Source organism: Camelus bactrianus, chromosome 7, assembly GCF_048773025.1.
Source record: "Camelus bactrianus isolate YW-2024 breed Bactrian camel chromosome 7, ASM4877302v1, whole genome shotgun sequence".
In the NCBI taxonomy this organism is placed as follows: Eukaryota; Metazoa; Chordata; class Mammalia; order Artiodactyla; family Camelidae; genus Camelus; species Camelus bactrianus.
The window spans coordinates 10,181,177-10,236,012 of NC_133545.1; the positions used below are offsets into that span (position 1 = coordinate 10,181,177).

Sequence of the window (54,836 nt, forward strand, 5' to 3'; positions counted from 1 at the left end):
GTTCCTCATCTCACACAGAGTAAAAGACAATTTCTCACAATCTCCTGCAAGGCACATGCTACTGGCCGCCCACTTTTCTAACCTCGTCTGCCACTGTCCTCACTCACTGCACCCTGGCCACCCTGGCCTCCTCACTGTGACTCAAACACACCAGACCTGCTCCTCATTCAGGACCTCTGACTGGCTAATTCTTCTTCCTGGAATGTTCTTACCCCAGATATCCACACAATTCTCTTCTTTACCTCCTTTGACTTTTGCATCAAATATCTCCTACTCACTAAAGCCTTCTTCAAATACCCTGTTTAAAATTGCATGTCATCGCCTCACATTTCCTCTCCTCCTTTATTTTTCCCCATTGGACTTACTTTCAAATATGCCCTATAGTTTACCCGAATTGGCTATTGTCCATCTCTTCTCCCTAGGACGTAAGCTCCATGAAGGCAGAAATTTTTATCCATTTTGCTCCTTGATCTATACCCTAGTATTTAGATCAAAGCCTGGCACGTAGTAAATACTAAATATACATGCGTTGAAATTGGTAAATCAAAGTATAAATGAATGAGTACATGAATTGGAGCAGATGGCCTCTACTGGCCTATGATATTGTGCACATACACACATGGACTCACAGGATAATAACCAAAAAATCAAGGGCAAGTCTTCAGCTCCCAAATTTAGAGGCACCAGCCAGAGTTGTCAAGTTCATACTCCAGGGTCAAGAGTATCCTTGGTGGAAGCTTCCTAGTGCAGCTTCTTGGGGTCCTTGCACACATGCCTTTCTTAAAATGCGATTCATTCATGCATCTCAGCAGCCAGCTCCCTGCTCTAGACATTGGACAAACTAATGCATCTTAGACCTGTCAGGTACCTGACACTTCACCACAGGCTCCAGAACTACCTCCTGGTCCAGCACGCACATATGGGAATTGCTGTGATGACAGAGGAGCGTGGAATACTCTAGGGGAAGAGCGGGACAGACAGCATTCTGGGCAGGCAGTTGGTATGAAATGGAAAGAGTGGTTTCTCTTTGAACAGCTGCAGAGTCGTTGTATAGGTGCCAAGCCCTCCTAGCTCTCCAACCTCAAGGAGGGATTCTGTGGCGAGAGAATTAATCACAGGATGCTTTTGCTCTTGCCCTCCCTCTGGTAACCCTCTCCTCCCTACCTCCCCAACTCTCCAGGGACAGAAAGCAAGCCAAGGTTATAGAGGCGACCAGACGCAGCTAATCAGAAACTCCTTGAAAACCCCCTCCAGGTGCCCTCTGCTCTGCAGCGTCTCCATCTCTCATTCTTCTCCCCTCAAGCCCTCCTTCTCTACATCTGCCCACTGCAGCTCTGAAGTCTGCCGTTTTTCATTTTGCCCGTCATCTCTCTAACCTCCGATCACCATGATCTGAATCTCTCCATCCGTCTCCAAGTCCAGCTCCCTCTTTCTGAGCCCAGGTAAGGAGAAGCCTGGCATTTGTAGGGTAGAGGGGCAAAAGAAGAGAAGGAAACACCAAGAGCAAAGCATGGAAATGAGGAAATAATGAAATCAAAATGCTCCCCAAGTAGGTTTGCCCAAAAGCAACACCTGCTTGTGAGAGACGCATTTATTCCCACACCACCGCCCTCCTTAGCTCTGATCCGCTGCCCCACAGCACTCACGGATACACAGTATTCACGGTGCTGTAACCTGTGGAACCCTCTGATCTTGGGTGCACTGAGGTAGGGTGGGGAGTGAGAAATGTGAGGCAGCTCCAGGGGCCGGGACTGTTTGGTTCTGCTTCTATTTTTATTGAATGAATTTGTCCCAATGCGTCTCTTCTGCCTCAGCTTTCCCATCCAAAAATGGGAGAGTTCTGTCTCAAGTGAACAGAGGTCTTCATGGTGAGAAGCATCCAATGATATCTTGTTTCTGTAGAATAATATATAAGCATAGAATTGAAGGAAATATGATCTTGTCAACTCTCAGAGGCAGAAGAGAAAGTCCATTCAAGAGGATGTTACCTGTGATAATGACTCTGCTTCACAGGACTTAAAAACTTGCCCAGCAACAAGGGGACATGACAGGAGAGGCTCCATTTATGCCTCCCATCCTGGCCATCTAAACCCCCAGGCCCCAGATACACCAACTGCAAGGCCTCCCCTCGAAGAAGACCCAGGCCCCCGTCAGAGCCCAGCCTTGGGCTGGCTGAACCCTGTGCATTCTCTCTTACTTCATCTAGTGATGTGTTGTTCTCTTCTCAGCAAACAGGAGTCCCTTCTGGAGACTCAGGGATAAGCAGTAGGATGGTGCGTTGGGGGAGGGTCCCACTGGAAGAAGGTCCTGAAGCCAAAATTATGCACACAACTCTTACAGGTGACGGGTTTTCTGAGGTGCCTCTGGCTTTCTGAGACAATGTTCCAAAGATATCGGCAGCTCTCTCTCCTGGAAGGTAGCTGGCCCAAGAAACCAACGTTTTTTCCTTACCAGTGTTTTTTTCTTTTTTCATTTTAATGAACCATGAAAATACCCTGACAAAACTGCGGTAGCCTTGATTGCTCATCCATGCAGCTGCCTTGCCCCATTGCTGAGTTCCTGCTCTGTCTGTGGCCCACAAGAAGCAGAGTCTTCTGGGCCTTTGAGGGAACCCTCTTACTATGTTGTAGCACAAGTGTTTTCAAACCTACTAAAACCGACTTCATGGGAAATGTTGATTTTAAAAATAAATTTTGAAAACAATTATATTTTTTATAGAGTAAAAATGCTAATATTTACCCAAGCAGATAAAGTAACCCACCCTCAGGCCTAGAACACTTTTCAAAATTTAACAGCACAATGATCATGCATTCATTTCTGTGTGGTAAAACGGACCTCCACGGTCCCAGAAGTGGGACAGTTTCTTCGCCAGACAACCTTGATGCTGAAGATTAAAGTGCGCGTGTTTGAAGTATATCCCTCTTCCTCTGGCGGAAGGAAGCCTGGGTCAGAGGTATTAGTTTAAATGGGTGCTGCTTCACTCAAGCAGAGAGCTTCTTTAAAAGCATTAAAGGCAGAGAGCCAGCTCTAAAATCAGCAGGACTCCCAGATTTGTATGGTTCAAAGCTCCTCTCCAGATGAAAATGAAAGAGAGCAGGAAGCCTGAAATGCTGCTTTACTCAAAGTTACAATCCCACAATTGATTTTTGGAGAAAAGAGAACTAACGGTGGCCACTACTCAGGGAGCTCTTAACACAAATGCACCCATTGTCGTAATTCTGAATCATCAGGAAACTTGAGGAGAAAATGGTGGTCAAAATGCAGGACCCAGGGTGACCTGTCAACCCAGAGCTAGAGAACAAAAAGCTTGCCCGTGTGACCACCATGTTAAGGAGGGCTTCACACCAGACACAGGAAGTATCACAGGCGTCTCATTTTATAGCATACAAGATCACCAAATTCCTCAGAAAACGCCAAAAAAGGGAAAAGCAAGAATGTCTGTGTAAGGAAAACATTCCCTATTCAATCTACTGAAATACCTTTTTAGGGGATAAAGATGCCAACAAGAAACTAGAAAGGACTTCTTCTATTTAGACTTTCAAAAGCCTCTGACAAGCTATCTTACCAAATTTAGTCATGGGGACCCAGTAGACTGCTTTATCATGTAAAAGAAACCGGTTCACAAGACAGAAGCATCATGCCAGAAAAGAGGCTCCTATCCCAGGGGCTGAGGCTGAGATCATAAATGGCTGGAAGAGGGGGCGCGGTGAAATCTCCAGAACCAAAGATGACATTAAGCTCCTCTGAGGAAAGAAATTACCAAACTGATGAGAAAGAAAAAAAATCACTAAACATTGTAAGTTTGCATGACAGAGCAAGAAAAAGGTAAATGAGTTTTAATTCAGGGGATTTTATTTCAGAACACAAACTTAAATTTGAAATATATAATAATTCAAATATATGTTAATTAATGAGCTTCAGGTTATCCTCCATCATAAGCCAAGGAAAGGGCTGATGATGCAGGAAAAGGAGTCATTAGAGTAATTACAGTTGCCGGCTGCTATGCGGGGGAGCCCAAAGGCTGACCCCATATTGCAGAAGATGGGCTATAACGTGATGTGATTAACAGCCATCTCTTCATGTCTGCTCTGTGCCCAGCTCTGTGCTGTGAACTTCCTTGGTGGTGTGCCTGTGAATTAGACACCATTATCTCCACTTAGACGTAAAGAGACTAAGGATCCGGAAACTGAGTACAACACCCACAGGTAATGTGGCTGGTAAGGGGTGGAGCCAGGATTTAAATCCACAAATGTCTTCTTTTATAGAAAGAAAGACAATGGGAAAACAAAGAGAAAAAAAGGGAAAAGACAGAACGAGAGACGGAGGCAGAAGAATAATGATGGCAGATAGACAGATAGATACATACATACATACATACATAGACAGACAGACAGATAGATAGACAGACTTTATGTCTATCTCTACTTTTCTCCCATTGAGTCTCCTAAATCCAGAATACTATGTACACCTTTGTTTTTTCGACCCCAGAAAGACAGAAAAGGCACCTGAAAGGACAGAGTCAAGGGGTAAGGAGATTTTCGTAGCAGTAAGGTAAATACTCAGAGGAAATATGACCTAAGCCTGTCAAGGCATGAAGGACAGAGTAAGATGAGAATGCTTTTCAGTCTTTTGGGGCACCTACTATGCGTGGGGTTTTGTGCTAGTTTGTACATGTTATCTCACGGAATCTTCACACATCCCTCCTTTGTTACCCCCGTTCAACAGTGAGGAAGTAAGGTTTTGAAAGTGATAATTTGTCCCCATCCCAAATCAGGTATCCAGCAAATAACAAAGCAAAAATTTAGACTGTGGGGACTCTTTCTACTTCACGGAGGATTAAGGAAAAAAAAAAGTATCTTTTGAATGCATAGTGTGTTTTTCCTAAAAAGAAGCACTGAATGGAAATAGACTGCAGAACAATTTGTGTAAATTTATATAGACCAAATGCTTATGACAGGCTATTAAGTCAAATTAGGGAAATTCGGGCATGTTTATGATTTAAATTTAACTTCCTAGGGCACAATGGTTTGATTTTCCTGTGACCTCCCCTTTGGTGTTTTTGTAAACAATGATTCTAGATCAGGAGGCTCAGGTCTACCCTGGAAGACAGCTCTGGAAATAGAACCTTCAACCAACCAGCAGTTATGAGTCTAGCTCGGCTGCCAACAGACAGGGTGAGGTCCCAGGCTGGGTGTATGACCTCCCTGGGCCTCACTTGCTGTAACATGAGGATGTGGACCTTTTGACCTTCAAGCTCCATTCTACTTTAGCATTCTGTGGAATCCTCAAGATCCAGGGGGCCCTGACCTGTCTGTCTTCCAAATTTCCCATTCCACAGCCTCTCCTTAGAAGGGCCTCAACTGGCTATTAAAATGACCGATTAAAAAACATCATTATTATAGATGATTTTAATTATTCTGCACAACAGAAATCAAATCCCAGCTCTACAGCCTCAGCCCAGCAAGGCTTCCAGCCACGTCCAGATGTCCTGGGCCACCAGCCAGCCACGAATCTGTGGGTGCTCCTTGGAGCCTTACACAATTAGGAAAGCAGACCTGCCAGGACCATAACAATAGGAATGACGAATATCAAGGCTAAAGAGAAATTACTTTTAGATTTGCCATCTTAGATGATCTGTATTACTGCTCACATCCACATGTCCTCCAGAGAAAAATCTCAGCAAAGGGAAATCTGAGGACAGAAATGCCTAGGAGAATGCAGGTAATTTCTGGACGGGGGAAGGTGGGAGACGTGGAAAGCGGGATGGGGTGGGTCTTACGTGAGAAGGAGTTTTTAGGAGAGTGATAAGGAAAGAAGATTGTATAGTGGATAAGGCCATGGACTGGAGGGATGAGACTGCTTGTGTGTGAAGCCTGGTTTCACCACTAACTAGCTTCATGACATTTAATTCCTTTTGGCTTCAATGTCTGCAACTGTAAGATGGGTACAGTAGAAGTCCACCTACCTCATCAGATTGTTGCTAGGATTAAGCAAGTTAAACGTGTAAAGTTCTTGTGAGCATCTGCCTGACACTCTTTAAAGTGTAGCTATGTTGTTGATGATATGAAGCACCTGGAAGAGCGACAAGACAGCTCTTCTGGGCCTGAAAAAGGAAGGGGGCTCAGGCAGGCCTCGGAGTGTTTCCTTTTCCCTCCGCAGCCTCTCCTACTAGAAGTGCACCGAATCACTGAAGTTGTGGAAGCGTCTGCCCCCTTCTCCCTCCCAGGGAGAAGACATTTCTAACTACATTGCTAAGAGTTTGTGACAAGTACGTCTAAAAACTCTGAACAAAGTGGAAACACTCTTCAGTCTCCCTTTGATTGAAATCCTCAGAACTCTCCTCAAAAAGGAGCATTAATAGCAAAAAACAGCCTCCTTGCCTCTCGTCCTGTTCTTGCATCCAGTTTACCTGTTGCCAGTGGCCCAGCTTTATTGCTGTTGTTCTCTGTAGTACAACAACATGCACAAACTCCACTTCCAATACTGATTATAAACAGTGACCCAGAGTCACTGGGAGGAAATAATCGTTGAGCTTACAATTAAACTTAATTTAAAAAGAGATAAGGAAATAAAAATAGATATAAGGAATCAACTATTGGAAAAATCAAACGTCCTCCTCCAGTTGGCCTTGAATTTCTTACCACCTCATGCTCCCCGACTCTGGAGGTTTATAACAATTACCGTTAACCTAGCGCTATTGATGTTTTCCAAATGCTGCCTGCGATGACTCACCAGATAACGCTTAGGAAGAGACTGTTCTGACAGCAGATCTGGAATGTACTGTTACGTCTGAAGGGCGAGTTAGAACAGATACACATCACCTTTTCTCATGCTGACAGAGTATCATTAAGAATGTTAGGATGTATTGTTCCTGATGCACTCGGTGAGGCCATCCCACTAACCATCCCCCGCTGCCCAAGTGTCTGCCTCAGCATCAGGCACAGACTTGGGTCTCTATTTAAGGCTAAATCAATACAGACTGACTGACCGATCACAGTGACCTTTTTTTTTTTTCACAACCTCATATGGTGTCGTGGGAAGTTCTGGATTCAGCCTCAGGAATGCAGATTCTGTTCCTAACTTTCTGGGGGCAGTTAAGCCCTTCATCCTGCCACTCCTCAGCTTTTTTTTTTCCTTCTTGAAATTGCAAGGTTGTATGAGATGATGGCTAAGATCCTCATTTGCATTATGTTTTTCTGATTCTCTGACACCAGGGAAGACAACTCAGAAGTGGCAGAGTAGGGCAGGGAGGAAGAAGCAGAAGCAGAGCCTAAAGACACAATTCCTGCCTTGGGAGCTGAGGCTAAGGTGGACTAACACTGGTGACTGTTTAAGACCCACAAAGTAAGTGGAGTCTGAAGGCCAGGAATTCTTTGTAAGTGGAGGTCAGGATGGTGTATTGTAAATAAAGGGCCTAAAATCAAGGCCTCTTTGGAAAGAGCATGTTGAAAAAGCAGCTGTAGGAATTCCAGTCCAGGAGGCAGGGGAAAATGCACCATTTTTTAGAACAAGATAAAAAAGATGGCCTTCATACAGAGAGCAGCTGGGAATGGACCTGAGAAACCTCCCCCCTCTTCTGCAGCCCTGCTCCCTCCTCCCATCTAAATTCCACCCAGCCTTTTCTTCACCAGCAGGGCCAGAGGAGCCGTAGCCCACAAACTCTCCCTCCCCCGTGTCTTTCCCACAGGTGCCCCTGGGCGGCTGTGCATGGACAGCCCCAGCAATGCCACTGCGCCCTGTGGGTTTCTCCTGCAGGGTTTTGCCGAGTTCCCACACATGAGACCTGTGCTCTTCCTGCTGCTGCTGGCCGTGCACCTGGCCACCCTGAGCGGGAACCTGCTCATCCTGGTGGCCGTGGCCTCGGTGCCCAGCCGGCCACCCATGCTACTCTTCCTGTGCCAGCTGTCAGCCATCGAGCTCTGCTACACGTTGGTGGTGGTGCCCCGCTCCCTGGCCGACCTGGCCTCGCCCGGCCTCGGCCAAGGCAGCCCCATCTCCTTCCTGGGCTGCGCTGTTCAGATGCAGATGTTCGTGGCTCTGGGCGGGGCCGAGTGCTTCCTGCTGGCTGCCATGGCCTATGACCGCTACGTGGCCATCTGCCACCCTCTGCGCTACGCAGCCGTGGTGACCCCCGGGCTGTGCGCGTGGCTGGCCCTGGCCTGCTGCCTTGGGGGACTGGTGGTGTCCGTGGGGCTCACGGTGGCCGTCTTCCACCTGCCTTTCTGTGGCTCCTGCCTGCTAGTGCATTTCTTCTGCGACATCACGGCGCTGCTGCACCTGGCCTGCACACAGAGCTATGCCGAAGAGCTGCCCCTGCTGGGCGCCTGCCTGGTGCTGCTGCTGCTGCCCTCGGTGCTCATCCTGGCCTCCTATGGCGCCATCGCAGCTGCCCTAAGCCGCCTGCACTCCCCAGGAGGCCGGCGCAAGGCCGCCTCCACCTGCGCCTCGCACCTGGCCGTCACTTTCCTCCACTATGGCTGCGCCACCTTCATGTACGTGCGGCCCAAGGCCAGCTACTCCCCGCGGCAGGGCCGCACGCTGGCGCTGGTCTACACCAACGTCACGCCGCTGCTCTACCCATTCATCTACAGCCTGCGCAACCGTGAGATCACCACCGCCATCCGCAGGGTGCTGGGACAGTGGCAGCCTTGCCAAGCCCCAGGTCAGGGTCTGTGTCCTGACAGCAGGTAGGGAACCAGGGCACCTCCGCTCTGTAAAGTTTCCACTATCAGCAGGTGTCTGCATCAGGAACGCCACACGGGGAACTCAAGGACCGGATTCAGGAAATAGAATCTGGAAATGTGTCCACATAAGGAGAGCCTCCCAGCAGTTGCCCCATCCTCTTCCCCTCCCTTGAGGAATAGCCAAAGACAGTGTGGTATAGAACCTAGACCTGCATTTAGTGGCTCCACCAGTACCTGTTCAGTTCTTCCCATGTGCTGGGCAAGGTGGTGGGCTTGTAGTGACAAAGAAGGCACAACACATGCCTCACAGACAGAGAGAAGGACAGACGCAAGGAGAAAACAGCAGAGGGATGGAGTGGCTCATGCTAGACTTTGAGGAGAAGGGAGTCAGGGAAAGCTTCCTGGGGGACAAAGATGGCTCAGTGGAGAACTGTAAGATGAGTAGATGTCAACTAGGTGAAGAGGAGAGTCAAGAATTCTCCAAATGAGGGGGTAAGGCATAGCTCAGTGGTAGAGTGCATGCCTAGCATGCAGGAGGTCCTGGGTTCAATCCCCAGTACTGCCATAAATAAATAAATCTAATTAACCTCTCCTAAAAAATAGAATGCTTCAAATGGTTAAACATGGATAGGGGCATTTCGGGAAGGACCTTTTAAACAGCTGAAGGATTTGAGTTCATAGAATGACACATGGCTTGCCCCTCCTTGTGTGGTCACTCTGGCCACAATGTGGAGAATGGTCCGGAGACATGAAGGCTCATTTAGGGAGCCACTGCCATACTCCAGGAGAGAGGTGATGGAGCCTGAACCAGAGCATTGACACAGGTGATTCAGGGACATGAAAGAGTGAAGAGATACGCAGGAGGTAGAAACTACAGAATCCTGATTAGGTATAGAGCAGCTAAGGATCACTGCTAACCTAGGTCACCAGGTGGGTGGTGGTACTACTTACTGAAAAAAACACAGCCGCAGGTGCAAGTGGGGAGAAGGGGATGAGAGCTCCTGCTCAGCCATGTGGAGTCGAAATGCTAGCAGGACGAGCCCGTGGAGACAGTGACTGAGGAGTCACATACACTAATCCAGAGCTCATGGAAGAGATTCAAGAGGAGGGATAGATTTGTTACTATCCCTATTTGTCACTATATTTGTTAGGATAGATAGTTACTAAGACCATGAAGTGACATCACCCACCAGAAAGTTACTAATTACTCTCTCTGTGGTGAGATTATGGGGAATTTATATTTCCTTGATTGTATATTTCCCAAATTTCTCATAATCATTTTCAATAGGTGCTACTCTTATATACATAATTATCTAAGACAAACAATATTGGAGCCCCCTCAGTGAATCAGAGAGAATTCTTCTTGCCCTCCATCCCCATGACAAATGTCTGAAAGCTGTCTCCTTACCCATAGCTCTGGGGTGAAGTGGAGGGAACTCTATCCCTGCACTGAGGTGCCTTTACCCACCGGTAGCATGGAGGAAATATTACTGTTGAAGATAAAGTGGGGAGATATTAAGAGAAAGAATTACTAATCCACATTGCACTGTAAACTGACTAGAGAAAATAAATTCCTTTGATGTGACTATTTCTATACAATGTTACATCACTATATCCTAGCACAGTAAAGGGAACAAACTGTCACAAAATGTAAGGACAAATGTTAGTCTACACTAGGAAAATCCCAGAATTTATTCATTCATCCCTACGTGCAACAAACAAATGTTTATTGAGTGATGGTTCCATGCCAAGGATTAGAGAGTTGAGGATTCAACTCTGATCAAGATGCCACTGTCTACCTAGCACCTCAATCCAAATTTCGGAGGAATGAAGTAGAGATAGCTATAGCCAGACAAACATAGCTGAGAAGGGAGAGTCCAAGCAGAGGGAACAGCATGTGCAAATGCCCCAAGGCAAAAGAGACCATGATACATTCCAGGGACTTGTCCAGTGGACTGCTTCTTACTAGTGGTGATGTCGGGGGTGGGGGTGCTGTGTGCTGCTTGTATTAAGAAATTATGCTAGAGGTACAAACAGGGGCTAGATCATGGAAGCCTTGTAAGCCATGTTAAAGACTTTGAACTTTACCCTAAAGAAGAAGAGGAGGAAAAGGAGAAAAAAGTAGAAGGGAGAGAAAGGGGGAGAAGAAGGAGAAAAAAAGAGAGAAGCATTGAAGACATTTAAGCAGGGGAGTGGATATGGTCCAGTTTTAACACTCTGACTACCATTTAGAGAATGAATTGAAGAAGGACATGACAAAAAGTGTATTTATTAGGAAGCTAGTGTAGAAATACAGGTTAGAGATGATGCTGGCCCACATTCAGTAAGTGGTGATGGAAATGGACAGAAATGGACAGGCTGGAGAAATATTCAGAAGGCAGCTATACTAGAACTCAGTGCAGACTGAATGCTTAGGGCTAAAAGAGAAAGAGGATTCAGTGGTGATACAGATGATCTGATCTGGAAAAGATGACAAATGGGGCTCACTGAGATGGAAACAACAGGAAAACCAGTCTGAAGGCAGGGCAGATTTAAGGTGATGAGTTCAGGACTGATTATGTGGAGATGTACCACTGGCAGTTGAGTATGTGTTAGGAGAAACACATTTAGAAATCGCACACCAATGGCAATTGACGTGGCTGAGATCATTTCATCCCGGGAGAGCGAGCAGAGGAAGAACAGCGCAGTTCCCAGACAGAACTCTGAGGAAGACCAGCATAGAAGGATGCGTGGCTGTCTAAGCATGACACAAAATGCAGAATGTATTAACTATATTAATAAAGCAAAGTCTTTATTCCTGGGATACTACCTTAAACAAAATGGAAAGAGAAAAGACAAGCTGGGATGATCATGTCTAATGTATATACATAAAGAACTTCCGCCCATCAGTGAGAAAAAGACTAATAGTCAGAGAAAAAGTGGGCCAAGGAGTGAATGGACTATTCACAGAAAAGGAAATGCAGATGGCTTTTACACATAGGAAAAGAGTTTCAACCTGACTCATAAGAGAAATACAGAATAATATCAGAAAATGCCATTTAAGAGCATTTATTGCTCAGAAACATGAACAAAGGGTTTAAAGGAAAAAACAGGCTCCCTCATCCACTGTTGATGGTAGAATATATTCATTCAGTTCTGTGGAGGGCAATTGGACACATCAATTAACATCACTTAGAATTACAGGACATACCATTTGCTCCAATATCTCCTTCAAGAGTTTGACCTTGCCAATATACTTGCCTTGTGGGCAAATAACATATATTCAAAAATATTCACCTCAGCATTACTTGGATCAGCAAGAGATTAAAGATTGTTTAAATAACAGTATGTGACTGATTAAATAAATTATGGTTTATTCCTATAATGGAACCCCATGCAACTGTCAAAGAGAACGAAGCAGTTTTATCTGTAACAGACCTGCAACCATCTCTCATATATGCTGTTAAGTGAAAAAGCAAGGTGCATGACTGTACGTACTAAGGAGTCGTCTGTGGTTCTGGCACATCTCTGATCTGGCCGTTTCCTTGTTATTTCCACTCCTGTTCTTCCCACAGGTCTTCACTGTCTAGCCCTCCATCATTCAGAAGCTGTCTTGGCTCAATACTAGCTCCTCACAGAGGCCCTCACTGGTCACCCTATGTAATGTGATCTCTCTGCCCTCTTTCACTTTACCATGCTTTAAATTTTAATCATCTCTTATTACTGGAAATTACCTTTCTTTTAAATATTTTAATTGCCTGTTCCTCCCAACAGAATTCAAACTCTGAAAATTATCTACTCTACTCACCATGATCTTCCCTCTGCCTAAACAGTGTCTGGCATGTAGCAGCTGCTCATTAGCAAACAGCAGTAAATTGTTAAAGAAAGAGTGACTAAATCAATGTCATGGTATGATAGCATTTATATATAAAAACACACAGAATATCATGTGTGTATGCTTGTGTATGTCCTATAGCTTTTTACACACACACACACACACACACACACACACACACACACACACACACATAACTAAATTAAGAGTCTGGGGAACTGGAGGACAGAGGTAGGTCAGACCTTTACTTTTCATTGAACACTTTCCTTAAACACATATATGCACTATTTATTCAATAAATGCTTTCAAAATAAAAATAATGGCTAGGCAGAGGAAACGAAATGTCCAGAGGAGTTTTAAAAGGGCAATCAAAAAAGTAGAAAAGAATCCACGGGAGCAAGGTGTCATAGAAACCAAGTAAAGAGAACTTCAAGGATGGAGTGATCATTGGTGCCAAGTGATACTCCTGTTTCCAGAACAGTGTGGTACTAGAGCCAGAGATGACTAGAGATGTCTGATCCAGCCCAGAGAGCACCACGCTCACCTGTACAAACCCCAGCAAAGCGCATGCAAAGGACCGCAGGCCAAACAACACAGCCCACTTCCAGACAGGCTGCCTCGCCAGAGATCACCCAAGGACTGCCTGGCCCCAGCCAGGACTAAAGAAACTTGGAGAGCCAATTCAGATCATGTTTAATCACCTGCTGGAGTGGGGAATAACACTGACTTTCATTTTAAATGCTGAGATCAAAAAATAAATACATAAAGTGCTGAAATCTTTAACACCGTCTCAAGATCAGTACCTGGGATTGGTTTTAATCTGGTGTGGTACGGTGGCAGACACAGAGACTAACTGCCTCTGAAAGAAGAGTTTATTAGCTGTAGCAAGAGGAGGGGGCAGGCCACACCATGCAGGGCCCATGGGGAAGCACCGGGTCAGTCAGGAGGCAGAAGGAGAGAGGGGAGAGCACGGCCCTCAGCCACTATCGTGGTTGCTGAGGAAGGAATGGGCCAGGCAGTGCAGGAAAGCTGGAGGGAGCTTAGGCTTGGATAGTTTGAATGATTTTGCCCAGCTCTGGGCCATAGGAGGTCTCTAGCTATCCAATCTAGCTGACCTAGTCCTGGGCTGATAGGGCAGGGAAGATGATGACTCGTGCCTGAGAGTTAGATAAAGGGGGTGGTTGGAATAAGGGCTTTGGATTAGTTGGTTTGCATATGAAAAATGTACTCAAAAGAAAGTTGGTTCACAATGTCTAAGAGTTAACCAGCCTGGGAGGGGCAGCCTATTCCCCACCAGCAAGGCCCCCAAGATGTCAAACATCATGTATAGAAAATTTTAAAAAAGCATGACTAGCACAAACAAACACTTTGCAAATGATACACAAGACAATGTGTGTGGAATAAAATACTTCTTTGGCCCTTCAGCAGGACCACCACAGATTCCAGCTGTCTTTGTACAACAAATCTCATGTTGGCAAGGACCCCAGCTTCTATGGCTGAACGAAAGTTCTATGTGGGGATGCAGTCAGTCCCTTACCAAATCCTCTTCTCCCCCCACTGCCTCTTACCTCTCTAGTGCTCATTTCTTTGTTCTGAGGCTCTCAGTCCCTCTGCCCACTGTGTCCTCCCATCTATCAGCCGCTCCCAAGCTCCCCTAATTCCCTTCACAACCAAGAGCTCTTGGACTGTCTTTAATTACTTGAACCAATGCTCTCAACTCCATTGTCTCTGCATTCTACACACCACCTTGACAAATCTTAATACTACCCTCTAACTTCTCAAATACAAATTTGTGAGAGCTTAGTCCTGCTAAGAACATCTCTCTGTATCAGTGCCACTGGAATTTCACTGGGTACAAACTTAGACAGAAACTACCCTCTGCCCAGTAATACACCTGTATCAGTGGCTCCCTCACTTGCCTGAACACTATAACCAAGTAAAGACTAAAAACACTGATGTCTGGCCCATCCCCTAGAGATTCAGACCAAATTGGTCTTGGTAAATTTCAGGCAATGGAATTTTTTAAAGCTCCCATTAGGTGATTCTGAGGTACAGCCAAAGGTGAAGTAAATGTGGAAGACACTTATTAACTCTTTCATGAAATTTCCCTATGTATGAGACAATTTCCCACATCTAAACGAAGATCCACTTAACAGGCACATGAAAAGCTGCTCAACATCACTAATCATCAGGGAAATGCAAATCACAACCACAGTGAGATATCACTTTCACACCAGTCAGAATGGCTACTATCAAAAAGACAACAAAGAACAAATGTTGGCAAAGATGTGAAGAAAAAGGAACCTTTGTGCACTGTTGATGGGAAATTGGTGTAGCCACTATGGAAAACAATATGGAGAATCCTCAAAAAATTAAAAATTGAACTATCATATTATCTAGCAATTTCACTCCTGGGTGTTTATCTGAAGAAAGTGAAAACATTAATTAGAAAAGGTATGTGCACACCTATGTTTACTGCAGCATTATTTACAATAGCCAAGATATGGAAGTAACCTAAGTGCCCAATAGATAAATGGATAAAGACGACAGGCATGTGCTGGAGTATTACTCAGCCATAAAAAAGAATGAAATCTTACCATTTGCAACACAGCATAGATGGACCTAGCTGAGTAAAATTAGTCAGACAAAGAAAGACAAATACTTTATGATTTCACTTATATGCAGAATCTAAAAAATGAAACAAATTAACAAACATAATAAAAAAGAGTCATACATTCAGAGAATAAACAGTTGGTTGCCAGAAGAGGGGAGGATGGGGAGAGAAGAGAAATAGATGAGGGAGATTATGAGGTACCAACTTCCAGTTGCAAAACAAATGAGTCACAAGTACAAGTATGAAAGGTGCAGAGTGGGGACTACAGCTGATAATTATATAATATCTTTGTATGGTGACAGATGGTAACTAGACTTACCACAGCAATCACTTTGAAACACACAGAAATATCGAATCACTGTGTTGTGTACCAGGAGCTAACACAGTGTTGTAGGCCAATTACACTTCAAAAACAAACTCATAGAAAAAGGTATCAGATTTGTCATTACCGAAGGCTGGGGTGGGGAAGGTGGGGGGAAGGGGGAATTGGATGAAGGCAGTCAAAAGTACAAACTTCAGTTATAAATAAGTACTAGGGACGTCATGTTCAACATGATAAATATAACTAACACTGCTGTATGTTACATATGAAAGTTGCTATGAGACTAAATCCTAAGAGTTGTCATCACAAGGAAAAACTATCTTTGTCTATTTTTTTGCATGTGTATGAGACGGAAATTCACTAAACTGATTGGGATAATCACTTCATGATGTATGTAAGTCAAATCATTATGCTGTACACCTTTAACTTACAGTGATGTATGTCAATTTTATGTCGATAAAACTGGGGGGGAGGGAGAAAATAGTCCCCCAAAATAAATAAACAAGCAAAGGCCTACTTACAAGAGTAATATCTGTATAGCACTTCAGGGGATCATATTTCTTCAAGAAATTTGAGATGCAGTTAACAGTTCAGCTTTTATATTAGTGACTTAAATCTTTTCCCAGAGTTTATGAAATTCTAATCCCACATGGTGGAGAACTAGGATTTCTGTGATCCTCCTGACAATGAGCAAAGGTACCTTCTTCCTATTGCAATGGGAGGGAGGCCTCCTAACCATATAAACTTCCCTAATCACCCACCAGGTGGCGCACTTAACTGCTGCTGGTGTCCACTCCTCCTCCGGCTCCAGGTGGGGATCTTAGGGCTTCATCACCAATATGATCAAATAAATACTCTAATGCCTTATTAAATGTGCATCATTCATATTTTTAATGCAAAGGTCCCAAGCATAAAAGGCACATATAGATCATTAAAAATTTAATTTGATATTATAAACCTGATTTTTTTTTAAATATGCCAGCTTTAGTAATATATACTAAACATTTTTGTTATTTTTCTTAGAACCTTAGAGTAAGTATTTGGACAACCTAGGTATCTTAAAATTGTTTTTCAAGACATTTGAAATAGATATCTTCTTTTTTTTCTAAATAAACACCTCTTTCATAAGCAGAAAAATTCAAAATCATCCCACTGGTTTGAATGCTATTCAAACTAGCAGAGTAAGATATTAAATATATGTTTGATGGTAGTGATATTAACCATGATTACAGAACTTCTCCTGCTAGAATTCTTAGAAGCAATAGAGCCAACCTAATATAAACCCTGGAGTCAGACTTAGGAAATACTTGGCAATGGGCAAAACTTGAACCTAACTCAGCCTCAATTTTCTCCTTCCTCAGGTGAGGTAGTAGTGTCTATGAAATTACTTGAAAGTAATTAAGCATGATACAAATGTAAATTTTTTTTTTTTTTTTCCTTTTTCAGGATAGGAGAAGAGGAGCCCTCATGTAGCAAGATCAGAGCTGGAGAGTGGTCGTTCTTCTGGGAGCCATAGGCACTTCTCTGGACTTTCGGGAAAAAAACTGGACTTGGAGATAGGAGAGAGGGAAGGAGTACGTAAGGCAGTTCTCTCAGGGCAGCCCTCCTCACTCTCTCATCATTTCCTCAGGACACTGGCAGTACGTTCACTGCTAACCTGAACAGAGGCAAGATGGAAAGGGCACTTGTTGCCTCCGTGAGTAGTTTCTGGACCCCGTCTGCTCTTGGGTCATCATTCCCAGCCCCTACACCCACTGTCCTCTTTGACCTCCCTCCAGGTTTCAGTGCCCTTGAGCCCACCCCACATGGTCAGAAGAAGGCTTCTTGGGCTGGAGCCTGTCCTCTCCTTTGGATTGGCCCCAGCTGCCCTCTCCAGCTCCGCAAGCCAGGAGCTTGGAAGTTTTCTACATTTACAGCAAAGCTTAGGCATCAATTCCAACCAGGGAAGCTTCTAAAAAGGTACTTCCAAAACATCTTGCACACAATCCCAGGGGCGGCATAAAACACTTTGGGTTTGCTGCAGAGAACTGTTGGAACAGCTTGTGTTTTGCAAAAGAGAAAAATTAGAAAACTTTGAGTTTATGAGGTTCAACAGCATAGAAGTAAATGTGTGAGGAGAAAAAAAATACTTTCTGTTTGTAGCATTGGTTTGACTAGCACCTTTCTCCTAAAGTGTTAAGAGTATTTTAAACATAAAAATACCTATCACTGGTTGAGAGTTCACCATGGACTAGACACTGTGCTAAGGGCTTTACATGGATTATCTCATTAAATCCTCACGAAGAGCCCCATGAGACACATATTATCATTCTCTCCATTTTACATTTGAAGAAACTGAGGCAAAAAGGACTCTAACTTGCCCAGTGTCATAAATGCACAGGGAGGGGAGCCAAGACTCTGATGCATTCAGGGGCAGGCACCTCCACCCTTAGCCACCAGGCTTTGCTGCCTCCAGACAGGTTATGATCTGCTAAATAGATAAAACCACCCCTGCTACAGACAGCACATCTGAGACTTTAAAGAGGTTTGAAAGTCTTGGGAAAAGGTCACAGCCAGGATGGGCTTCCCAGGCTGCAGGCCACCAGATCTCTTGTGTTCTGGGAACTAAGAGGAACTGGCTTATTGAACATGCTGAATTCTCAGGGTATTAAGCAGAAAATAAGTTTATTCTTTCTCACCTCCATACCCTCAAACCTGCGCTGTGGGGTATCCTTGGACTAAATCCATAGCATGCAGCACAACGTCCTGGTCCCCACGGAGCATATAAAGCTCTACAGTCACTTTCAGTTCCCCAAACATTCTCACTTCAGTAAGAAAATAAGTAATGTAAAATAAAAATAAAATAGCCAATGTAAAACAAAAATTGGAACCTATTCTGAGTTGAAGCTTCTCACCGCAAGCCCAGAAACTTGAATTAGGAGAGTCTTTCCCTTCGTCTTCCTCACCTCCTTGCCCTGCCTGCTCCACTAGATTGCCTCTGACGTTCCCTGGGTGGGAGCAGGGGAAAGAGACAGGTAAGGAACAGAAACGTCTTTACCGACTGGAAATGGTGCCATCAGGGAGCAGACTCCCAAGGCTGGCTGACTACCCAGAAACGCCTTCACAGTTTCCTCGGAGGTTCACCCACTCGCCCCACTGCAGCTCCCTTGCTGTGGGCGAAGCTTCTGACCCCGCCACTCCCCACCATCTCCTTCCATCCCCTCGTCTCTGCTGACCACGTACAATTCCTCCCTCCACTCCTAGGAATCCGACGGTCTACTCCATCTGTTAGGATCACATTTTCCCTCTAAGTAGTCTCTTGGGAGAGAGTCAAAGTGACACCTGGCCAATTCACTTCCATGAAGCTCACCTCTGGTCCACAAGAAACCCTTGAGCATCTCTTGTACTATGAGGAGAAATGCCACTTACTGTCTACACAGCCCTCTTCCTTCTCTCTGCTCTGCTGTCTCGGGCCCCCTCCAGCTCACTCCAGCTCTTCTTACCAGTCCTCAGCTCCTCAAACTTACAGGGGTGCCTACTGACTGGCATAAGATGATGATGAACGGCTTGAGGTGAGGGGGAAATCCTCCCAACCCTCGTGCCTGGAGGTGAAGGAGGACAAACACTAAAGATCACCGACTCGTTTCAAAAAATTCCTCTTTCCAATCTCTTCCTCCTCTTCTTCAATTTTATGCTTTGCTGGGGGAATGGGACAAGAGCCGCCCACCGATTTTGGAAACCCCCTTTGAAAACTCTGCGGAAGCGAGCAAGCACTTCCCTCCGAAGGTGTGGGTGCAAGGCACTGATCTGATTCTTCTCACCCAAAGGCAAAACTAAAAGACAGAATCTTTCCATTCAAGTTGCAGGGCCTTTAGAGAAACAGGAGGAAGCAGTTAGGTGCGAAGGTCTTCTGGCATTCCGTGAAAGACATTCAAGCAGGTATCACAGCACAGAATGCCCCGGGACCTGGGCAGTCACAAAGTCACTGGAGTTGTGAACTGTGTCCTGAGACAGCCCTGTTAGGGGCCACAGGGGTCAGGAGGCTCAGGCACAGATAGTTCGTGCTCGCTGCACAGGAGGCCCCTCTAAACTGAGCTGGCAGGAGGCGCCCCTCATCGTGGAACTCAAAGCTGACAGAGGAATCACCTATTTTGAGGAAATGCACGGTTTCTCATTTGCGTTATCTACTGGGATTGCCGATGATTCTAAAAACGGAGCCCACAGGCTGAGGGGCAGATATGGAAAGGGAGGCAGGAGTCAGATGCAAGACAAGGTAAGGTGTGGAGAACAAAGCAGGAGCATCAGTTAATGGTGAATTAATGCCAGAGGAGCCTAGGGATGGAGAGGAAGGGAAGGGATTAGAATCTGTGTTCGTTTTCTATTGTCGCTGTGACAAATCACTGCAGACTTAGTGGTTTAAAACAACACAAATGCATTATCTTACTTCTGGAAGTCAGAAGTGCAAGATCAGTTTTACTGGGCTCAGTTCAAGGCATTGGCAGGGCTTGTTCCCTCTGGAGCCTTCAGAGGAGAACCCTTTTCCTTGCCTTGTTCAGCTTTTAGTGGCCACCTGCATTCCTTGGTCTGTGACCCCTGCATCACATCACTGAAACTCTCCCTCATATAAGGACCCTTCTGACTACACTGGACCTGCTTGGATTATTCAAGCTAATCTGTCCCCAAATCCTTAACTTAATCACACCTGCAAAGTCTCTTCTGCCATATAAGGTAAAAGTCACAGGTTCCAAGGATTAGTACGTAGACATACGTGGGGGGCCATTATTTACACCACCTTGGGATCCAAAATGTTAGGTCAAAATTGAGCCAAATGTTGAGACCTGGAGATGAGTTGGAAGACTCCAGAAAAAAAAGCAAATCAGCTTTTTTACCTAAAGGCCAGGAAGCCAACTGGATTTAAGAGTAGAGGAAACACCTGGCTAGAACTTTTCTCTGCTCCTTTTGGGCTAAGAGGCATGGCTGTGCTTAATTTGGGCATGGAAAAGATCCTGACGTGGAAGATACTGCTTCCCCTTCTGCTGACCTCTATATAGTGAAGGTCTGAACATCAGGGCATGAACAGACCTCTGCAGGCTTCCATCTGCAGCCACTTCATTTCAGAAAGAAAAGAACGGAGGTGGGGGCAGCATGGTCTAGTGAAAAGAGCCTAAGACTTGACATCAAACATACACTGATTTCCATCTCAGCTGGCTCTTCACCCGTCATCTGGCTCTGACCAAGTCTGTGCCTACCTCACAAAGTCATTCTGAATTTGACAGAATACTGTTTTCCTCTCCCCTCTCCCCAGGACAGGGCACATACCCAAGTTCCCCTTTAGGGCCAAACCCAGACCAAGCTAGGGGAACACAGAAGGGACCCTCAAAAAGAATCAAACAGGCTTGTTCAGCAAAATGTTTCACATACTTTAATGCCTAGTGATCACAATCTGAGTGTTGCGTAACTGCTTGGTCCTCTGGTCAGAACTGTCCTGGCTGTTTTCCTTTAGCCCTTCCTCTGCCTACATGAATCCACAGCCCCAGTTAATGGCATTCATGGAAGAATGGAATGAAACAGAATGACTAGCAACCCAGGCAAAGGCCAAGAAGAAGAAGCTGAATGACAGATCAGGGTTGAGATGATGCACACAGAGCACAGGATTGAAGGAGCCAATGGGGAGAGGAGCTAGGAGAATTTCTTCAATGGAAATCCATGGAGTTGAAAATGAAGACCCAACCTGTCCCCTGGGGGCAGGTGTGATGAGCTGCACAGAGGAGAGAAGAGATGCCCAATTCCACATGCAGGACGAACAATGTATGGAGAATGGTGGGCATATCAGATAACTCTTTGAGAATAATAGAGCAATATAACTTTGTCTTTGTTAATTCCAAATTTAATAAAGAAGAACCCACAGCCTTTGGATTTGAACACTGAGATTTTGATAAACTGGAAGCACAGGGAACTTAGGATATGATACAGGGAGAGCCCCTGTACTCCTCAGAGAAGCACAACCTACTCCTTCTGGCACAGGTTGAGGGAGGAACAAAGAAAAGTAAGAGGAACAGACAGTCAAATATTATGTGTCCTGACCACCCCTTTGAGGGACTAAGTGACTGAGGATGGAGAAGTGATGGGGGAGGAGAGAATCAAAGGTAGAGATGCTTTCCTGATCCCCGTTTGGAGATCTTAAAGGAGATTGTTGTTTAGGGGGTCCCAGAAACTTTAAGGGGGCTGTGGGACAACAGAGCAACAGTAGAGGAGGGTGCCAGATTGGTCACTATGAGACTTGCTCCTGGCTGCTAGAACAGGGGGATGCATGCTTCAAGCTCCTGCATGTTTCAAATGAAAGGTACAGAAGGCAGCTGAAAGTTCTACCCAAGAACCTGCCAGCAGAGGATCAGCTTGGTGGAGAAAAAGGACTACAAAGTGGACTTCCTAAGCCAGGGCCCCAAAAGGAATCATGGTCAGTCCTCGAAGGTGGTGTGTGTGTGTGTGTCTGTGTGGCAGGCGGGGAATCACTTCAGGAAACCCCAAAGTGGAACCATTTCAGTGAAAGGATTGCCACTGAACCCTGACAAAGCCAAGACAACAAACTGCCCATGTTCCCTTAACCACAGACTTCAGCAGTGGATGCCATGAGCTACATCCAGATTGATCACATGTGAAAAGAAACCAGCCCTTTGTGTATACACAGACGAGTGTGTGCCTAGCTGCAGAGACCAGCACCAGGACCAGCACGAAGCAAGTGATTCTGCACCCTCACCCCAAGCGCTACATTATCCCATAGATTCAGTTTTTCTCTTGTACCCAGAAGCACCTGGAGAAACCAGAGAAAGAAATAAACCATTCTGATCAAAGGTTGAACTTTGAATTAGCTAAATATTTACCTGGAAAGATTATTTTAAGTCAAAAGAAACTGCTTATACTGTAGGAAACTAAGATATTTTCCCCGATGTGTTAGAGGCAGGAAGCAGAGGAGTACTCAAACCCTCTCATGATAGAGCTAATTAGTGCTGAGTTGTATCCAAGGCTGTTGAAGCTGCTGTCAAGTGTAGTAGTTGTCAGCCCACATAACCTGCTTCCTAGAAGATGCCTCTTGGCATTTCATTGAGGAAACGGGGACAAAATAATTCTGGTTAAGAAAAAAAAAAAAAAGAGTAGAGAGAACTGAAAGGGGAAGGTGCATAACTGAGAACCAGATAAGGTAGTTCACTCCAAGTGAACTGAACTATTCATAGTAACAGGAAAGCCTTGTGGCAAAGAGCTAACAGAGGGGAGAAGGAAGCTGCGAGGCAGCAGTGGTGGGGCAATTCCAAAGGAACGAAGGGTAAGCAGGTCTGGGGCTGCACAGACACTGCAGGAGGAGGATTATCTCCAAGGGCTGGGGGTCCAAAGCGTGCATAATATATTGGTTCTGTCAGTAAAACTCCTAGTGTGGATCAGGCTCCAAGGAAAGAATTGTTCTTTCGCCCACAAGACCATAGTTGGATCCCATGATGGTCTGAGTCCAGTCTCAGATACCAGTATCTAGGACGAAGGGAGATGACTGCCATGTCCACTCGGGAAAACAGACTCCCTGCCTGCAGGACACTTAGAGGTCTAACTGAATCTCCGTTTCACAAGCGTGAAAGCTGAGACCCGGGAGGATTAAACGACACACCCAAAGTCAGAGCTATTTATACCCAAACCAGAGCAAACATCAATTATCCTGTCCCCAGACCACAGTGTTTGTCACCATACAATATTTACAGATTTACCTTTCACAACATGAATGATTCAAAACCTGTAGTCACATATACTTCGCTGAGGCTGAATTTTAATTACACCTCCTCTCCACTCCTTAACACTCACCCATGTTATCTGAAGACTATTCAGTAGTGCTGGACATTTAGCCAGCAAGCTGATTTCCCAGCATTCATATCTCAATATGATATATCTGTATCAATAATAATTTTTAAATTTTAATTTGGATTAATTTTAGAAAAATAATATATTTATGGTAGACATCTTTCAAATGTAGATAAGCAAAAAGAAAATTAAAATACCCATAAACCTGTCACCAGAGATAACGCATTGACATTTTATGATCATCCTTCCAGTTCTTCTTCCATGTTCCTGTCTTTATACACATCTAACTGTATGCATGTTGTTTTTTGCAATTTAGAATTCTACTGAATCTACTACTTTCTAGTTTATATTTTACACCCATTTACACATCATCTTAGTGCAACCTTAGTGTTTGGAAGAGTAGGAAAGATGCATTTTTGTTTTACCAGCAAGGAGATATTTTTATTAGATGACCACGCACTATGTCATCTGGAAGATGGCACCAAGCAGCTGTCTTCCTTTACCTCTGAGTCACCTATATCAGCCTACACTAAGTCTACCTTTGATGTGCATCAGGTGTCCCATCTCTCAGGTGTCAATCTCTCTATCTCTTCTCCCTCATGGTACCCTCAGACTTCTTTTTACCTCTGCCCTCCCCTCAACTTTTGGCTCCAACTCTCAGTCAAAAGGCCCTATCAGTTTCCAATGCTTGAGGCTGGGAAAGTTTCAGGTTCTTTGGCTTAGCTGGGTAGTAGAAGGAGCAGAGGTGAACCTGAGATTCTATGGGTCCTTCACAAAGGGAAGCGCGTGAAATGAAACGACCGTTCCTCAGTCCATTATCATTAGAGTGGCAAATAATCAAGATAATTAAACTATCTTGCTCATATTGGCCAATTATTACAGAAACATTCTAGTGAATTCCATGCTAAACAACATCTCTTTTTTTAATTCCCTTCTTACCAAAAACCATGTTCTTATAAAAACAGATAGGTAAATAGAAACAAAATCCCACCCCGATCCATTGTTTTATCTCTTCTTCTAGTAATCCCAATGAAGAGATCAAAACTTTTGGAAAATGATCAGGAACTGGGAGATCAAGCTTAGTGAAAGCTGGAAAAGCTTCTGTTCACATGCAAATACACAATTCAGCATAGAGTGAGATGGGAGACCACTAAGGAGCCTGTGGCAATAGTTTAATTACTATGAATTTGGGACTTCACGATGGCTTCGAGGACACGGACATGATAGTTCTACTTGGCAATTTCTACTTTACTCAACACTTCCTGGACAATAAAACTAGATATGCAAAAGGAGGGGAGAAGATGCATTCTTCATCTTCTCCTAAAAGAAAGTCAAACTCAGATTTTACTTCCACTTCCTCTTTCTAATTAATCTCAATCTCTTCCCATCAGGCCAGAGGTACAAATATTATTGTCTCCTAACTCCTGTCAAAAGTCTTTAGTAATGTCATACATAGCCTTGAAAAACAGTGAAAGATACCAAAAAAAAAAAAAAAAAAAGTCAAGGAAGGGCTTATTAGTCTGGGAACTAGAAGGACAATTAAAAGTTGGGATAAAACATTTTCAGAAGTTTATCCCATTGGGAACTTAGAAGAGTGGGGAGCTGTGGCTGCAGAGAAGGAGCTGGGGGGAAGAATGAGTAAAGAAATACAGCAAGAGCAAGTAATTGCCCTCTAGGGATCCTTGGGTTCTGAAAAGTTATCAGCTACGACTGACAAAGTAAAACCTCCATCCCCACGAAGAGATGGACAACTGCTTCAAGAACTTCCTGAAAATGTGCTGCTTCCCCATCCAAAGTGAGTTCTGTGCGTATGGTCAGCACTTGGCCTCAATGAGCTCTCCACAGGGAAGGATGGGAGGTCGAGAACGTAGAGCAACCAGGACTGTCCTGGGGCCCTTCACTGTGCTTCTCTCACGGGTTGCAGTTGGCGGCACTTCGATTCTTCCAGTGATCTGTACACGGCACCTGGTTGTTTGTGGACCACTCAACAGAATCCTCAGTCTTGGTCAGTCATCCAAGCAACGGTATAAACTGAAGTGCTCAGTATACACAGACCTACATTCAAAGAGCTGAAGAGAGGAGATCAAAAGAGATAAGGCTTTTTCTCTTAGCCTCAAGGCATTTGCATTATGTGGGAGATAAGAAGAGGAGTGGAGAAGGTGGGATTTGAAAAGACAGATATGGACCCCTTCTTTTCTCAGGTTTGGCCTCTGGGCTGGTAGTTAGGGATTACCTACTCTAGGAGTTGTCTGGGACCAACTTTGGAAAGAAGATCGTGTATCAAAAGCCTCCAAGTCTTTCAGCCTTGACCCAAGTGGTTCTCCTGTTTCTATTTGTTTGGTCCCTTTCCTGTTACTTTAGTCTCTGGTTTTTAAGTCAGTGTGGTCTTATTCACTGGCACCTCCCCAAACAGTTATGTGTGACATAAATGCTTTGATCCCCGAACCCAGTAACCCACATCTTACTGCCTACACTAGCTACACATACTTAAAGTAGTCAAAGGCCAAAGGTTTCCCGCATCTTTTTATATTGCTTTAAAGTATAGCTTATGTGTGTGTATTCATTCATTGCAGGTCTTTAGAGCTGGTAGAAATCTTGGTGTGACCTAACTTGCTCATTCTACACATGAAGAAATTATGGCTCAAAAAGGTAGTGACTTACGATACCTAGATGGTATACTGACACAGGGTGAAAACCAGGTCTCCTTAACACCAATCTAAATGCACCTTAAACCACGTCAATTTTTTCAAGAAGCAAGTACACTGGTCGTTTCTTTGCTTCTACTTTAGTATTTCTACATATCTGCGCAGTTACTTACGTAGTCCAATTCTTTGTCTCCAGTTACCAGATTTGATACTCAAGCTTCCTCTGAAAACTCAGATAAAATCATAACTCATCCTCTCTATTCTCCTGCCAGGAGTTCCTGGAGACAGAGACCAGGCTGTATGGATTCCTCTCACTCCAGGACCTGTTCCTGGACCAGGCTCTACTCCGTGCTCAGTAAATGTTCACTACGTCAAGCACGGTGGAAAGAAATTCTATGATTATCTCCAAAAGCTGATAACAAGGGCATCTATTAATAAAAATTCGTGTTTTTATCATCTAAGAACTGCATCAATTTTTATTGGAAAAAAAAAGTATTGAGCTTATACTCTGTGAAGAAAATGGTACTACCTACTGGGTATAGACAGACTCTCTACCTTAATTCTTCACTTTATTTAAGCAGGGTGTCTGTAATTAGGTGATTTAAGCAATAAGATTTACTGCAAAGGAGCTTTATGACCCACATTCTGTTAACCTTCTGGCCTTTCTAGCACAAATTCATATTGTTTCTTGTGCCCTTATCACCGGGCACATTGACCTCACTTTTTGAGTATAGTAATAGCTACTTGTGTTCACTTAGGACTTTACAAAGCACATTGATCTTCATTTCTTCACCTGATCTTACTCAAAATATTGTGATAGGCATTATGATTATTCTCACATTTCAAATGAAGAAACTGAGGCACAGAGAGGTCAAGTGACTTTCCGAGGGCACAGAGCAGACTAATAGAAAAGGCAGACTGGGACCTGGATTCCTTGACTTCTCATTCAGATCTTCCCACTTACCACACAACATTTCTCTGCACGGCAAGGTAACCGTCCTGGGCGTCCAAACGTCAGGTGCCTTCCTTCCTAGATCACATCCTTCTAGAATCCCTTCTCATCCCTCACTAACGAGCCCAATGAGAACTGAGAATGTGCAGCACAGCATCACCTGGTTCCAGATTGGGTCCCAGGTAGACCTGACACCTGGGCCAATCACCTTACCCTTGTTCCTTGGTTTCCCCATCTATAGAATGAAATGGATGAAATACATGACCTCTATGGTTCCTTTCATTTTTAACATTTTTGAATTCCTTGTATAGCAATAGGGCCCTTCTGGAGGGAATCTGGGTCCATGACAGCAACTCTGTAGGTGGGAATTCTGGATGCTGTAGCAGCCTCCTGATTGTAGTAGATCAGAGCTGAGTTGCCTTCTCTGCTGGTACAAGGACCAGGCTCTACGGGCAGCCACAGGCTCTTTGGGGCAGTGCTCAGAATCCCAGCCACCAAATACTGCACTCTGGCCCCAGAACTCCAGTCTCCAATGCTGAGAACCTAAAGCCAGTTTCTATTCTTAGCAGTTTCTACACTGACACCTGCTGGCCACTGCAGGACCAGAGCTGAATGAAAAGCAAGAGATGCCTGCTCCATCCAGGTTCTTGGCTCTCTCCCTCCATCGGTAAGAGCCCAGGCCCTGCCCCAGCCAGAGAGAATCTGAATTGGAGTAGGCGTTTCAGTTCTGTTGTATTTGATTACGTGGCCCCGCTCTGCTTTTCTTAACACTGACATAATGCATCTCTCCTTTGTTAGGCTGTCTCATTTGATTCTCACAGATTTTACCAAGATCTGATTTTTTTAACTTATTTGATTCTGTGGCACTGCTGATTTTCAAACAACAAATTCCTAACATTGAAAGGCAGTATTTCTTAGAGATTGACTGAAAGCATAGTGCCTCATATATTGAATAAATATTTTTAATAACTGAGTTACTTAATTTACTAATTACTTTAAGAGCACGAATTACACCTTGAGATTACATTTCTATAAAGAAAACCTGATGACATCTGATTCTGTGTTTATAGAAGACCGGTCCGCATGTTGGAGGGGAGATAACCCAATGCAGATTTAGCTGAGAAAAAAGCACTCACTCCCCCTGAAAAGATTCAGTGGGTGTCAGTCACTTCATACTCAGTAGTAACATGTAAATATCATTGGTTTCCAAATGCTCTCATTACATTTATTTTGTTAATCATTTATTCAAACATCTAAATAAATACCTGCAATTTACCATATAAATTATACATTATTGAGAAATAAGACATAACTGTAGTCATAATTTAAATAAAGCTGCAAATTTAATTAACCAACTAGTAACCTTGTTCTTTCCCTTCATAGCACTTAGCACAATTATACTTAATTAATTTTGTAATTATTAGTTTAATCTATGTGTCTCTGATTAAATTATAAGAACCAAGGAGCAGGACTCATGCTTCTTTCTGGCTCACTGACAGGTGTCTGATGTCTAGCACAGTCCCAGGCACATAGCAGGGGCTCAACAGATACTGGTTTAAAGGATCTAAGCTTCATCCAGACTGATGGGCACAATGCGAATGAAGTGTGAGGACTCCTTTCTCGGCAGTGACCTCGACTGGACCCCAGAAGAAACATGAAGAGCAAACGAATTCAGTCTTTTAGGAATGACATTGAGGACCCCAGGCACCCACCTTGGTCTCAAGTGTCTGTTTTAATACTTTCCCCCCGGCCACCCCACCCTGAAGACTCCTCCCCTTCTTCCCTGCCTTCCACTTCCCTTCCCTCCTTTTTTGTTTCCTTACCTTTCTTCCTTAGTTCTTCTTTCTCGTTTACTATTTTTTTTAAACTTTCCTCCATTTCTCCCTTTTCCCCATCACTTTTTCCCTCCATCTTTCCTTCTGCACTGATGGCTTATCTCCTATACAACTGTAACTGCACTGGATCCTGATGTAAAAGGATGACAGAACAGGGACTTCATCCCTGAGTCTAGCATGAGAACCCAAATGCCCTTTTCCACACCTTCTCCACTGAATTCTCCCCTAAGCACTAGGTTAAGGAACCTGAGGGCAGGTGCCCCAATCCCAGCTCTAGTCTTGGCCCATGCCTTAATCCCAGACTCCTAAAGTGAGACCCTTTCTTGCCCCTCCCTGCCTCTGCTCCTCCCCTGGCAGCCTGACCCACCTGCTCCATGAGGATGGACAATCTGACCCGGGTGAGTGAGTTTGTCCTAATGGGACTCTCCAGGGACAGGCAGATCCAGGCTGGACTCTTTGTCCTGTTTGGGGCCGCCTATCTGCTGACCTTGCTGGGCAACGGGCTCATCATCCTCCTGATCTGGCTGGACGCCCGCCTCCACCTGCCCATGTACTTCTTCCTCTGCCACCTCTCCGTAGTGGACATCTGCTACACCACCAGCGGGGTCCCCCAGATGCTGGCGCACTTCCTCCTGGAGAAGAAGACCATCTCCTTCACCCGACTGGAACCCAGCACTTCTTCTCCCTGACCCTGGGGGGGACTGAGTTCCTGCTGCGGGCAGCAATGGCCTATGACCGCTACGTGGCTGTCTGTGACCCCCTGCGCTACACGGCAGTGATGGGCCCCAGGCTCTGCACAGGGCTGGCAGCGGTCTCTTGGCTGGTGGGCCTGGTTAATGCTGTGGTGGAGACCGCCTTCACCTTGCGTCTGCCCACTTGCGGGTGCCACGTGTTGAACCACGTGGCCTGCGAGACAATGGCACTCGTCAGGTTGGCCTGCGTGGACATCACCCTCAACCAAGCGGTCATAGTGGCCTCCAGCGTGGTGGTGCTGCTGGTGCCCTGCTGCCTGGTCGCACTGTCCTGTGCCTACATCATGGCCGCCATTCTGTGGATTCGCTCCACCGGGGGACGCCGCAAAGCCTTCGGGACCTGCGCCTCCCACCTCACTGTGGTCTCTATGTCTTACGGGACAGCCCTGGTCACCCACATGCAGCCCGGCTCCACAGTGTCAGCCGAGCAGGACAAGATGGTGGTGCTGTTTCATGCTGTGGTGACCCCCATGTTGAATCCGCTCATCTACAGCCTCAGGAACAAAGAGATGAAAGCTGCTTTGACTCGGGTTCTGATGAGGAGCTCTGAATCAAAGCAGTAGACTGTGACCTCATCACAAGAGGGCCTCACTCTGAAGACGGTGAGCCCGGGAGTGTGCCCTCGGCATAATGCACGCATGTGGGGGGGGCACGTATGTGTGAAGGAGCAGGTGGGAGGACCACAGTCTGCACTACTATCTTTTGAAGTAATATAGAAATGGAATTTTATCTCTGGGCTCTATTTTTGGTCCCTTAGTCTAAAAAATGTGAATTACAACAACTTAGAAATACATACACCTTACGGAAATTATAGTTAAAAAAAAGATACACTGGCATATATGAATTAAAAAGGAAGAATAAATCAGAAGCCAGAGCAGTGCACAAAATTTATGCCAAGAAAATCTATTCCCTGAATTCTACAACTATATGTCTAAGTTTTCTGCAATCAGTAACGAAAAGAGGGAAAAGGCTGTAAGTTACAAAATTCACTATGCCCATGGGATCTTAGGCCATAAAGGTCATCCATGTGGTCACACGTGGTCCATTCCAGCTCAGTAGGGTGAGGAATTCACACAGGAACTTGGAGCCAGAGTCATGGTAATGATCCCCAGAGCCTTGATGAGCAGGACTGGACAGGGTGTGAGTCATACAAACATCATTCTGCTCGTTTCCCTTTCAATCTTGGCAGTGGTGGCAAGTGGCTGGCCCAAAAATCAAACATTTTTAACCACAAACAAATACCTTTCTACACAATCAGGTCCAAGAATATACTCTTATGAAAACTGAGGGATGTATTCAGAACTCATGCTTGACTAAATGTCGTGCCACATGCCATCAGAGGTAAGCTAAGCCACATAAAAAGGAAAGAATCACAACTCTCCGTTAGTGATAATTTCACTCTACTATTCCAACACATGATGAATGATGGAGCTCTAAACATCCTAGAATATAAACTGAGAATAAAGTGAGGCAATGATATTTTATCCAGAAAAATGTTTAAAACAACTTTTAAAAATCAGAATGAAGCATCTTTTACCTAAAAATTACAGATCTCTGGTTTGTCTTGCCCACAAACAAATATAAACTGAGAAAATGCTGAGGAGGAGGAGGAGGAAATGAAGAACCTTTGAAAATTCCTAGTAATTTTTTTTAATCAAGATAAAATTTACATCACATACAACTCACGACCTTCACCATTTAAATTGTACGATTCAGTGACGTTTAGTATATTCAGTGTTGTAGAACCTCATGTCCATCTAGTTCCAAAACATTTTCATCACCCAAAAAGGGCACTTCATACCATTTAAGCAGTTGCTCCCAATTCCTCCCTCCTCCCAGGCCCTTACTACCACTGTTCTGCATTCTGTCTTTATGGATTTGCCTGTTCTGGACATTTCATATAAATAGAATCATACAATATGTGACCTTTTGGGTCTGGCTTCTTGCACTTAGTATAATGTTTTTGAGGTCTATCCATCTTGTAACATCGAGCAAGGCTCCATGCCTTTTTATGGCTGAATAATATTCCCTTGAATGAAAACAACCACATTTTGTTGATCTGTTCATCAGTGATACAAATCTGGGCTGTTTTTACCTTTGGGCTCTTGTGAATAGTGCTGCTAGAAACATTCATGTGCAAGTTTTGGTTTGAAAACCTGTTTTCAGCTCTCCGGGTACATATCCTGCAGCAGAATTGCTGAGTCATATGGTAACTGTATGTTTACCTTTTTAAGGAAATGCCAACTTGCTCTCTGCCATAACGGAACCATTTTACAGTCGCACCAGCAATGAATGAGGGTTTGAATTTCTCCACTTCCTCAGCAACACTTATGCTGTGTTCCTTGACTACAGACGTTCCAGCAGGTGTGAAGTGACATGCTAGGGTGTTTTTAATTTGCATGTCCCTAGTGACTAATGATACTGAGCATCTTTTCATGTGTGTGTTGGCAATTTGTACATCTTCTTTGGAGAAATGTTCAGCAAAACTTTTGTTTTTAACTTTATTGAAGACCTCTCCTTCCCTTCCTTCCCCTGAGCATTAGCATCTCTCACTACCTCAGCCCCTTCCCACCTCCTTCTCCCCTACCACCACGACCACCAGCCTCCATTCTCCTCTTCTTCCCCTCCCTGGTCCTTTCCCCCACTGCTCCCACCCTCATCTGAGTCACTCAGCCCCATCCCCCAGGGAAAAACTTTTTAACTCTTGTGTCTAGGCCCCTCTCACTTTTAGACTATTAATTTCTCCCCCCAGATCAACAGATCATCTTTTCCTTTCTCTATTCCTTTTCAAAGTTCTCTCCCCCAACCAAAGCCTCCACTTTGCCCAGTGCCTGCATTTCCTACAGCAAAGAAACCACAGGAGTTCTTCCTCCTTAGTTAGTGAAAGAACAAACTGGAAACACTTATACTTCTGTACATTTTTCATTAACATCATCACATGCCTGTGGAACATCAGCTTTGAGCAGTGTGATATTCTAGCACATTTTCTAACACAGCCTGGCTACAAAGTGCTCACCAAATAGTTGTATGCAAACAAACTTTGTGTATGAGGTTTGATAAAAACCAGTTAAAAGTTTGAAGGTGTCAGTCAGTAACAATAGTGTTGGTTCTACACCTGAGCTGCAATTCTTCATTAAATTGTTATCTAGTTGGGACAATCATCAATTGACACCTTCTAATCCTAATAATTAAAATGTATTTTTGTACATAAAATAAAACTTAGATTCTGCTGTCTACAGCAGGAGTGCATACATCTAGTTCATCCAAAGAAGGTATCACTTCATTAGGTTGCAGGTTAGAAAAAGGGTGATTCAAAGGATTTTCCTACTTACCCCATTGTTTGAGTTCTAGAGCTCAGGGGAGGAAAAACTGGCCCTTGTCTCATTAAAGAGAGACTCAATATATTTAAAGGGCTCTCACTAATCAGGAGGAAACAACCATTTGGTCCCTGAAGAGACCCTCCTGAGTAGAGTCATTCTTGAGCTGGTATCACGGAGCAGACTCTGTGAAAACATTGATAATCAGGTGCTACACTGAGGTTTACATGAGAATGAATTTTAAAGACATGACTGCTCAATATGATGTTCATTTATTCATTCAGTTCACCAACTCTATACGCCAAGCTCTGTTAGAAACTAGAAAGAGCACAATAAAAAGAGAAGACACCTTCTCTACCCTTCAAGCAGTTTGTTTATTAGAAGTCAGAAAAGGGCAGTGAAGGAGCTGGGCTCAGTGGACGGGGTTTCCCGGTTCTCCTCTGGGCTTCAGAGAAAGCTGAGAGCCCAGGTGTGTGGGCTCCATCCTCCCACCACGCGATGGGGTGACCTCCAGCCCACTGATCTGTGCAAACTACTCTTCAGCCTGTTCCCCTGAGTCACTTTGTGGCAGTTCCAAGTCTCTACTGGCCCACCAGGAGCAAAATAATATCCCAAACACTGCACCTTTCCCAACTGTCCCCTCTCCTCACAAACCAAAGCTGTCCTACTTTCATTCTGTGGGGATACTGCTCCGCACTGGTTACTATGATATACTCTTCTTGCTCCAGGTGATGAGACAAGGTGACGTAGCAGGAAGAACAGGGGACTGTGGTCCTCAGATTTCAGATCCAGTTCCAGCTTTGCTCCCACCAGGCAGAGTGACTGTGAGTGAATCACTTCTGCCTTCGGAGCCTCAGTTTCCTCATTTGAAAATCGATAAGGTTGAAATGATGATCCTGTATCTTCCTTCCAGCTTCCATTCTTTTCTGTTACTCCCACTTTCCATTTTATTCCCATCAATGATGAAAATCTCAGTTGTCGTTCTCAGCAATCAGGAGCCACATTCAGGGAACTAAAGCTTGGTTATTTACTGCACTGATGAAAGAGTTAGGCTCTGTGGAAAGCCAGGGACTTCCATCCGAGGTGCAGGGCTCAGAAACTCAGCTGGGGATTGTGCCAAAGCCAGTTTCTATTTTTGGCATCTTCTACAGTGACACCTTCCAGCCACTAAAGGACTGAAAGAAGGAAACGGGTAGTTTTCCAACCAGCTAAGAGGGTCCAACAGAGGATAGTATCCTGCTGACCTGCCCTCCCCTCACCCGTCTTCCAACCACAAGCTCTATCTTCAAACCCTGTTAGAAAGACTTGTGTTGGATTGTTTTTTTCATTTCCATTTCATTGGATTCTACGGCCTATCTCTCATACCTTTAACACAAATCATTTTTATTTAGATAATGCTCTGAAGTAATGAAGGGCTTTCTCACACATTATCTCATTTTATACTCACTAATTACCCCCTGGGCCTAAGATATTCTAAAACATTAGTTTTGGACCAGACCTCTGAAAGCTGAGGCTAAAGGGAGACCTAGCACACAAAAGGCAAGATCTCCAGGCTGACTTTTTCACTGATTCAGCGGGATTTGAGGCAAATCATTTAAACTTCCTTGGCTTCAACTTTTTTAAACAACAAATGAGAAGTTTAGGCCAAAGATTTTTCCTCCTCAGAGACTCTTTTGGGTTTATATCAAAACATATCTCTCTCTCAAAAAACATACCTTGAGTGTTCAAAATTAAAGTTAAAATTCCCTTCTAAAGCAGTGACTTTCAAACCTATAATTAAAACTTTACATTTTTATTACCAGGAAACATTAAAAGCTACTAATACACTAATGTCTGTGTTTCACCCACCTGAGATTCTGATTTAATTACTCTGGAGTTGGGGCTGGGCTCTTGGAGTTTTCAGAGCACCCCAGGTAATTCCAGTGTGAGCTGGTGTGGAAAGCACTGCTCAGGCTCCCACCACGAGCCCCGTGGGGTTTGCACAGATGAACCTTCCCTCTGAAGTTTCTTCTTTCCCTCTCAAACGCCCCCTAATGGGCATCCAGGTGAGCTTTTCCAGCAGTCAGATGCTTCTCTGTGCCTCTGTGTTCTGTCCTTATCTTCATCCTAGTCAACAGCACTATCTTCTCCCAACATGTTGCAAAGACACATAAAGCGAATATTGAAATGGGGCCAGAGGGTCTTATTAATAAATAGAGACATAAAGACTATAAAATTGTTTAGCACCTTTTCACTAAGGGGGAGAAAAAGCCATTTTTATCCTTTGATAGAGGCTAAAGACCAACAAAGTACACAGGGAGGTGTTCCAAGGGCAAATACATCTTTGCTGTGACAGGATTTACACGTAACAAAGCTCAAAGGCTTTTAGAGGCACTCCCTTACTGACTTCATCAGTGGGCACCGTCAGTTGCCGTCGCAATAAGTGATGTGTGCGTTTGTCTTTTATTAATCGCGTACTGTGACATTCAAATAAATGCCAGCATTTCACCAAGGAAATAGCACAATCACAAGAAGTTGGGACATAATTACAGTTGGTATAATGCTCTACAATGAGGCCTTGATCTTATCATCCTAGGACTAAGCCTGATTCATCAGTACACTGAGAGCCAAATGAGGGATTTTCTTCCGTCAGTGACCCAACATGGGTTAATGGGAGAAGCAGGGAAACCACCTGCTCCAGCATGAATAATAAGGACAGAGGGAGATCCAGAACACATGGCCTACATCTTGGGATCAGATAATAATCCTCAAGACTACTACTTTAAGCTTTTTTGTATTCGTGCATGCAACAAAAAGATTTTATTACGAAACCCTTGCTAGGAATCTTTGCATAAAAAGAAAAATGAGAAAATACCCCTGACTTCAAGAAGCTCAGAGTCTAATGGAGAAAACATACAAGTACTTGCAGTCCTACTTAAAGTCCGCTGTTCAGTCCCAGACTGTGAATTCTGATTACAATTCTCATGTCTCTAATGCACCGCCTCCCTGGCAGCCTGACCCACCTGCTCCATGAGGACGGACAATCTGACCCGGGTGAGTGAGTTTGTCCTAATGGGACTCTCCAGGGACAGGCAGATCCAGGCTGGACTCTTTGTCCTGTTTGGGGCCGCCTATCTGCTGACCTTGCTGGGCAACGGGCTCATCATCCTCCTGATCTGGCTGGACGCCCGCCTCCACCTGCCCATGTACTTCTTCCTCTGCCACCTCTCCGTAGTGGACATCTGCTACACCACCAGCGGGGTCCCCCAGATGCTGGCGCACTTCCTCCTGGAGAAGAAGACCATCTCCTTCACCCGACTGGAACCCAGCACTTCTTCTCCCTGACCCTGGGGGGGACTGAGTTCCTGCTGCTGGCAGCAATGGCCTATGACCACTAACTGCGTGGCCATCTGTGACCCCCTGTGCTATGTGGCAGTGATGGGGCCAAGTCTGACAGTGGTCTCTTGTCTTGTCGGCCTAGCTAATTCTGTATTAGAGATGGCAGTCACCATGTACCTGCCCACCTGTGGATGCCATGTACTGAACCATGTGGCCTGTGTGGATGTCATACAGGTCGTCCTAGTGAGCTCTAGTTGTGTTGCTAGTGCCTTGAGCTGAATGCTGGATAGGAATTCAGTTGTAGAAACAGAAAAACACGGAAAAACTCAGAAATGGAAAGAGGAGGACTTCCCCTAATGACGATGAAGCTTATACTAAGGGATAAACTGTGCAATAGTACACACACACACGCACACACACACACAGACACGCACACACACGCACATATGAAAGGTGTACTCTTCATTTTTAAAGGCATGGATTAGATAAATAATGACTTAAGCTCTGGAATCTTCTTTGTGACGCTGGCCTTTTCCCATCGAGATTCAAAAACAGTTTACCCAATCAGAAATGTTAAATATTTGTTGACTGAGTAAACATCAGAATAAATCCCACAACTACTTTCCTCCTTGTCTTAAATGTCAACTTCACCATCTCTCATCACTCAATCAAATACCACATTTAATGAACACCTCTTCTGTGCCTGACTCTCTTTAATCACCAGTTACCATCACAACTCCCTCCCGGTGTTGAGTATCACAGGGCTCTGGACACCACGCAGGTCTTGGAAAGAAACACCAATCAGTAAACAGATTTGTATCAACTCCACTGTGTTCAACACACCATGCCAGGTGCTGCAAGAGACACACGGAGTTCTATTATGCAGTCCTTCCCCACAACCTGGGGATTATTAGGGAAGATAAGAGATAAATACTAACCAAGAAATTGCGACACAATCCAGCAATGAAAAAGCACAATTAGGCAATACTTGGTTAATTGCCAAATAGGTGATAGAGACTAAAAGCCCATGGAATTCACGAAATTCCCTTATGAAGGTGAGAAATATAGGTGGTTTGCAAAGGGATTAAAGGAGAAGAAAAAATTAAGTTGGCTTAGAAAATGCTAGAACTTGGATAGATGAGGGAGAAGAGAGAGAGGTTAATTCTCTCTAAGGTTAAATCATCTTCCCACGGGGGAATGATGTAAGCCAGGTGAGGAGGTAGAAAAAATTGAGGACTGGCTGGGAAAGAGTGAGCAAACCAGTTTGGTTAGAGCAAAGATTTCATTTTGAGAAGGTGTGAGGAGGAGGTAGGGCTGGAAAGTGGGGGTGGCGCGCATAGTAGGGTTTTAAAAACAAGGCCACAGAGTTTGCATTAGAGGCAACAGTGAGACAGCAGAGTTTTGATGTGGGGAATAGCACGTCTAATATATAATATTCCAGAAATTTTCTTCTTCTTCCCCAGTCCTGTTAGATTAATCAAAACAAAAGTTAGTAAGACAAACTTTTTCTTCTTTAATCCAACAAACTATTTCATGCCTCATTAATGCGAATAAATGAATCATCTGTTTGTAATTCCATTTCCTCTAATTAGGGCAAGCTTCATAGACCAGGAAGCGTTTAAGGCAGGGTTCAAAGACCAAGAGTTGGGAAGGCAGTGGATATAGACCAGAAGTTATTTAGAACACAGGGTAATTTTAGAAGAATGATCAGATCGTGAAGTTGGGAACGGAACAGAGGATGTATGTACCGATAAAGTACCTTATATTTTCCTTTTCTTTTTTTTAAGACCAGGCCATCTGAGCAACATCTGATGACCAAGCAAAAATAAACAGCACTTACTTGGTGTTTTCTGTAAGTGTCAGCTCTGGTAACAGTCCTGTTTTTCTGCCTCATGCCACATTTCAAGCAGCAGCCCCTTGGCTAAACAGATCCCGTTCTGGTTAGTGAGGGATTTCGAATTTGCTTTTGTAATACTGGTTCACAAAATGCATCCAAGTCTCACCAAGACACTGGTCTGGAAAAGGGTTCAAGTTATTTTTTTTCATGGTGAGTAAATCAATGCACGAAGCCCAGGAGAACAAAACTGAGGGTCCGAGACGAGAGCTAGATTAGGCAAGTATTTCTAGGATCACTTAGAGACAAGGGAGGGAGCCAAAAGATGTGATGCAACATCGTTCTGAAACACCTGGGAATTCACGTGGCAGAGATTCCCTGACTGCAGGACCTTCCTGCTCCTCAGGAGGGCACGAATCCAATCTCTTTTATCCAGAACAAAATCTCCCCGGTAGGGCATTGTCTGCACAATCCAGACCAGGAACACCACTGGAGAACGGGGGTTCTTAGCCTGGAGATCATCGACAGGTTTCAAGTCTAGTAGCCCCCCAGAGTTGTCTGCTAAAGTGTCATCTCATCCAACTGTTACCAGGTCCTGAGGGGGTCCTTCTGCCACATCCCTCCCCCCAGTTACACACACTCATAGGCCTCCATGCTTTCCCATCCTCACACTTCTCCCAACATGCTTGCTTGATGACTTTACCCCTGACTTCCCAGAAGACTGTAAATTCCATGGGGACAAAAGCTGTGTCTGCAATTCTCACTACTTTATTCCTAGCACAGGGCGTTGTCTACCTGTAAGCACTCGAAAAACATTTATTAACTGAATACATTCCCAAACAATCTGTGATTTACCCCCACCAAGAAGGTTAACACGACCTGATTTAGGTATTGGTTTATATTAACATGATTTTAAATTTTAGAAAGTGTCTTTTACAAAACGTTTAGTAATGAGCTGTGATATTTGCAACTGATTGATAAGATGGGGCTTTTAGATAAGCTTTCCTGACACCATACAACTGAACTTACCATTAAAAAAAGCTACCCAAGGAGATCACATGGTCTAGGGTTCATCAGTCTAATTTCCCATTGATCTACCCTGACTTCTAACACATTTTCTTAGTCTTTTCATTTCTTTCCTTGATATAACAGCTCAACATAGCAACCTTACAAAACATAATATAGAATAAAGTTTAAAGATGATAGCTAGATAATGTTTAGTAACCTTATTATTACTTGTACTATAACTTCATCCTTCCCCCTTTATTTCTTCAAAGGAAAGAAAGAAAAGAAAAGAAACTCCTAGCTCTTTTCTCACCTCCCTCAACTAACGTCTAAACGCTGCTTAATTCTCGCCTCTGGTGAGCTTCTAGTGGCCTCTGTAGCATCAGACGCCCTCCTTCGTGATTTCTTATCCTCCATGAGTGGTTTTTCTTTATCTCAATCACATTTAGCATATTTGTCTTGTTTGGCAATTGAGAAATTGGGGGAAAAAAGAAGAGTCAGAGAAAGAAAAAGAAAAAGAAAAATTGGTCTTTTCTGGTGGCTAGAAAAGTCCTTGCTACATCCTGGTTGCTCTACCTTTTTCATCCTGATGCAGATAGAGAAAACAATTAGAAAAAATAATATTAACTATGCATGACTGGAATTACTTCTAACAAATTATGATGAACAATACTTATATGTCATACACATATGTTACCCATTTCAATCTCTGCAATTACTATTATTCAATTTAATATACCAGGAAACTGAGGCATAAGAGGTTAATTATACCTGGGAATTCACATCAAAAAATGTAGGTCTATATTTTTAAAAATTACAATACTACTGAAAGTAATAAAAGAAATCTTGAACAAATGGAAAGCATACCATATTTCTGAATAGAAGGCTCAACATCATGGATGTGTATGTTAAATTATACATTTACCAGAATCAACTTTGCATTTAAAAAAAATTTTTTTTGTTTAGGACCAGACACTATTATTTTTAAAATAATAGCCAGGAAAGTTCTGAAAAAGATCAATGAAGAAAGATCAGCGTACTGGTTAGTCAAACATCATAAACCTAAGATATCAAAATGCTGCAGTAGTGGCACACAATTTCACCAGGGCAGTGAAACATAATAGAAAGTCTGGAAATAAACCATTATACAGAAGAACTGAGTACCGATAACATTTCTAACAGTGAAGAAAAATTCAATAAATAGTATTAAGGCAATAAGCTAATAATCTGAAAAAAATAAAATTTATCCAGACATTATAGTTTATATAAGAATAAATTTCAGAGGAGTCAAAAATTTAAATGTAAAATGAAAGCATAAAAGAAGAAACCAAAAGGCACTTTTTTAATGATATCAAAGTGAGGAATGCCTTCTAACTATGAGACAAAATCCCAATATATATTAAAATTGTTTTCGATAAATTCAGCAAAAAAAAATTGGCATGGCAAAGCCACTATTATAAAAATAAAAAAGCAAAAACCAAAAAAAGTTGAAGGGTAGAGTGAGGGGTAGGTGCAAAGTCATAGCGTGAAGGAGTCCTTTTGTGTTGATGGAATGGTTTGCGTCTTGATTGAGGTTACAGAAATCTATACATGCGATAAAATTGTATCAAATCACAGGCCCACACGAATGCAGGTTAAAAAACTTAGTGAAAACTGAATAAGGTTCACAGACTTATTAACAGTTTTGATACTGTACTATAGTTATATAAGATGTTATCAGTGGGGAAAGCTGGCTAAAGGGTACATGGGACTCTGTACTATTTTTGCAACTTCCAAAATTTTAAAAAGCTTTAAAAATTAATATTAGAATCAAGAAAAATTTAAATAAAAGCACTGAGGGTAGGGGAGTGTTTTGCCACTCATATCAAAAGTAAAGAGCTGATTTCTCTAAAATATAAAGAGCTCCTACAAACCAATAAGAAAAAAGCCAAATTCCAAACCCCAAATTAAGCAAAGATATAGACTGTCCACAGAAAATAAATACAAATGGCTCTAAACATATGAAATGATGACAAACCTTACTCAAAATAAGAATTATGCAAATTACAACTACACATATCTGCCTTTTTTTTTTTTTACCTAACTTATTGGCCCCCAAAATGAAAAATGTGAAAATAAGCATGCTCATAAATTGCTGGTGGGAAAGTAAATTTATCCAAACCTGCAGAGGGCAACATTTATCAAAATTAGAAATGCATATGCCATTTGACCCAGTAATTCCATTTTACGGAATTTATCCTATAGTTAATTTGCACAGGTGCAAGATTATGTGTGTAGAAGATACAGTCAACATTGCAACATTGTTTGTATAACAACAAAAGACAGGAGCCAATCTAGCTGACCACAAACAGGTGACAAGTTAAAGAAAATTGTGATACATGTAAAAAAGTGAGGAAATGCCATGTGTGCCCATATGTGTAGGTCTCCAAGATAGCCGTATTGTTAAGCAGAAAGAGCAAGGCGTAGAGTGGCATGAATATTGTACAACCGTTTTGTAGAAGCCCACAGGGAGAACACAGGTAGTAAGTTAGCTGGTTGGTTAACTACTGGTATGGAATATAGCAGTCCGTAAGTTTGTTAACTGTTTGGGTAGTTAGGTATTAGTGGCTTTCTGTTATAGGAAAAAATATCTCTTGAAGGACAGACATGAAACTGATAAGAATGCCTCAGAAAAGGAAGATAGGAAAGAGACTTTTTAAATACATACTTTTTAGTACATTTTGAATTTTTAACCATGCAAGGCTATTGCCTGTTAAAAAAAATTAATGTTTGAAGTGAAAATGTAGAATAAATTGCCCAAATATTTTAGTTCATGAGTGTGCATCCACTCAGCAGCATATACACTAATCAGTAAGGAAATTATTCTCACTCTCAGAGGTTAAGTTTGCCCTATCAGGCACACAGCTGCAAGTTAGTCTCTGAAATTTGTACACTGACACCTTTTAGCAAAAGCTTTTAAGCCTGCCCTCGAGGCACCCAACTCTAATTACAATTTTCTCCAAAATTATTTCTAAAAATGTTTGCATAGTAATTGGAAGAAACTATTTTAAAACAATATTTACACATAAGATTTAATAGGGTGATTCTTTAAAAGAGAGACTTCAAACACAAACTAAGTGAAATTCTTGAGTCTTTGTTTTTCAGAACAAAAAGTACATGTTTATTCAATTCACATGTGACTTTGAGACATTTGCTTTAGGAAGAAGTTTGAGACAATTTGAATAAGGAGAAAAGCATAATGTGTGATTCTAAAAGAAGAATAAACATGGAAAAATTCTGGCTGTCACTTAGACTTCCGAAAGGATAAAATCAAAAGCAGAACAGAAATACTAACGAGAAAAGAGATGGGGTAAAGAAACCTTCTACTAGTTTTAATAAAATTAAAATCAAAGTATCCAAGTTTAAAATAAAAAAAGTATCCAAGTTTAGTGACAGAAAAAAAAATCTCCGTAGGAGGAAGGGCTATTAGACCTCACAGCCCAGGCCACTGTCCACCACAACCTCTGTCCCTTGGTGCTCCCATCACATTATCCTCAGGAAGGTCTCTGCTTCCTCCATCCACACTTCAGTTCAGTCGTAGACACAGTTTCTCTTAATTTCCCAGTAGGCAGTTGAGATAAGAGAATACTATTAATTAAGACTTTTTAACCGAAGGGTTCTACATAGCAGAGGGAATACAAACAGAGAAAGTAGCACATAATTTTATATTCTGAATTTCTGGATAATACTGGCTCTCTGGGATCCCTGGGGCTCTATTTCAATAGTGTCCCAAAGAAGAAATCATGCTCCGAGAGTTTTCAGATTTTACTCTCCTCATCTCCTTGCCGAAAGAGAGCCCCCACAGCAGGTTCCAGTAGATTATCTGCCTGTGAAGGTTATGCATAAGGGGGTCATGGCTCTGTGGTCCTCACTTGAGTCTCTTCTCGTGGTCTAGGTAAGGATAGCAGGACACCTAGGCCACCCAGAAGCCCCTGGCCAACAGAATTAGCTGCCTGAACACCCCTCGAAGCCTAAGGTTGCTGAAGATGAGGATAAAGGGATGGACAGATGTGCACAAGTAGGTTACAATTTGCCATGGCCAGTACCATTCACTCTCTGAGGAGAAAAACACTACAGCGTCAATAACCAGGGACAGGAAGGACAGAAGGTAAAGAATGAGGAAGGAGATGAGTGACTTCAGAGCTGCGGTGTGAGCCTGGGCGCTGGGGTCCTGCAGGCTGTGTGCACTGTGCTGCATCCTCCTCGTGTGTCTCCTCAGAGAACTTACCAACAGCGCAATTGAGACCAGAAAACTAGAGCAAGGAATTGAAAGGGTGACTAGCTTCAGGGGCAGGAAATAGTGCATTTCCAGCCTCCTGCTCCACTCCTTGTAGGCCATATTCCCAGAAAATGTTTCAATAAAGAATCCTCGATACAGAGCATGGTTCCCCCAAAAGAACAGCAGGGTGACAATGAAGGCAACGAGGAGAGATCCCAGCAGAAGCAAGGGCACTACCCCTGGGAACCTCCATTTCAGCCAGAGGAAGGTGGGGTGGGTGAAGTTAGCAACCTTCATGCAGAAGAGGACGCTGAGCCAGGAGCCAAACCAGAAGGTGGCTGAGTTCAGAAAGTCCCAGAATAGACCAAATAACTGCCAGGCAGGACCCCGACGGTACTCGACCAGGTGGAGGAAGTAGTAGAAGTTGTTCCCCATTCCAACCGACTGCAGGCAGAAGTGGGAGGCACCCAAGCTAATAAGGATCATGTCGGAGGGGAGCAGCCTCCCCCGTCGCACCCACTCTCTGCTCAGCACCCACACAATGAAAGCATTGGCCAGGACTCCCAGGACACACAGCAGGATAAAGAGCAGCATGAAGAGGGCTGTGAGTGCTGGATGCATTCTGGCCCCTCCTCTGGTCACCACCCCATGCCTTGGTCCCTGGCCTCCTGCCTACCCCCACCCAAAGGTCCTCTTTCGGTCTCTTCTGGGGATATGAGAAGAATGCTCAGTCTTTGCATCTGAGCCAGAGCTCACTGAGAAGGACCAATACTCAGGCTACAGAGGAAGGTGAGCTCAGCTCAGTGAGGATGCAAATTTCCCCTGGGCTCAGTTACCAGTAGGCCTACTGACTGCCCCTGATTGGCCTTCTGTGGTTTTGCCTGCACACTGCCATGGTTAGGTGTCAATGTAGAAGGTTTTCCAGGGTCTGTGTGACTCAGTTCTGATGGAAGAAATTTTCCCATATTGAGGTACGGGGAAATCATTCTGGCTTATACGTGATTGGCTTTGAAATTTATGCAAAATACAACAGCCTATCTTAGGGCCTGTCAGACATGCATGGTACATCTGCTTTCACCATAAGAGAGAGAGAAAGAGAGAAAGAGAAAGAGAAAGGGAGAAAGGGAGAAAGGGAGAAAGAAAAAGAAAAAGAAAAAGAAAGAAAAAGAAAAAGAAAAAGAAAAAGAAAAAGAAAAAGAAAAAGAAAAAGAAAAAGAAAAAGAAAAAGAAAAAGAAAAAAAAAAGAAAAGAAAAGAAAAGAAAAAAAAAAGAAAAGAAAAGAAAAAAGAAAAGGCAGGGCAGGGCAGGGCACGAAAAGAAAAGGAAAAGGAAAAGGAAAAGGAAAGAAAGGCGCATTTACCAGACTGTTTAGAATGTCCACTTTGAAGATGGGGTAAATGCCCCACCCCCTTGCTATGACACCAAGGCTATACTTCAAAGATGAGGCTCCCTTCTGAGACAACAAGGTCATACTGACTCACTGCACACAGGCTAATCTGGCTCTTCTGAAACCTTGAAGGAATGAATGTACCCTTGTCATATTTGAAGTTTATTCTTTGTTGTGACAAGATATAAAACTGTGGTTCAGGAATCCAAAATGGAGCTGGGTGACCACCATGGATGGAGTTTCAAACACATTCCTGCATTACTGAGAACTTGAATTTTCTGAACTGTATCAGACTCAAAGGACACCAACAGCTGTTTTCAAAACAGTATCTTCTAACAGCTGCCGATTGCAACTTTATGGTCTCAAGGTCTCCCCTTGTAACTATGCAAGCATTTCAGACCCCAAGCAATTTTTGCTTAACAAGCATTTTTATTTCTTGCTACATCCAATTCTAATTCTTGACAAAGAACTTATGTAACTTGGCAGGTTTGCCGATGTATAAGCCTCCCCCATTTCAAAGTCCAGATGAACACAATTCAAGTACTTCTTGAATCTGTGTCTCCTGGGCTACCATCCTCAGCTTGGCTCAAATAACACTCTTTTCAATTCCTATTATAGACTGTTTATTGGTTATTTCTGCTGAGAGTTCCATACTTCTTATTCCATCTTTGGTCCCGATAAACACACTTGTCCCTATCAGAGGATTCTCAAGATGTTAAGTGTATAGGCGACAAGTGTAGGGGAACACTCATATGGCCAAGACCTAGACAAAGTGGAGACACTAGAGAAGTCTGTCTCCAGCTGAACTGTCCTATTTCACATCTATTCTCACCTATGACATTCATCCCCTTTGATGTCAGATACTTTGGTCCACCTTTCTACCAAACCTCTTCTTAGATCCTTTATGGACCCTGAGGTGTCAGTGATTGATAATGGTTTAAACAGAGGTTTATGTTTCCAAAGAGTGAATTCATTCTTTACAGTTGTGGAACTGAGGGTACCTGCTTCTTGCTGGGGTGTCAGCTGGAGGCTGCCCTTAGGTCCTAGTGGCCACTCTCTGTTTTTACCAAGTGAACTGCTTCAACATGGCAGATCAAGTCAACAAAGAGAGTCCCTAGGGAGAGTTGATTAGCAGGATGGGGATTAATTATCATAATTTAAGTGACCTCCTATCATGTTTACCATATTTAATTGGACAGAATAAGTTGTAGTCCCCATGGACACTTGAAGGGGGTGGGGGTTATACAAAGGTGCACTTACCAGGGGTGAGGGTCATTGAGGGCCAACTTGAGTCTGTCTGCTACACTGAGATACCATAGCTTACTTAGGCATATGAGTCCTGTCCTCCAACACCAGCATTAAAGAGATACCTATGAGAGCATGTTGAAAATTAAAAATATATCCTTGAATGTAAATATATTCAAGTTGATCCATAGTCAAATGTTTTTGGTTTAATACTTCAAATTTGACCTTCCTCCCCGTTTGTTTAAAACTTTTTTAATGCTTGTCTATCCTTGTCCTTGTATAATGTGCCTTTGTCTTGAAAGAGTCAACTAAGAAAACTGGTCATACAAATAATGTAACAGTGGTCACCACCACAGCATGAATGCATAATTGTATTCAAATTAAAAGCTACAGTAAAAAGAAAAATCCCATTGAAGTTGGGTGAATATGCATTTTTCTCACTCTTAGATCTATTTTCCTTATACAGATTTTACTCATTTATTCATTCACTCAACAAATATTTATTGAGCACTTATATACACAGGGCACCTATTCTAGTCGGTGCGGATATGGCAGTAAGCCAAAGAGAGAGGATTCCTGCTTTTAAGGAACTTACAGCCCAATACCTCCCAACTGAAGAAATAACCCAGTGAGCTTTGCGAGCGGTCCCACAGAAGCTCTCAACCACCACCAGGTCTGAGGTGAGGGGGAGGCGTTCTCAGTCCTCCTTGGTGGAATATGGAGTGGGATTCATAACAGCTTTTTCTGAATATTCAGTTCTCACAAAATCCTCCCTCTTCTACTGTCTCAACACTTTTATCAAAGAATTTCAAGACTTATGGAAAGGTTTATATCCATTTTGAAATCTTATATCATTAAATCTGTAACCCTGGTAAAAATCTCAGCCCTTAACATCTTGTTATTTAAAGGCGAATTGAAGAAAGTCACGTTGGTCATGGTAAGAAATTAGTATAGTATCCTATCAGATAGTATCCTAATATAACTGAAACAATTAGAGGATTTTAAATAGGGGAGTAGCATCATCTAATTTATGTTTTGAAACAGATACTCTGGGGTAAAGAATGGAACTGAAAGAGGCAGGAATGGAGGGGAGCAGTCAGAGGTTACTGCATTAGGTCATGTACAAGCAGATGGGGCAAGTGGAAGCACTGGAGGTGGTGAGCTGTGATGAGATGCTGGCATATTTTGAAGGCAGGTTCAATAAAATGTGCTTAATACAGGGATGAGAGAAAGGAATCAAGGACAAATCCTAAATTTTCCATTTCAGTAGCTGGGAGAATTTTATGGAGTCATTTACTAAGATGAGGAAGACAGAGAAGAGTGGATTTGTGGGGGAAACTGTTTTTTTGTTTACATTAAGTTTGAGATGTCTATTCTAAAATGAGACATGAAAGAGACAATTGAAATGTAAGACTGGACCTCAGACAGCTTTGAGAGGCAGCAACACTTACATGGTATTCAAAGCCATTAAACTAGATGAGATCATGTGGGGAAAGAATGTCAATGTAAATGGTTAAGGCTCTGGGAGTAAGCTGAGCACCTTCAACTTTTAGGAGTTGAAAGCCAAGGGATCCAGCAGAGGAGATCTGGCTGAGACAAATATTAGGGAGGGATTCCATTCTCTGAGTTCATGCTCAGGGACAAGGGGAAGAGGAGACAAACAAGTGGGGAGGGCAATGTGGGAGTGAAAAATACGCTGATTCTAGTTATCCAGAGTGATCTGCACCCAAGGGTTGAGTACTATGCTTTCTGGGGAGATGTTATGAGGCAGACACTGTTAACATGTTCTAACTTTGAGAGGCCCTTTGGTTGGGACCCAAGGTTGGCACAGAATGTCAGTATTGAAATTGGCATCTGTCCTGTGCTTTGCCCACTGATTATCCAGTAGAGAAGCCCTATTTACCATTCATCCATTGAAAAAAATCTATTCGGCGTGTACTGTTTGTCAGATGCTAGGCTTAGCATCTAGATACAAAGATTAAGATAGTCTTGAGAGAGAAAGACAAGTAGACATGTAATGAAGATTTAGTATAATAAATGATAAAATAATAACTAGTATTTACTCAGTGCTGCTAGCATCCCTGTGTATTATTCTTTGTGCTTCACAAATATTAATTTTTTGATATTGATAAAAACTTCTTGAGTTTCAAAAATGATGCTGGGACAACTAGATATCCACATACAAATAATGAAGTTGGACCCCTTCCTCATACTATACTCAAAAATTAACTCAAATATAATAGCTATAACTATAACACTCTTAGAGGAAAACATAAGAGTAAATCTTCATAATCTTGGTTAGATAAAACATTCTTAGACATGACATTGAAAGTATAAGTGACTAAAGAAAAAATAGATAAATTGAATTTCATCAAAATTAAAAAACTTTTGTTCTTCCTAGGAGTTAAAAGACACAAAGTTAAAAGACAACCACATGATGGGGAAAAAAAATATTTGCAAATCATATATCTGATAAGGAACTTGTACCCAGAATATATAAAGAAAACTTATAACTCAACAATCAAAAAACAAGTAATCAAATTTTAAAATGGGCAAAGGATTTGAATACACATTTCTCCAAAGATGATATACAAATGGACAGTAAACACACAAAAAGAGGTTCCACATTATTAATCATTATAGAAATACAAATCATAGTCATGAGATACTACTTCACATCCATTAGTGTGGCTAAAACCAAAAAGACAGACAATAGCAAGTGTTGGCAAGGATAGGAAGAAACTGAACCACTCATACATCACTGGTAGGATAAAAAATGGTGCTGCCGCCTTGAAAAACTATTTGGGTGCAGAGCCTTAAAATTTTAAACATAGTTACCGTATGATCCAGAAATTCCATTCCTAGTTGTACACTCAAGAAAAATTAGAATATTTTCACACAGAAACTTGTACAAAAATATTCACAGCAGTATTATTTACAATAGCCCCCAAATAGAAACAACCCAAAGGTATATCATCTGATGAATAGATAAGCAAAAGGTGGTATATCCATTAAGTAGATTATTATTTGGCAAATAGAAAGAAATGAAGTCCTGATGGGTGAATTGTATGGTATCTCAACAAAGTTGTTTTTAAAACTTGAGGGACATATCCAAAAGACACAAGAAGCCTGCCTCTAGAGGGTATGAAAACTGGACAGCCACATGCAAAAGATTTAAACCCTCTCTACACCATACACAAAAGTCAACTCAAAATAGATTAAAAAGACAGAAGACCTGAAATAATAAGACTCTTAGAAGAAAACTTTGGAGGTAAACTCCTTAACATTGATCTTGGCAATAATTTTTTTGGATTTGCCAGAAAAAGCAAAGGCAACAAAAGGAAAAATAAACAAGTAGGACTACATCAAACTCAAAAGCTTCTGCACAGCAAAGAAACAATCAACAAAATGAAAAGACAACCTATGGAATGGGAGAAAATACTTACAAATCACTTATCCCATAAAGGGTTATGCCCCAAATATGCTAGGAACTCATACAACTCAGTAGCAAAAAATACAAGTAATCCAATTTAAAAATGGACAAAAGACCTGAATAAACATTTCCTCCAAAGGAGACATACAAATGAAAAGTTGCTCAATATGACTAGTTGTCGGGGAAAATGCAAATCAAAAACCAATGAGCTATCACCTCACATCTATTAGAATGGTTATTATCAAAAAGATAAAAGATGACAAATGCTGGCAAAGATGTGGAGAAAAGGGAACTTCGTACACTGATGGTGGAAACTGGTACAGCCACTATGAAACATTATGTAGATTCTTCAAAACTTTAAAAATAGGACTACCATACGTTCCAGTAATCCCACTTTTGGGTATATATATCCAAAGGAAATTGAATCACTGACTCAGAGAGATATCTGTACTCCCATGTTCATTGCGGGCTATTCACAATAGCCAATAAAGCTGAAAAAAAGACTGGAGTCAATCAAAAAATAACCATGAATGTTAACTAAGTGTAGAACACAATAGGATATGTGTTAACTATTATACTGCTATTCAAATATGTGTGTCAGGCAGGATGAATGGAAACAAGGATTAATAAACACATGATTTGCAATTATGGAAGAGAGAGAGAGAGAACCACTGATACTTTTGATGCAAAATAGAATAGTCATAATAAATATACCCAAAGGGGCAGAGTTGGCAAATATGGCCTCTAGGTCAGTCTTAGAAAATGTGACATTTGTCTTAGTAGCTAAAAATAGTAAATGTGAAGTCAAAACACATGAAACCATTCTCCTTGGGATATAAAATTATAATGCAGAATAACACTGGCTGAGAATCTATGTAGAACTGGCTCATGATTCCCTCTTTGAAGAGAGGAAAATGAACGTTTAAAATGACAGTCATCACCATGTAATTGCAAAACAGTGAGCAAAGATTTAAAAATATTTCCTGCAATAAAATGCTTAGAATCTTTGCCTTTTCAGACTATCCTGCTGGGTTCTAGGAGGTGCGAGCATCACTGTGGCAGAATAACATGAAACAACATCACCAAGTTTATTGTGTCCTAGTTCCATTTAAAATCACTATAAAAGATTTATAATAAAAACCTGCTTATTTGGCTAAGTTATCAAATTAAATATTTTTACTCCTAAGATTTATGCTTTTTTTCATTGGTTTTTTTATACTTTTTTCTATACTTTCCACAAAATATTTGGGTGTCCTAGAAAACCACCATCTGTGAAATTAATAATCATAATACTTATTTAAAGGCTCATGGCTATATTACAGAAAAGGGAAATATTCATAACACATTAAAAATATATACATTTATTATCCTAATTTTATAAAAAGTTGTTTAAATGTCTGATATTAGCACTGTTTATTTTGTATATGCATATCTATGAATACAATTCTATATGAGAAAATTGTCTGGAAGGAATGATGGGTGTTAATGGTAATTATCTTTGGATACTGGAAGTCTGAGTGATTTTTAATATTCCTTATAATATTCTATATATTATTCTATATTTCCCAAATTTCCTGCAATAATCATGAATTATCAAAAAAGAACTTTAAAGTTTTAAAACTAATAAACTGTGATATATTTAAGGAAGACTAAACTCTACTTTGTCCCCAATATTAACCTTTGCCTATAAGACCCTGTGATTTGAGACTAGTAACGATTGATCTGCCATGGGGCAGAAGGCAGGGTAGGAGAGAACAGGTAGCAGTACTCAAGTTCCCACTACCATGCAGAGTTGTATATTAATCTTTCAAAGACCGACTTATCATTGCTATGTTCATAGCAGTGTTATTCACAATAGCCAAAAGGTGGAAGTAACCTGTGTCCATCAACAAATGAATGGATAAACAAAATGTTGTATATCTATACAATGGAATATTGTTCCACCTTGACAAAACACAATTCTGATGCACGCAACATGGATGAAACGTGACGACATTCTGTTAAGTGAAATTAGCCAGTCACCAAAAGGACAAATACTGTATGATTCCACTTAAGTGAAGTATCTAAAGTAGTTAAATTCATAAAGATAGAAAGTAGAATGGTGGTTGCCAGGGTCTAAAAAAAAGAGGGAAATGGGGAATTATTGTTTAATGGACACAGAGTTTCGGTAGGAGAGGGTTCCAGAGATGGATGGTGGCAATGGTAACAGCATTGTTAACAATGTGAATGAACTTAATGTCGCAGAACTGTACACTTTAAAATGGCCGAAAGGGTAAATTTTATGTTATGTGTATTTTACCACAATAAAAAAAAAGTATTTCTCAAAGAATATTTTCTGGACACAGTATGGGGTCTTAATCTTTTAAATGCATGCTTTAATTTTAGACATTACTCTTCGTCTTATAGAAAAGTATATTGTTCTTTGAAAGAACAAAGACTGTCTTCTCCAGCCCCCACAACTCCCACAGTGGGCACTAGGGAAATATTTGTTGAATGATTGAGTTTAGTTGCTTTTCCTTTTTAAAATAATCTTTGTGTCCCCCTTGTACAATTTGCATTACTGACATATTTTGTTACAGATGCTTTCAATATTTGGTTATGTGAGGAGACTGAGTAAGACTTTCATACAAATGCTATGATAACAGAAGCAGTAATATTTGTGTCTAGCTTGGAAATGCTGAGAAGAAACACGTACCTTTCCTATAAAAGATGCTTTCAGTCTTACTTGCAGGAGCCTTGAATGTATGGGCTTGCTACTAAAGGCTGGTGATGATTTTCCCAAAAAATAACAGGTTGGTAGAATCTCAACTATGATAATACATGTAACAAAAACTTCTAACACAGATATTGACTCACATAAATACAGTCATTGGCTTTAACTTGAGATGCAGCTTTTCCCCCCAGCTTCCTCACGGATTTCTCTATTACAACACAGAGGAGTCAGAACGTAAATGCTTTCTAAGTCTTTGAACCGGCTGTTTGCCTTCTCCATTTGAAACTTTCCAGCAATTCAAGGTCTCCTTGAATCTGACCCCTACAGGATTGAATGGATCCTCCTTTTGGTCCTGGCCCAAATCACAGAGCTCCCAACCAGTTTGTCAGCAGCGTAGGAAGCCACCAACCTCAAAAAAGTAGTCCTATTCCCTGATTTTATGAAGACTGTAGTTCTCCAGGAAGGCAGAAATTCAATGTTGTTCTCAACAATTATTGTACTTTAGTTCTGATGTGATACAATAATCTGATGACACAGGGGTACCTTCTCATTTTAAAAAAAATCACCTGGAGCAAAACAGAGAATGAATACTACTATGCAAAAATTGTATCTTAAATAGTTTATTCAACCTCTTCTAAAAAATGGTTTAATTTTACTGAAAGAGAATAGTCCTGAAAAAAAAAAAAAAAAACCTGCCAGCCCAGCTTTGCATTTCTATCACTATAGTCCAGACAAGTATTATTTATAGCTAAAGGGCACGTCCATCAGCTCTGCCTACTAAAGTTCAAAATGCACTCAGCTGCCCACTGCTAAAGCCGTCTCAAAAGCTTTTGTCTGTTACCAGGGCCAACCATCCAAACCACTGGAACTTAGATTCATTACAAGCCTGTGACAGAGGCTAACCCCATGAGCAGCCACCAGAAGCCATATCCTGGCTCACTCCCTGCTTTACAACTCTGATCTGATTTCAAGGGTCCAGTTCCCCTCACAACTCTCCTCCCACCCGAGCCCTTGTTCTTGTGACTTTTTTAAATCTCAGGATTATCGCCCTTCACCTGAGTGAATCACACAAGAGTGGCCAGTGATACAGGCCGTATTTCCATAGGAATTCACAAAAGGAGGCCATCAGTGGTATTAAGAAATGTCAAAATCAAAAAGATTGTTATCAAAGATAGATGGAAATTCCCCAGTGTCATGTATTTGAGATGTAATATTTGCAGCAAAACATTATAGATAATATTAGACAACCGTGCCTGATTAATTTCCATTTTAGAATCCTCTGTACTTAATCACTGAAATCTCTCTTTCTGTCTCTTTGCTATATGAACTATTAGTACTTGATAATGTTTGCTTTAGCTCTTACCTGTTTTATATTCCTCTAACTGGTTTACATATGTTACATGGAAGATTTCTTGAATATTTAGATTCCACCTTCATATCTCCACCACAGTTAGCAGAGAGCTCTGTACCCAGATCTCCATGTCTAGATATTCATTGAATTCTTGTTCAGATGTGAAAGAATCATGACTGTAGTGACCGCTCTCTAACAACTGCAGAAATGTAAAGGCTGAGCGTTATACATCAGTGAACCGACAAAAATCACCAAAGTGAATTTATGAGAGACTGAATTTGTGAGAGAGATCAATCAATGATCCAGTTTCCAGCAGCCATAGAAATAATGAATTTTACTTCTACAGGCATAGAAATAATTAATTTTGTTTTAGTAAAGTAATCTAGGTAATTATAAAATAAGGCATTCATGTGTTCAACAAGTATTTATTGAATGTTTGCCAGTGGGGAACAAAATAGACACCAATCCTTGTCCTCATGGAGTTGACGTTAGTGAGAAACAAATGATAAAAATATAAATAAGTAAAATAGATAATGAGTATGCTAAGTAGAAAAGGCAGAGCAAGGAACTGCATGGAGGATTGCCATTTGGAGTGGCAACAACGATGCCAAAAAGAAGTGAGGGAATGAGCCGCGCCAATATCTGGGGAAGAGCATTCCAATCAGAGATCACCAAATGCAAAGACTCTGGGGAGGCACATGCCTGGCACAGTCAAGGAACATCAGGGAAGCCAAAGTGGCTGGAGCAGTGTGAGAGGAGGGCAGAACAGCAGGAGATGCTTTCAGAAGGTATAAGGTGGAGGATAAAATCATAAAGGGCAATTTAGTTCATCATAAAAACTTGGGCTTTTACTCTAGGTTGAAAAGCAAATGGAGAATTATGAAAGCGATGTGACATGATTCGATAGATTTTTAAAGGATCCTGCTAACTGCTGTGTTGCAAATAGACCAAAAGCCAGATAAGAGAAGTTGCAGAACCTGTTAGGAGGTCATTAAGATTCAAGCAAGAGATAATAGTGGCTTCCACCAAGTGGTAGCAATGGAGGTGGTGGTATAATTACAAGTTCATTTGGAAAGTTGCATTAACAACTCTAACCTTAATTTTTTCAAGCACTTGTGTCGAGAGTTGACCTTCAGTAGATGGCAGTGAAGGAGCTGCCTGCTGCAAATGGAATCCCAATCCAAAAGCTGTTTAGCTAAAAATGGTTTAGCCCTAGGTTCAATGGCTTAGCATTAGAATTGCTGCATGACTGTAAATGTAAAAAGTTTTGTCCAGAGCAATTGGAAAAACGGCCACACTGGAAAAAACAATGACAGAAGCATGTTGAAGACGTCAGGACTTCAGTTTTGCACGTAAGTTTGAAATGCCTGTTAGACATCCACGTGGACTTTCAAGAATGTCAATCAGAGAGACACGGTCTAAAGACAAGACTACTTGGATCAAGCGCTCTAGAATCAGAGCCCATGTTGGAGGTCCTTGGGCAAGTGATTTTTTTGAGGAACTGCTTTTAGGAGAAACCTATAGCGAATTAAAAGA

At 42.5% G+C, this 54,836-nt stretch overlaps 2 protein-coding genes and 2 pseudogenes across 2 annotated transcripts; 3 read left to right on the top strand and 1 right to left on the bottom strand.

Annotated features, from left to right (window-relative positions):
• Positions 1–7,707: 7,707 nt before the first annotated feature.
• On the top strand, positions 7,708–8,691 carry LOC105072097 (olfactory receptor 10AC1-like). Its single transcript, XM_010958957.3, has one exon. The coding sequence runs from the start codon at positions 7,708–7,710 to the stop codon at positions 8,689–8,691; it is 984 nt and encodes a 327-aa protein (XP_010957259.1).
• A 20,370-nt stretch (positions 8,692–29,061) lies between these two features.
• LOC105072176 (olfactory receptor 2F1-like) lies at positions 29,062–30,002 on the top strand (annotated as a pseudogene).
• Positions 30,003–35,765: 5,763 nt separating this feature from the next.
• Positions 35,766–37,018, top strand: LOC105072272 (olfactory receptor 2F1-like; annotated as a pseudogene).
• A 5,847-nt stretch (positions 37,019–42,865) lies between these two features.
• LOC105069128 (taste receptor type 2 member 41) lies at positions 42,866–43,935 on the bottom strand. The gene has a single exon (XM_010955202.3). It carries the CDS (start codon positions 43,790–43,792, stop codon positions 42,866–42,868), a length of 927 nt encoding a protein of 308 aa, XP_010953504.1. The 5' UTR covers positions 43,793–43,935.
• Between the last annotated feature and the right edge of the window lie 10,901 nt (positions 43,936–54,836).

What these genes read in the sequence shown, in the direction of transcription:
- LOC105072097 (XM_010958957.3), top strand. Translation starts at nt 7,708, where the DNA reads ATGGACAGCCCCAGCAATGCCACTGCGCCCTGTGGGTTTCTCCTGCAG.
- LOC105069128 (XM_010955202.3), bottom strand. Translation starts at nt 43,792, where the DNA reads ATGCATCCAGCACTCACAGCCCTCTTCATGCTGCTCTTTATCCTGCTG.